The 60,948-nt window shown below is 28.1% G+C and overlaps 3 protein-coding genes and 1 pseudogene across 4 annotated transcripts; 2 read left to right on the forward strand and 2 right to left on the reverse strand.

Moving 5' to 3' along the window:
* Window positions 1-11,904: 11,904 nt before the first annotated feature.
* Window positions 11,905-16,985, forward strand: NAR1 (ferredoxin hydrogenase). Of its 2 annotated transcripts, none has more exons than XM_022860501.2 (11): window positions 11,905-12,312; window positions 12,579-12,652; window positions 12,906-13,059; window positions 13,415-13,601; window positions 13,799-13,925; window positions 15,031-15,208; window positions 15,327-15,376; window positions 15,459-15,630; window positions 15,864-15,990; window positions 16,116-16,207; window positions 16,500-16,985. In XM_022860501.2, exons 1-11 carry the CDS (start codon window positions 12,190-12,192, stop codon window positions 16,650-16,652), a joined length of 1,437 nt encoding a protein of 478 aa, XP_022716236.1. In that variant the 5' UTR covers window positions 11,905-12,189; the 3' UTR covers window positions 16,653-16,985. The 2 variants fall into 2 exon arrangements, with proteins under 2 accessions (XP_022716236.1, XP_022716237.1); XM_022860502.2 differs by having other exon boundaries at window positions 12,585-12,652.
* Window positions 16,986-51,874: 34,889 nt separating this feature from the next.
* LOC111274060 (uncharacterized) lies at window positions 51,875-53,044 on the forward strand. The gene is made up of 3 exons (XM_022858717.2): window positions 51,875-52,029; window positions 52,445-52,598; window positions 52,857-53,044. The coding sequence occupies exons 1-3, from the start codon at window positions 52,027-52,029 to the stop codon at window positions 52,901-52,903; spliced, it is 204 nt and encodes a 67-aa protein (XP_022714452.1). The 5' UTR covers window positions 51,875-52,026; the 3' UTR covers window positions 52,904-53,044.
* Window positions 53,045-53,182: 138 nt separating this feature from the next.
* LOC111274059 (uncharacterized) lies at window positions 53,183-56,029 on the reverse strand. Its single transcript, XM_022858716.2, has 5 exons — window positions 55,253-56,029; window positions 54,858-55,076; window positions 54,327-54,416; window positions 53,953-54,057; window positions 53,183-53,838 (listed from the first exon to the last, which is right to left on the reverse strand). The coding sequence occupies exons 1-5, from the start codon at window positions 55,760-55,762 to the stop codon at window positions 53,614-53,616; spliced, it is 1,149 nt and encodes a 382-aa protein (XP_022714451.2). The 5' UTR covers window positions 55,763-56,029; the 3' UTR covers window positions 53,183-53,613.
* A 144-nt stretch (window positions 56,030-56,173) lies between these two features.
* LOC111274061 (serine acetyltransferase 1, chloroplastic pseudogene) lies at window positions 56,174-57,509 on the reverse strand (annotated as a pseudogene).
* Window positions 57,510-60,948: the final 3,439 nt, after the last annotated feature.

Raw genomic sequence — 60,948 nt, forward strand, 5'->3', positions numbered from 1 at the left:
ATCACTAAAAGAAATATAGTTTGAAATTGTCAAATTCCCAACAAGCTATTTTACATATTCAACAGAAAACATTGTAAGATACATATACTTGATTTAACACCTTCAGCAGGGCATTACAGTGTGACTCTGAGCTGAGCAATAATGACAAAACCAAAATTTTAGCTGGCATCTTATTCAACTGTTCTACCACGTTATACTCGCTATATTTTATTAGCTTTAAAAATTTACATGCTTCTCTTTCAGAAATTGACTTTTGACATTCTTTTTTTAGGACTGTGACAAGATTACTCTGACTTTCATTTTTTTTTCTTACCTTAGCTTTCTCTTTTTTGGCTTTTTCTAGAGCCTTTGGGGTATAACATCTCCTACTTCAAGTCATGCCTCTTATGCCCGTTATGTTCACAGTATCTGGATTGATTACAACATCATATTCGTATTTTTATGGTACTGATTTATCATTCTGATATGAAAAAAAGCCAAAAACTTTAATTATCACCACTGATCGAAAGACGAACTTTTCTAACTTCAGTGTCAGTTTTTCATCATAATAAATACTGATCGATCTACACATAAACTTATTTTTTGAATCAATGGTAGACACTATAGCTTTCACTAACTCTTTTCTTTCTTCGTAAAACTTTATTCGACCCATAACCATCAATTTTTGCACCTCTTGACGAAATTAGTAACAATTCTTGATAGAATACCCCAAAGTACCTTTGTGATAATTACAGCTCTTAGTTGAGTTAATCACTTCAGAGCAATTCTGAGGTTTTATTTACTTCAACATGTCAGCTTTGACCAAGACTTCAAACACCTTAGCTATCAGAGTCTTAACTTCATCTATTTTTTCCTTCATGTGATTTTTTTGTCCATCAATTAAGGCATTTATTAATGGTCTGGTATGATTTGGTAGAGGGTTTTCATTAACATTTGGAGTCCTTTGTTGGTTGGTATCAAAGTTTAACACCCCTTCATTGATTAATCCCTGCACTTTGTGCTTCAAAGTAGTACAGTTCTTAGTGGAATAACCTGGATTCCTATAGTGATAATCACAATGTGCATTGAGGTCATACCATTTGAAAAATAGAGATTTCAAGGGTTCAATAATAACAGGAGCAAGTAAATATTTCTCAACAAGTCGAGGATACAAATCTGTATATGTCATGAGAATGAGGTCGAAAGTGAGTTTTTCTTGGGTATTTCTTAGGGCTCTTAGACCTTTATTAGGTCTCTATTCTGGTTTGATAGGTACAGCAGGACAGTTATAGAAATAGGTGAGTGTCTGAAAATATGGCTGAAATTAAAGTGGATAAGCTAATTGTGGTAATGGTTGGTATGGCTGATATGGATGAGAAGTGGATGTAATATTATTTATGGGAAGGTAATGGGTTTGGTAGATTGGTGCAGGGTAGGGAGTGAAACCTCTGAACTGTTGCCTCATATAGTTCACCGCTTGAGCTTCATTCTTTTTCATTTTGGGAACTCCAAATTTTTTTACTCCACTCATTTCTTTTGCATCAAGCTTGCCATTCTTTATAGAATTTTTAATAATCTCACCCGATATCACCATATTTTTAAAGTTCTTGATTGCATTGCCTATCAATCTCTCATAGTATGGTGCTTTTAGAGTGTTCACAAATAAGATAGTTATTTTTTTCTTAGTGAGAGAAGGTTGAACTTGTACAGCCACATCTCTCTATCTCTATGCATACTCTTTAAAATTTTTTGCTACCTTTTTTTTCATACTTTATAGAGATAGATGGTCTGGAACCAGATCTGTGACATGTCAATATTGTGTAAAAAATACCCTTATGAGCTCTTGTCAAGAATGAATACGAGTTCTATCTAGTTAGACATACCATCTAGCTACAGATCTCGTAAAGTTATCTTAAAATATGTGCATCAACAACTTCTCATCACGAGCATGTGCTGTCATCTTACGATAATACATAGTGATATGGGTCATTAGACATTTTGTGCCATCATATTTTTAAAATTTGAGACCTTGAATTTAGGTAAAATGACCACGTCTGGGACCAAACAAAGGTTAGTTACATCTGTGAAGCCATAAAAATTCATTTTTTCTATGGCCCTAAGTTTTTTTTCTAATAGTTCATATTCTGTTGGGCACTGGTATCTTCTATTTTCTCAAATGTCTTCATCTCTAGCTTTTCTCTCTTATTAGGATCATCCAAGTTAAGGATCAAGATTGGCTTAGGTAATTTTTTCATCATAACGAGATTAACAAAATTTTAAAATTATCCTAGAGTAAGTGTGGATGTCATTCCTAGATAAAGATTAGAATATGCACATGGAGTAAAATTTATACTCTAGTTCCTTGAGAAAGTTAGGTCGATCGTGGCTCAAAACCTGAGAGTAAACAAGATCTACCATATCTAGTGATTACTCTTAAAAATTAAAATTTTCTTCTATCATTTTTCTTTTATCAAGTTTTCTAAGCATATCCATTATTATACTGAGATCTTCTCTCAGTTCTTCTTGAGCTTTCTCGATTCCTTCAAATCAACTGGCCTGTTCTTGCTCAATGATTTTTGTTTGAGTCCTAGTGTTGTATGAATGGTGAATGGGTTGGGTTAAAATTTTTGAAAGGCAAACTATTTTTGAACCTTTTACCACAAAATTTTTTTAGAAAAATTAGAATGCCATGTGTCAAAAATTTTATTTTTTGTTATTTTTTTTAAAGAAAACAAGATGAAGCATGAATGCAAGTATGAAATATTTACTTTTGCATAAATTTCAACACTAAAAATTTTCATTGATTCCATACAACTTTGATTACATAGGATTTATCATCCTAGAATTATATCTATAGAAGCGTTTGACTTGTTCATAATGGTCTTTTACCTCATCTAAAAAGTTTAGTAGGTGCTGTTCCATGTTCTCCTATGAGATTGACTTTTTGTCTTAACATTTATACCTTTTTAACCATCTCCAATACCTTTTTTACTGCCTTACAAACTTGACTGGTTACGTGCTCTATGTACTGTTACCTTCTTAAACTTTCTGCTTTTCATATCATGCGAGCATCTCTTTCTAAATCACATGTGAAGATCCAATTTTTTTTCTTTCTTTACCACTTATCTATTATTGTTGAAATATGATTCTTGTGGTCTTGCAGTTGTAGCTCAAACCTTTAGATCATCTGGTGAAATGATCTTTCTCATTCAATACTTCTAGGTGTTTTTTTCTCTTCTTTGCGACTATAGCCTTTAACCTTTCCTTTTCTTTCTGATATTTCATCAATCTTGATGAAGTTGTAGCATACAACCCTTTCCAACTTTGGTATTTTTAGAAAATTTTGGTGGCCTCCTCTTACTTTTCTTGAGCTTTTTTCTTTCATTGGTTCATTTCTTCTCGGAGCTTATCCACTTTGCGTTACCGACTAAAGTAAAACTTAGTGACCTTTCCCGTCTTGAATTGGACTCGTAACCTCTTATTTTTTTGGTGTAGATCTTTCAAATCATTATTGGCCATATCTTATTCTTTTATGGCTTTTTCCAATCTACTTTCTTGGATTTCTGCTTCATATTTTAATTGTCCCACCTTCTCATGAAATCTCAAATTTTTTCTTCTTATTTATTCTTTTTCAACTTCTAATTCTTTATTCACAAGCTTAATTTTTGATAATTGCACTTTTATTGAAAGATTAATCGATTGGTGTGAACTATCATCAGGAGAGAGTACTATGTCTCTAAGCCACCTTGCTTTCCAAATCTGATAATTAGGAGTGACTTTATCGATGAGAGGCCCTAATCTCATTTTTCGTGTTTTCTTTCATACTTAAATCAACTACTTTGAGGTTATTGGTGGATTCGGTTCCCCATAAATGAATTTTACTTGGGCCAAGCCATGAGTGGCAGGAATAAATTACTTTATACCAAATTGCCTAAACACCATTGATGGAGCATAACTTATAATGCCCCATAGCCCTGATAGCGGCATCCACGCCTCATTTCCTCTATGATACAATAAAGGCACTCAAGATATCCAAGGCACCATCCATTCAATTTCATTATCGGTAAGCCTTCGCAAGAAAAGAACCCACTCTTCCTTGGTCTTCAATGTTGGACATTGGCTTTTGCAGAACTCTTTAATTGGTGCTTTGTTTTGAAGATACGATTTTGAGAATGCACTCTTTTTCACACTTGAAATGACTTCTAACCCACACATATAATAGCAGTGCACATCTTATGAACTATCCCTTTCTATTTCGTCGACAGAAATTCAATGATCGATGGTTTATGCTAGAACTGCTAGTGTAAGATTAATTGTTTGGGTTTCAATTTGCTCAAAAAAGTCTATCACAGTTATCTCAATGTAACCCAAAGTCTTCAGAAAGATTACCATTTCATATAATGATAGAGCAAATATAGCCATACATTGATCATATTTAAATGCTCTTAAATAAAATTTTGGAGAAAGTCGTAATGAATATTGAAATGTTCACCTTTAGGCTTCGTGAAAGAATCAATGGTTTTCACTTTAACCCTCATAAGCTTGGCCAACTTTTTATGATAGTCTAATTTTGGCTTTCGGGTAAACACTTTATCTAGACACTATAGTTTTATTCCAAGCAAAATTGAATACTCTTCAACAGTTGGCACCAAATATTCCTAATTAAAAGTGAAGTATCTATAGGATGAATCTCAAAATTGTATAAATGCCCTGACTAGCTGTTCATCGATCACTACTAAAATGAGGGATATAATCTGCCCATACTTCTTGCAAAAGCTTTTTTTTATTTCTTTATTTAACTAACCCAAGATGACGGCTAAGTCTTCTAAATCATTTTGTGTGAGATCCAAATGCACCTTCTCAGGTAACTCAGATACATAGCCAATAGGTAAGCAATCTCTATTCTTTTGTTGAGCTACTTTTGTTGAGCCTCTTTCGATCAAACATGTACTTCATTAGATGGCTCACATGGGACATTGACTGAGGAAAAGTAAATCTATAATTTTATAGGATCTATAAAAACTTCTTGAGAGAAATATATCTTAGAGCAAATATCTCGATGCAGAACTGTATGATATGATTAATGCAAAAAAGAAAAAGAAAACAAAATAAAATTAAGTTAGTGTGAGGATACGATTTGAGAAAAAATATTTTTTTGAGTTTTGAGATTTTTTTTTATTTTGTTTTGTTTTGTATTACACAACTTTTATTCTTAGGTATTTCCTACAATAAGGTGGATGGAGCTCTACCTAAAGCTGATTTCTTAAGCTTATTACATGCTGGGTTTGAATTGACACGTATCTAAAAGTTTCCAAATTGTTTCTCACTATTGTCAATGTTGGACTAGTGAGGCACCCCGATCCTTACCCATTATAGGCTACGAATGAAAAGGGTTCAATTTGAGTGAAAGTATTTTGCTTGCCATTGCGAAGTTATCACCTCAGGTACTCTATTTCCTCTTATAAGGGACGAAGCTCGAGTATAAAGCTTATACATGAGATGCATTATGTTATTGTGTGTGCAAATATATCATAATTTATTGAAAGTAATATATATAGAAAAATAAAGCATAAGAGGCATAGTAAAAGAAACGTGTATGAATTTTTTCTTTTTGTTTTTGATTTTTTTTTGTTTTGACTTTTTTGTTAAAAGTGAAAAATAAAAATCTAAGAAATCGATTAAGACTGTTTAAATCAAAATTTAAGGATAACACGTAGTTAACTTTGGCCTGACTCTCAAAAACAAAAAGGTTTTCCCAGTGGAGTCACCAAGCTGTCGTAACGGTTTAATGTTTGCCTGATGAATTTGGAAACGAAATAAAAAATAACGGAGTCACCACCAATCTTTTTTGGCTAGGTACGATTGGTCACCTATTAAAATATATCCTTTTAATGAAATCTTAAAATTAATTAAAATTTATTAAAAGAATAATTTTAGGATTTGCACAACAGTCTGGGTTCAAGAGTCGATTACGTGTAGGGAAAGATTAGCACCCACACAGCACCCGTTTAAAATGGTACCAATTAACTATGTGTTATCTTTTGATTTTGATAAAAAACAGTCCCATTTTCGATATTTGAAAAATAATTTTTTTAATTTTTTTATTTATTGGAAATTAGTTTTTTATTTATTATTTCATTTTTTGTCGAGAAAAATAAATTAGAATCTTTTTATTAAAATAATTCTTAAAATGAATCAGTATGTTGGTAACATTAGAAGAGCTTTTTTTTCACCTAGAGATTTATAAGGCATCGCTTCTCGGAATACCTTAGAATCTCATCTTTGGATGCTCAAATTTACTTTTCGTAAAAAATTATGTCGTGCATATAATGCAGAATGTTACCCTGTTGATGCACACATTTTATTCTCTTTTTTAGAAATTTTGTTAATTGTTTTATTTAAAATTTTGAAGGTAAAAAGGAATTTTTATTATATTGAAGTTTTTTTTATAAATATTTCAATATACTGATAATATTTTAAAAAAATCTTCTCACCTAAGGATTTCGTAAAGCATTACTACTTAGAATACTTTTAAAGTCCTATCATTGGATAAATTTTTCTTTTTTCTCATTTATGTTATTATTATTAATTTATATTTTTTATTAACAAAAAGATAAATTTTATTGTATTGAAAAATTTTTATAAATACTCAAATACACTAGTAGTATTTAAAAAAATTCTCTCACCTAAAAATTTTGTAGGCATCACTACTTGAAGTACCTTTAAATCTCATCGTCAGGTAAAAAATTTTTTTTTCTTATTTTTTACTAATTTTGTATTATTATTAAGTTTATTTTTATTTTTTTATTTTAAAAATTAACAAAATTATAAAAAAAATTTAACTACATATTTATCAGTTAATCTAACAAATATAAATATTTCAATATGCATAAATATTAATAAAATAATATATAAAAAATTCAAAAAAAAAATTTTTTTACCTGAATCGAACTGGTCAACAGTTCGATCAATGAACGGTTTGGTCCAGTGTTAGCGGTTCGGTCTGGTTAGGACGGTTTGATTCAGCATTTCAGGATGGTTCGGTTCGATATGGGTCGGTTCAACTGGACCCGTCAAAGGGTGAAGGAGATGCAGCTCATCGGGTCGATTACGCAGACTCCAAGTCGATTCTGCGGGTTGATGCGCGGATCCTAGGTGCTTAAACGACATCGTTTTGAGCCTTTATTGAAACGACGTCGTTATGATATTTGGTAATTTCTATACAAGCCAAAATTTTTCTCTTTCTGTCTATTTTTCATTTCTCTTTCTCTCTCTAACTCTCCTCCATTCCCAGAGCCTTTCTCTTAAGGCAGGTCGCTGGTTGTCGGTCGCCCTACCAGTCGCCGTCGATGGTCGCTGACCGATGGTCAAAAAATTTTAAAAAACACTAAAATGCTTCTCTCGACTCTTTGAACCCAAATCTGGCCTTCGTTTTACCAAAAAGAGACCTAAACAGCCTAAATCTGCTTTTGAGCTTTCAGCCAAAACCCACTCTCTTTTTTTTTTTTGTATTCTGACTTGTTGTTTGTTGCAACTGACTTTGATTGATTTTTTTTTTACAGGTGTTTTTGGCGCTGGGTTCCCTTTTCTAGGGGACTGTTTTTTGATTTTTTTATTTTTGTAGAATTTTTTTTTACAGAAAACCCTTTTTTTATAAAATTTTTTTGATAGTTTTTTTTTATCCTTCCCCTTTTATTGTAGGTAACAAGCTCTATTTATAGAGCTTTATGGGATTCAAATACCAGATTTTTTGAGATTCGAATCTTAGATTTTTAACGGGCCTAGACTTTTGGGTAACCGAAATCCATGCTACCAAATTGATAGGGTGTCAGGCGGCAGCCGGCAGCTAGTGATGACGATTTTGGGCTTTAGGGATTGTGCATTTAATGCACTAGATTTAAAATCGTATAAGGAAAGAAGAAAAAGGAAAAAGAAAAAAAGAAAGAAAGAAAAAGAAAAAAATAGTAGTAATAATAATAATAATAATAATGATAATAATAATAAAAAAATGGTGTTTACAATCAGTTTTCAAAAAAATAAAGAAATAAAAGATAATTTTATCCTTCAAACTATTTGAGGATTGTTTCAAAATAAGCCTACAAAACTATTAGGAGACTTTACTAATTTTTTTTGAAATAAAATAAATTAATAAATCCAACGGCGGAGCTTATTTAGAGTGTGACACTAGTCTTTATGAATACTCTTAAGGTGAGAGAATTATCTTAAATTGCTATCAAACTATTGGGATAATTTTAAGACTAATTTTCAATATTTAATATTTTGGTAAATTATAAACATTTTTTAAGGCTTGGATAATTTAGAATTAAACTAGTACCATTCTGTAGATGGGCATTATGAGGGTGCTAAAACTTTTCACACGCGTAACCGTACTCTCAAACCTAAACTCTGATTTTATAGATCAAATTTGATTAGGTGACCAATCACACATAAACAAAAATAGATTGGTGGTGGCTCCACTAATCCATTTCTAGCAGTAGGATAACAAATCTATACTCTGTGACACTAGGAATAAATTGTGCAAATCCTAGTTTATGAGATGTAAAAATAATTGCTAAAAATTATCTTGCTTTTAGTTTTTCCCAATTCTACATCTATATTTATGTTAGCTGCAAGACTAGTCCAAAAAAAATTAAGCAGTGTGTGCTTCATGTGACTATAGGAATAATGTTATAATTAGATTTATCTTTTATTTGGTTGGATTATATTTGTTTTCTTATCAGATAAAGATAAGGTTTTCTTGTTTTGTACTAGAAACCGGGATGCCTAAATTCTATAAATGGTTTAGATCTCTCCAGGTATATTTTTAGCTTATGTAATGGTTTGTGCCTCTTACATGACTATTAGATTATCTTTCTAGCTAATTCTATATAACCTCGCACCTTGTCAACTTTTTAATGGTGCTATTTTTTCCCTCACAGTTTTGTTTCAGTGTTACTTTTGTAACCTAGCTTCTACCTTAAAGTTAAATGTATCTAACATTTATTAAATAGTTTTTTGCTTATTCAAAAATGCTTTTCTTGGTATTAAATGTGAATGAAATTGTATAGAGTATCATTAGGGTAAGTAAGGCCTACATATTAACTCTTTATATGTGATCCATAAAATGTGTACATAAACAAAAAAGTGTTGATACAGGTTAAACATGAAAGTGTTGCTCAACTACAAGCATTACATACAAGAGGTAGAGGGAAAAGAAAGCAACAAAATAGGCTACCATACCTATTTGGCATTAGTTTATATACTAACTTGGATACTGAAAAGTTAATTCTAAATGTAAGCATATTAAACTTTTCAAATTGATAAATACATGTGTTTTTAAAAATAAACTAATCTCTCTAACTTTTTTTTACTCTATCTATCTTATATAACCTAGGATACCAAGTGAAACTTTGATTGATGAGGCCAACATAATTGGGAGACCATATTGTAACAACAAGAAAAACTTAATATAAATGTTTATGTTTAATATTAGTTAATACCATAACTTTATTTTTTATTTTTTTTAGTTTCATGTATTTTTTGTTGAATTTGTTATTTGGCAATCCAATCTGCTAATTGCCTTTTGACATATGTATTTGCAAATTCATGGTTTAATGTAGGTGTTGTATATTGTGTTGTTTTTCTTCTTTTATTTACAAGTCTAAATGGTGATATTTGTTATTTTTGCTTGTTTATTTTCTCTTTTCTTTTTGTTGTATGATACACAAGTAAGTTTAAACGGTGAAAGATATTGCATGTTCTTTCTCTATTTATTTATTCTTTTATTTTTGTTATATGATATACAAGTAGGTTTGAACGGTGAAAGATATTAAGTATTTTTTCCTATTTATTTCCTTTTTTATTTTTGTTGTATTGCAATTTTTTGCTCCTAATGCGTTTTTTATTTTTTATTTTTTTGTAAAATGTCATGTCAGCAATCCACGTGAACATCATTTACGATGTCATCATGCTAGTTGTTAAAGTTAGTCTAATGTAACGAAATTTTACTTTTTTACATTAATTTTAAAATTTTATAGGTTTATTTACATAAAAATAAAAGAATATGAACTTATTTGCATGCAATAAAATGCTAGAGGCTTAAATTCATTTTGTATAAAAAGTTGAAGGTATATTTAAGTATTAAGCCAATGATAAATGTAACTACAATTCAAAAAGAGAAAAAAAAAATAATAATTAATTTATGTTCTATCATGATTGGAATATAGCTATGTAATTATATAATAAAGAAACCAAACAAATTGGATTAGAGTGAAAATACACCATAAGTGGCTTATGAAACTAATTAATAAAGGATATGTTAAATTGTATATAGCTTATCTTCAGGAAAAATTTATTAATATGAGAGGATCGAAGCACAAAAAAATATTTAATCCATTCAAACAGTTAAAAAGTTAGAAATCCACAATAACAAGATAATAACTATTACAATAATTACTAACAACTAAATGAATTATCTGACTCATTTTACCTTTCATCTCAATAGTCTTGAAAATTCTTTTTAATAATAGATTATAGAACACAAATAGCACTTTATAAAATAATAATGTCAATAAGTATGATCTTAAAGAATAGCACTAATAATTGCAAGGCTATAAAAAATAATAATGCGCTAAAAATTTCAAGGCTATAAACTATAATAATGCTTGTGATGGTCCGCAACACTTAAGTCTTGATTTTCTCAAGTACACAAATAAAAAAACATTAAATCAAATACATGTACGAATTGGGATTTCAAGGAACAAACATCACAATTCAAATTCATAAAATAATATTATCAATCACTAAAAAATATAGTAAAAAAACATAAATAAAAGAATCAAGAATCCAAACTTACCACAAAAATAGAAATTTCTATTCAACCATCATGAAAGACTTTTTTAAGTTTGATTTTGAAAACTTTATTACGTTAAACTTTTGGGATGAAAATTTGATTACTCTATCTTTTATAAATATATATATATATATTACTTGTAAAAGGAAATCATAAATATTTATTTGATAATTATTTAATTTTAAAAAAATTTTAAATTTTGTAAAATATAGTTTATCCAAGTTTAATTTTAATTAAGATAAAAGACATTAGTATAATTTTAAATTTAAATATGTATATAATTTTAATTTGAGATAAAATATTTTTTTATTTTAAATCATTGCAAAATAAAAACAAAAAAATTAATAAATAACAGTAATTTAACCACAAACTTTATATATATAAATTTATATGAATATTGATTTCGACGATGTATGATTTTTTATAGTTCATAAGATTTAGAGATTTAATTTTTAAAAATTATTTGAATTTTGTACGTCAAATATATAGATAACAGTGAGGAATGAGAGATATTTATTTTAGATTTAAATTACAATAAAATTTATATATTTGAAAGATTTAGATAAATATAAATTTTAAAATTTTTAAAATTAAATAATTAATCAAATAAAATTATTTAAAAATATTTTACGTGTCAATAATATAAATTATTCACTTAAATATTTATATAAATAAATCTTATTAAATTTTTATATATATTATAATATAATATTATATATCATTTGTAAGCATAACAATGGCTATTCTATCTTCCTTCGCCCTTCTCTCCTCCTCTTCTCCTTTCCTCTCCCGTCCCCTAAGAAAACAAATCATACCAACATGAAGCTTAAAAGATTAAAAGAACAAGGTAAGCTTGTTAGTTGGTAGAAACAGAGAATTTGTGCTTGTACTTTGTGTGCAGCAGTGGACCGTGGTCGACACGTGCCATCAAAGGCTTAGGGCACACACTACATTCACGAATAACATGAAAGACTATAATTGGATTGGACAATCACTTTGTCTTTTTTTTTTTTTTTCTACAAAAACCATGAGTCTTATTGCCTACTTATAGATTAACGTTTTATCCCTTATTCACGATATTAAAAAAATTCCCAAACCAAATACACACGCCTTTGCTCCTTTCTCTCCGGTGGAAGTCACCGACTCTGACCTACCACACCCTTCCTCTCCTGTTTCTACTCCATCAACCTGCACACAAAGGAAAAAAACCTAACCCTTTTTTTTTTTTTAATTCCTAATAAATTCTAAATCTTAAAAAGGAAAAAAAAAGAAATTGACTTTCGAATTAATCGCAGCTTTAATTATTGATTTTGGAATTCAGTTTAGGCGTTGTATAATAGGAGTTGAGAAATTAAGCGATGTCGGAGAAGTTCTCGCCGACACTCAGAATCGGAGATCTCAGCGATTTCATTGCACCGTCTCAAGCCTGCGTCGTTTCTCTTAAAGGACTCAAAGCAAACCCTAACAAACCCGAACCTCGGGTACATATACCTTTACTTCATCTCTTTCCTCAATTATCAATCTTATTTTTTTTATTTTGACTAAATTTGATTTGGAATTAGATGCTAGAGTTAGTTTTGATATGTAATTTTCTATTTTGATTTTACTTTTAGCTGATTGGTTTGTTGGTGTTCTATATAAGTTCAGAAGCATTATTCTACTAGTTATGAAATTATTTAGCAGTAGAAGAGAATAAATATTTGTTTCTTTTCGTTACGTTTTTCTTATTTGAAATACTTTGGTGAAGGTAAAGGTTTTAACTGCGAAGAGTCAGCAGACTGAACCAGTGAAAATTTCACTCAAGGACTGCTTGGCATGCAGGTAATATTTTCCTCTATCTTCAACTGATGGTTCTTCTCTTTAAAATTGCTCATCTTGTTCATTGGAAGGAACACTTTTGTATATTAATGGTATATTGTAACGTTAATTCTAAAAGTTTGTGCCAATTACAATCAGAAATAAAACAAGAATTGAACGTTGAGTGCCTAACTTTTTACTGCCAATTGCTTTCTTGATTAATGCTTTAACTTTTATTCATTTTTTATTTACTTGTAATTTCTTTACGATGTTGCAGCGGGTGCATAACCTCAGCGGAGACTGTAATGCTTGAGAAGCAAAGCTTAGATGAATTCCTTTTCAATATTAATAAGGGGAAGGCTGTAATCGTATCCCTCTCTCCACAGTCAAGGGCCTCCCTTGCGGCCCACTTTGGCATCCCTCCACTACAGGTATGATAGAAAATCGGAAACCCTTAAACGTAAGACCAAGTATGTAAGGGCTTTGATAGTGGCAACTCTACCCCCTGACATACTCTTCTGTTTCATTCCCACTATAAGAAAAAAAAAAAAAAACCCGAGAGGGTTAAATCAATCAATTTTCTCTTACCACACAATTAAGTAATTGCACACCCTGCCAAACCTGTAATTCCTTTTGATTAAATCTGCCACAACCCAAAAGATTCCCAACATCTAAATTATTTATAGTTTTGTTTTCATTTCTATTGAAGTAAAAGAAATGTTACCTAGATGTTATTTAAGTTATTGGTGCATGCTTCTAATCATGGAAGTTCTTTTCTCATATCAGGTTTTCAAGAAACTCACAACTTTTTTAAAGTCCTTGGGAGTAAAGGCTGTTTTTGATACAAGTTGTAGCAGAGACTTAACACTTATTGAAACATGCAATGAGTTCATTGCTAGATATAAACAAAGCCAGGCAACTGATGACGAGAAAAGTAAATCTTTGCTTCCAATGCTCTCTTCATCATGTCCAGGTATACATCTGCCTATAAAAGTTTAGCAAGCATTTAGTAGCATTATTCTCTCCCCAAAACCCCAGAATGCTAATGCACATGATGACATGAACTTGTGTATTATATGTGGAGTAGAAGACTATGGCTGGAATGCCATAGTGATATGTAGAATTCTTGTGATGAAAAACGTTTTTCTGTGCATCTTTCTCTAATTGCAGGTTGGATATGCTATGCTGAAAAGCAACTTGGATCCTTTATTTTGCCGTACATATCCTCAGTTAAGAGTCCTCAGCAATCAATGGGAGCTGCAATTAAGCATCACATGTGTCTAACAATGGGCTTCAGGTAGTCTTGTCTGTTCAACGTTTTATACATCCTACTTGAGCACTTTCTTTTGATTATGATTGTGCCATGAACAACATTTCTCTAACAGTGGCAACCTAACACCTGTAGGATGTGTTTGGTGTATAAGATTATGATGGGATAGGATAAGATAATATTTTGAATAGAATTAGATTAAATAACGTCATCCTATCTTGTATTTGATGTGTGTAAGAATTAGGATAAGATAATTTATTTATTGGTTAAAATTATCCTTCCTCAAAATTTATACAATTTAAATTATTGATGTAATTTTTAAGGGTATAATAGGATATGTAAGTTCAATCCCATGGATCAAAAATAATCCTCTCCACTTTGGGAGGATTGAATCATTCTATACCAAGAGAATGATGAATCTTCCTTGTAATCCTATTCTTTTTTTTTTTAGATACAAACCAAACATAATATAAGATGATTATCATCCTATCCTATCCATCATCTTATGCACCAAACATGATCGTAATGTCTTTTGGTGATGATATTTGGCTTTAAATTTCAGATGAGTTGTGTGAGTTGCAATTCTCTGATAAAGGGAATTTCTGTGGTTACCACTGAATTACAACATCTTGTTTAAAACTACTAAGCCTCCCATCCTTCTAATGCCAGATGAAAAGCTATAAAGGGGACATAAGATTCAAGGTTGTAATCATAAAAAAACACATGTTCATTTGACGTACTAACAAAGGAGAACGAAAGTGGAATAATATACGGTGTATGTTTTATATGTATGTGTATCATGAAGTCATTTTCATATTCTTTTATTGTACCTCCAAAATAATGAGTATAAGAGAAGGATTATTATAATTGCTTTCTTTTTTTTTTACAATGTTGGCCATAGAACCTCTCTCCACCCCCTTTTCTCTTTTCTATCTACTATTTAAGTACAATAAAAAGTAAGCTTTTCATCTATGGGCTGACTAATCAGGAGGGCCAATCTTCAGTTGGCATCTTATGAAAACTTGTAGTTTTATATCTTTAAACTATCCAAATTTTAAAGGAAATGGAGCATGCCAAAACTTTTTATTATCCTTAATGCTTGAATGACTAGATTATTCATTTTACTTTATAGGCCGGACGACATTTACCATGTAACTGTGATGCCATGTTATGATAAAAAGCTTGAGGCTGCCAGGGAGGATTTTGTTTTCCAAGCTGAATCTAATGATGGTAGCCATGCAAATGAAGGTGTTTTTATCACAGAGGTTGACTCAGTCTTGACATCTGGAGAAATTTTAGACTTGATACAGGTGAAATCTGGGTTTCATTTATCTTAATTTCCATGTGCATTCTGATGTAACAGTTTTATACTGTTTATTTGATGGCTTTCTGTAATTATTTTTTTAATTTAGTTGGTTAATTTTGCAGTTGAAAGAAGTCGATTTAAAAGCCTTGGAAGAGTCACCTCTAGATAGCATGTAAGCACCACAATTATCCTCCTTAAAGTGGCCTTCTATTGCCACTTTGCAGCTACATACAATTGAATAATGTTGTCTGCAGGTTGACAAATGTTGATGAACAAGGACATCTTTATGGGGTGTCTGGAGGCTCTGGAGGTTATGCAGAAACTGTTTTCCGGTATGCTGCAAAAGTTCTCTTTGGCAGAGAAATTGATGGCCCACTGGACTTCAGAGTTATAAGAAATTCTGATTTCCGAGAATTGAGTTTAGAAGTAAGTTGTGCTTCTTAATTTGATGGTATTTGTTAGCATTAAAGAAGTCCTAACATAAATAAAACATGTACTCGAACCTGAAGAGTGACCTTTCTGTATTCATAATGGCTGTATTCTTGATGTATTAAATCGCGGCTTTATTATTTAACACATACCATTTAAAAAATCATGGTAGCAACTTCAACACTACATGTTATTTGTTTTCTTTAATATCCTGACAGTCCACAATGTAGGTGGAGGGAAGAACCATGCTGAAATTCGCCCTATGTTATGGCTTCCAAAACCTGCAAAACATCGTCAGGAAAGTTAAAACACAGAAATGTGATTATCAATATGTGGAGGTCATGGCATGCCCTTCAGGTTTTTGTTTTATATCGTTTTAATTTTGGATATCGAATTGGGTTTGATACATTCACTAGTGACTTATTATGAGAAACTGGAAATTCAGGTTAAGCATAACATTTTGGTTTTGTTAATATATGCAGGTTGCTTGAATGGTGGAGGTCAAATCAAGCCAAAGCCAGGACAATCTCCCAAGGAGTTAATCAAATCATTAGAAGCCATTTACATGGAAAATGTGAGTTTCTATCTTCAGTTGGGAATCTATGGAAACCTGAAGATAATTCATCAAGCTAAATATTTCATTACGACAACAATTGAAGCATTAACTATGCTTGCAATGCTTTACTGCTAAAAGTGAACTGATTTCAAATGCTATGTGAAGATTAATGTTTACATGCGTATACTCTCAAAGTCTCTTTTGAAATATCTATTTGAATTCCTTAAGAGTTCTATGTAGGAATAAACCTATGCATTTATTCCTTTTTTTTTCTTTTTTAGTTCAATTGATTCTTCTTTATGCCTTCTAGGTTTTGGAAGCTGATCCTTTTAAGAACCCTCTGGTGAAACGCTTGTATGATGAGTGGCTTGCGCATCCGGGTTCAGAAAAAGCTAAAAGATACATGCACACGGGATACCACCCTGTTGTAAAAAGTATCACTGCGCAGTTGCACAATTGGTAAAGACTTTCTAACACCTGGTCCTGTATAACATGGGAACTTCCCTTTATTGTCTCTCAATGAGTGGAGTGCTTGTTGTCAGCCATGGCACATCTCTACTCGCCTTTCACTCCTCTCGTAAGACGTAATTGCATTTGCAAGGTGATCAATTTTGATAGAGTAAAGAAAGTTTATTTTGAAGAAAATTGTTTATTATCACAATGTTCTTGTGTGTGTGTATATGCTCAGACAAAATAGAAAGAATTGATTTGTGTTACTACTTTCCTTCCCCCTCCCTTGATAGTTGCCACAGTTTATTCTTTTTGCTCCAAATAAAGTCATCTTTGGTATTGTACATGGGTTTTTTACATGTTATTCCTGTTCTTTGTATAATCGAACAGGTTTGGGGGGGGGGGGGGGGGGGGGGTGCTCTGTTGTTAAGAGGATATATGCAAGGATTCTTAATGAAGGAAACGGTTTGATTGGGTGTTATTGATACATGTGTATTAAAACCATGGGCATTAATACCATATCGGACAATCTTTTGATTTTTTTTTTTTAAATGTGATATGCTGGAATTAGTTGTTTGGTGTATCATTTCGAATTTTTTGGTTTAATATAAATATATTTATAAATGTATATAAACTTGTACATTATAATCCTATTAATAATTTATAAAATAAATATGCAATATTTTCAAAAATGAAATAAATAAGTTTAACAATATAAAAAATATATAATAAAATTTTTATGATATGTATAAATACTTAATTTGATCATATAATATTTAAATAAATATTTTTTATGTAAATATTAAGATGTAAATAAAAAGATGAAAAAATTAATTTTGGTTTCAAGACTGATAGACTTTAAAAAGAATATAATTGCTTTTTTGAAAGAGATTAAAATATTTATGAATTTTGGTTTAAAAGAATAAAGTATAAAAGAAAATAAGTTACAATAAAAAAAAAAAAAGAAAATCAACTTTTAAATGTTGTTTTTTCCATTAATTTTATTTGTATTAGATTAAAAATAATCAAACAATAAAAGATAAATAAAAAATTATAAGAATTTTTTTGCATTAACCTATCAGTCGAATAAATCAATAAATTGAAATTAATTGAAACTAATTAAAATCAACGAAAACAATTAGTATTATTTGATATTGAATCTAAAATAAAAAATTATCTATTAAGTTTATCGTATTTTGATATAACTAAAGCATATTGACAGATACAGTCGGTAGTGAAATGAAATTAATAATTATGATTGAAATGAAAGGTGCTTACTTGAATAAATTTGATAATTTGTATATTTATATAATATAAAATAATAAAAATTTACGTATTCTTATCGTGTTTTATACAAAATTATGTCACAATTTTTGTTGATATTCTTTTTTGTTAAAATTATGTGTCAGTGCAGATTTTTTTTCATTTTCTTTTCTTTCATCTTTTTAATAAACTAATTTTGTAAAAAAATATGGTTATGTTCACGTAATATTTTATTAGAGTCCTTTTACTTTCTTTTTTATTTGTATTAACTTTTTTTACCTTGTTGTACCCCATAATTCATGTACTCGTTAAGACATCCACTTCTCTATTAACATTTAAAAAAAAAATTTAATTTAAAGATTGAATTTGTTTTCAATTATTTGATTAAAAGTAAAAAATCAAAAATAAACAAAATAAGATATAACTAATGGATATATGTTGGTTTTTTTTAATATATCTAATTAAAAAGACAAGAATTAAAGTAGGAAAAAAACTTTTAAAAGTAAAATAAATTAAAAAAGAGAAAATTGAGTTGCAATGTGATATTCGTAATGATGAGTTTTTTGCACAAAATTTATATCATAGATTGAATTTTTTTAATTTACTTTTTTTCTCTTTTTTTATTTTGATATTTAATTTCTTTTTTGCAAAGTGAATTTGATGTTATTGGTTAAAAACATCTTTTTTCTTATACCATAAATTAAATAAAACCCAAAAACAAAGAAAAAAATGAAATCTCGATGTCACGTTGACATTGTAATTAATATTTTTTTAACAAAATCATCTAATTATAAAAAATACAAAAAGAAATTTTTAATCAATAATACAAAATTAGCTTTAAACATAACAAAAAATAAAATATTAAAAATATTTATTAAATATAAAAAAGAAAGAGAAAAACTAAAAAAAAAAAAAACAAAATGACGAAAAGTAAAAAAAAAAAAAGAGTTGGTATATAACATCATTAATGATTAGATGTTATTTGAAAAATGTATATTATAAATTAAAAAAAAAGACTAAAAAAGAATAAAAGAAAAAAGATTAATCCGGATGTGATGTTGATATCTCAATTAATTTTTATTTTAAAAAATTATCAAATTAAAAAAAGAAAATGCAACTAAAAATATGTTTAATAATTATATCAAATGGGCCTAACATAAAAAAAAAATTAAAATATTTAAGAATATTTAGTAAATAAAAAAGAACAAATAGTAAACAAGAAAAAGATTAAAAAACAAAAGTGAAAAAGAATGAAATTTACTTAGACACAGAATATACCTTTAATATCATGTGAGTTATTAAAAAAATAATATCTAAAAAATAATTTACTAAATATATAAATAAAGAAAAATTAAAAAACTAAAAAAACACATTATATACTTTTGATATCGAGTGAGCCTAACAAAAAAAATAAAATATAATAAATTAATGAAGGTTTTTTTTTAAAAAAAAGAGATAAAAATTGATATCAAGTCTAGAAAAAATAAAAAAACGTGAGATAGCAAATGAAAAAATTTTAAAAGAATAAAGATAAATATGAGTCCAAAAAGTAGAAATTTGAATCTCATATTTTTAAAAAACTTACGACTTCTAGAAAAAAAAAACAGTGGGTATATAAAAATGTAAGCTCCATTTAAATAAAAACATAAAATAAATAAAAAAAATAAAAATAAAAAAACTCAAGAAGAAATATAGAAAAATGATGGGTCTTACTAAAAAAATACAAAACAAAAAGGTAAATCTATAAAAAAAATCATAATCCCTATTAAAATAAGAAACATTAAAAATATAAAAAATATAAAATAAAACTAAAAAATGAATCCTAAAAAAATAACATGTCCAACAAAAAAATTAATAATAAATATACGAAAAGTTTTAAAAAATATAAAAAAAATAAAATGATAAAAAAGACTTATCCAAAGAAAAAAAAAAAGGTCCTACTATTCAAAAATTAATGAATCCCATTTTTAAAAATTTTATAATATAACATACTTAAAAATTTAAGAAAACAAAAAAATAATAAAAAAAGAAAAATAAACTAAACAAAAAAATTGGTTCCACAGAAAGAGTAATGGGTCCCATTTGAATGAAATAAAATTAATTTTATAATAAAATATATAAAATATGAAAAAAAAAAAAAACAATTAAAAAAACAAAAAACCAAAAAACAAACTGAGAAGCCGACACGTGGTGTGCGCAATGCCAACTATTTGCAGCATTTGTATTCGATATATATATATCTTCAGTTTAATGATTCTTATATATATTTATAACACGCACACCACGTGTCGGCTTCTCAGTTTGTTTTTTGGTTTCTGTTTTTTTAACTGTTTTTCCTTTTTTTTTATATTTTTATATATATATATATATATATATATCTTCAGCTTAATGATTCTTTTTTTTTTTCTCTCTATTTGTACCAATAAATTTTTTCTATTTCTATTTCACATTTAACCGATTTTAATGTCTAATCTTAAGTTTATCTCAAAATTTTGTTTATTTTTTTGTTGTAAATAAAATCTAAAATTTTTTTAAAGAAAAAAGTAATCATTCTTATATTTTATTTATAAATTTTGTTTTTAAATAGTGCTTTTAAACTACTTTTTTTTAATATATTACCAGGTGGACATCACATGTTATCACATGTCAAAATTTTTTGTTTTGACATCTCTAATTACTTGCTTTTTATAAAATTTATCTGCTTAAAAGATGATAGATTAAAAAACTAAATTTGGTTAGCACGTTGATACTTAAATTGATCTCTTATTCCTACAAAATATATCTAATAAAAATAAAAATATAAAATAAAAATTACAAAAAGTAAAAAATTAAAAAAAGTTAATTAAGGGTGTCATAAGAATATTTTCATTGAGTTTAAATTATTAATTTCTTAAACTAAAGTATCAAATAATAACTCTATTAAAATGATACATATATAAATATAAAATTAAATTAATAATAAAATATATACTTTTATTTATATTCTAAAATGAGTGGGAACAAAAAACACTTCCACCCCAATCTTGTATTTTATAAAACAAACTCGACTCATCCTAATTCGATCTCAATTTAAATAAAACTACTTTCTATTAGAGCGAGATGGATTAAAATTTATCAGATATAAATTATTTTAGTATTTTTATCAATCAGTGCTTTTATTATAAATTTTTTTTAATTAAAAAATAAAAATAAATGCAACAAAAAAAGGTACCTTATGGACATCTCTATTGGCCTCATTTTTATAACAAAATTAATTTAATAAAAAATATAAAAACAACAAAAAAGGTAAAAGATCAAAACAATTAAAAAAAAGAAAAATAAAAAAAGAGCTCATTGAGATACTATTTGGATATCCTAATTGAGCTTATAGTATTATTTTTAAATTAGTTATTGAATAATAATTTTATTAATTAAAATAAAAAATGAAAAAAAAAAAAGCAAAAATGGAGAAATACAGCAAAAGGAAAAGAAAGATCATTAAGGTGCCACGTTGACATTCAAATTGAATTTAAAATGTTAATATATTAAATTAAGGTATAAAATAATAACTCTATTAATATAATGCATATATATAAATATAAAATTAAATATATAATAAAATATATACCTTGATATATAACATGAGATAGTTTGGGTCAAAGCATCCTAAATCTGCTTTTGACCCGTTCTTACTTTCTATGAAAAAATCAACCCAACTTAACTTGATACCGATTTTTTACACAAAGGAGTATATCGAATTGAGATGAATAGAAACCTATCGAATATTGATTGCTTTATCATCCTTATCAACAAGCTCATTTTATTATAAAATTGATTTTATTAAAAAACACAAAAAATAATAAAGAAAATAAACAAATGGGGATACTAAGTGAACTTTAATTGACATTTTTTACAAAAATTATCTAATAAAAAACAAACGAAAAAAAAAAAAGAAAAAGTAACAAATAAAACAACAAAAAAATCAACCTTATGGAATCGAGTCAGATCGAAGCTCATTAGATATGAATTATTTTGCTATCTTTATTCATCAGCTTCTCTTATTGTAAAATTTATGTAATTAAAAAATTAAAGGAAAAAAACCAAAATTGAGATACCACGTGAACACCTTCATTGGGTTTTTTTAATATAATATAATAATAAATTATCTATATATATAGTATCTTTACTAAAGTAAGATATTAAATAATAAATTTATTAATATAATAATATATAAATATAAAATAAAATCAATAATTAAAAAATAATTATCTATAATATATACTCAAGTCAAGATAGAAGACTTTAAACCCTCCTCTAACTAGATCATGATTTTATAAAGAAAAAATCCTTGATCTAATCCTAATTTTAAAAAAAACCCCAATATATCAAATCGGAAAGAAAAAAAACTCATGAGATATGAATTGTTTCATCATCTCTACATCTATTGACTTTTTTTGTATAAAGAAACCAAAAAAAGTTTTAAAAAACAAACAAAATGGAAAAAAAAAATAAAGGAAACTAATTAAGAATGATAAATAAAGTTATTAAATTAAGATATTAAATAATATTTTTATTAATATAATAATATAAAATTAAATGAATAATAAATTTATATTTATATATAAATATAAAAATAAATTAATAATAAAACATATATTTGTATATATTTAAGTGGAATAAAACACTATAAATATATACCTGACTTGACTCATTTTTGAAAAAAAAAAATCAATTTGACCCTATAAACACCTTGTTTTTTCCAAAGTGTTTTTCACTATTTTTGAATTTTAAATTTGGAAGGTCCGTTAGTAAATTCAAGTTTTGATTGGGTTTTACACTAGCTCATTTAAACTTGCATATACTAATTAGGCTTTAGATTTGATTTGGGACTTGGTTTGGGTCTTAAACTCACATTGCATATATTATTTATTTATTCAATTTATAATTTATTTTTGGAAAATCTGAAAAAATAACAAAATTTTAAAAATAAAAGAAAATTGGGTAATGACGAAATGGATGAGGATTTGAGATAGAATAGTTTTAGGAATTGAACCCCATTCAAACTAAAATCCTAATGAGCTGATGTTGATTTAGAGTCTTGTGAATGATTGGACTAAGGGATTACAGTTAGACAACGACAATCAATTGGAATGGGGAGCTGATTGCAAACAAAAGAAAAAAAAATGAAACCTACCTCTAAAGCAACCCCAAAATTGCCTTCCCAAACAGCAGCAAGCTGAGACCAATATTTTGGCACCGTTGCTAGCACCAATTCCATCACCACTCTTGCAATAGAAACCCAAGCAAACACAATCACATAATAATCATGGAGGCAGAATAACCAGGAAGCAAAATAGTATAAAACCAAAGCCTTTGCACTATAAAAGCCTAACACCAAAATTGAAACAAATTGTAGCATTCGAAGATTCTTCAACCAACAATTGTAGCACCTAATCACCACCAATCATTATCACTGACCATCCCATTACTATCCCCAACATCCTCAAACAACCATAAACTCCATCTCTGAACCATAATCTCTGCCTCCCATATGCATCAACACCAATAGACCATAGCCAACATTAATTATCAATAGCTTTAAGCAATCCAAAAAAACACAAGCACAAAAAAAGCCACACATACAAGAAAATTAAGAAAAAACCACCTTGATTGCCTCATTTCACCATCGCACTACCATTACAAGATGGTCATTTTTGCAAATACTCACTTATTGCTACAACCCATTACCATTGAAACTCTTTAAGCCATCAACCATGCATAAAAAATAATCAACCCTCTATTATTGAGATTAAGTCCCACCACCATTATTAACTCTTCACCAAATAGCAAACCCATAATCAGTGAAGTAGAAAGGAAATATAAACCTTTGGTTGTGAAATTGTTGGTGATTTTTGGACACAAAATGAGAGAAGGCAAAGCTTAAAAGCAATGCAACTAAGTTAGTAGATCCACCATTGACGGCAACAGCAATAGCAAAATGACAATGATTAGCCTACGATGACTAGAGCCTTTGGAATTTGAATGGCAAAAAAAAAAAAAAAAGAAGAAAATGATTATCATAACATATAAAATCGAAAATCTATAGCTAGACTTAATCTAAGGAGTCATCACTAATTTTTTTTATCTAAGTGTGATTAGTCACTTAATAAATCTATCTCTTTATGGAGCTCTTAAGCTTGACTAAGGATTCCTAAAGAATAGATTACAGTCTACTAATCACAATAAAGTTCAGAAGTTAGGTTACATATGAGGAAGGTTATAGCACCTCTACATGCCCATCCAAAGGATGATACTATTTTATTTTAAATTATCTTAAGGTTTTGATTCTAATAGGCTTATATTAATATTTAAATATTTGAAATAACTTTTTAAGATTTTTCATCAATTTGGTGAAATTCTTAAAAATATTTTTTAACCTTAAGAATATTCAAGAATTTCATTTATTTTCTTAAAAAGGCTCCGTAATTGAAAAAACTTAGTCGTTTATTTTTTTATTAAAATTTTGTTTTACTAAAAATATATCTAATTTTTTTACCATTTGAGCCAAAATTAGAAATATTTTCTCAACTAGAAATATCTTAGATAATCATTCATTTGTGATTACTAAGAATTTCATCATTGAAATTTATTTTTTATTTTTATTTCTATTTCTAAATTTTTTACTATTTGAGTCTATTTAAAAAATTTTCTTACAAGTTTCATTTCTAAATTTTTCGTCATTTGGGTTAAATTTAGAATCTAAACTCTTGTTAGTTTTTTAATCCTTGAAAAAAAATAATATGATAATTATTGTTTTAAAATCTCGTTCAAATTCTTCTATCATTTAGGTTGAATTTTAAAAAAAAAGCCTTTTCACCTAAAAATCTTATGAAAATTCAACTATTTGTGATTTTTCTTAAGATTTTTTCTTTGGATAATTGTCAAATATTTTCACTCAACTTTTTAAGTTTTATTTTTATATTTTTATATTTTATTTGAAAAAGAATACAATTATTTTTATTGAAATATCAAATAAATTATTTCCCCATTTGGGTAAAATTTAGAGAAATTTCTCACCTAGAGATTTTTTAGGAAATTTACCATTTGAAATTTTCAAAAAATCTCATCATTGGATAATTAGTATTTCAATTCCAAAATTTATTAAATTTTATTTTTATTAAAAATTAAAAATAAATATTAATTATTATTATTAAAATTTTATCTAAATTCTCCTCAATTTAGGTCAAATTTAGAAAAATTTCTCACCTAGGAATTTTATAAAAATTAACTTTTTGTAATTTCTAAAAAAAAATTTCATCATTAGATAATTATTATTTATTCTCAAAGTTTTATTAAAATTTTATTTATATATATTTTTAATTTTCTTCTCTAATTTTTTTCTATAATTTAATCATGCAAAATACTTTTAGAAAAATAAATAAATAAATGAATAAAGAATAACATAAAAATAAAAACACAAAAAAAAATGCCTAAAACAAAAACCAGCTTGGCTCAGCTAATGTGGCGTGGCTCGATTGTAAGAAAGAAAAATGACTTGAACAGTTTTTGGAGGTGGCTCGACTTAACTCAAGGGACAGTGGCTAGAGATAGGTTACGAACTGGATTGTGCTGCAGGTTAGATTAGGCTGGTGGAAACACATGGATCTTGGCCTTTTGTTATGTTCAAAATAGTGTCATTTCAATTAGCTTTAAAAGCCCAATTTTTGTTTTTTTTTCCCTAAACTTCACTTCTGCTTTCTCTTTCTTCTTTCTTTTTCTCCATCTCTCTATCTAAAAATGCATGAAGACCATTCGAATCCCTCACTGGATTTTAGGAAACAATGTCGTTAACTGGGAATGATCGTCAAAAAATTCAAGCTTGGCCGAAATCTTCATTGAAAATTGGAAAAGTACATCGAAATCTAGAAAATCATGCTAGAATCTGGAAATTTTTAGATTTTTCTAAAAAAAAAAAAAAAAAAACTCCATTGAATCACCCAAATCAACTTATTTTGCCCTAGATTAAATCGAATCAACTCCAACCAATAAACACCAAAAAAATTAAAATCATTATATTTCTACAAAAAAAACTTTTCTCTTTTGTTTCGCTACTGATTTGCGTGTATTTTTTTTTTTTTTGCTTACTTCTGTCTCTTTATTCTGCTGATTAAATCTTATTTATAGCAAAAAATCCAGATCCACATGGTGATCCAACTCAAATTAAACTCCCCAAAAAGTTTATCTGATAGTTGAATTAGGATTAAATTCACTATTATCTCTTAAAAAGCCCGTTTATCAACCATTTGAATCCTCCTCTAATTAAGGTTCCACCATTCCTTTTTTTTTTTAAACAGATAATAATAAACTAACAACAAAATAATAAATAAATAGTAAGGTAATAATAAAACAATAACAAAATAAGATAATAAATAATAAAATAATAAAAAATAAGATAATACAGAGATAATTACTTAAAAATAAATAAATATCAATAATAATAGAATAATAATAGGAATAATAATAATAAAACTAATGATAATTGGGTCCAAACAATTTGGGTTCAATTATTTTAGGCCTGGATCAAATATGGTGTCAACAGTTATCCCTCTTTGTGTATTTTTTATACAACATGAATTGTTTAAAGACATAAATAACCTATTACATCCAGGTCATATTACTCACTTTTTTTTTTAATTTGTTTAAAATTCTTTTAAAAGGATACTCAGACTTCTTGAATAACATAAAAATTCTTTTAAAAAAAGGTTTAACACTTTGAAATGTAAATAAGGCTCCTCTAAATAGAGGCCTAATAACTTTTGATAAACAAGTAAGGCTCCTCTCAACATAGACTCAACGATTTTTTAAAAATAAATAAAACTCCTCTAAACAGAGGCTTAATAACTTTTGAAAAATAAGTAAAGTTCCTCTAAACAGAGGCCCAACGACTTTTAAAAAATAAATAAGGCTCATCTAAACAAAAGCTCAATGACTTTAGAAAATAAAAGGTAGCACCTAAAGGTTTTGACAATCATACCCAGAGGTTTTATAGATTGAGTTTGAAGAAATTAGGAGATTATGCCCAGACATCTTACAAATTGTTACAAAAAAGCTTTTTTATACAAAGGCTTACAACTTTAAAATCTTGATAATTCTTTCTTTTCCATGATTGATTTTCTTAAAATATCCTTTTTCAAGGATCAGGATCTTACTTTAACGATTTCTTCTCAAACGAGAATTCAAAATTCTTTCACTAGAAAGTCTTCATATTTATTTTCTCTACATGGGATCTTGTAATATTCTTGTTTCCTAAATTCATGCACTAGACATTCCTAGCTACAATGTATGCTATGCAAATGTCAATTAGTTAATTTCTTTTTAATTATGGTACACAGATTCTCAAGTCTCTTCCTTTTGGATTTTGAACTTCAATCTTTAAGCACTAAAATGAAATTGATTTGATTCTCTATCATCTGTCTCATTCAATTTTAACACCCATATTTTTCTTTTAAAGAAATATTTTTTCTCCATTTCCAATGTTCCTATAAAGACTGAACACTTCATATATGCCTTTATTACTTTCAACCTTTTCAAAGTAATGTAGAAATCTTTCATATTATTATTCATTTATCAATTATTATTTCAATTTCAAAATGTAAAAATGCAACCACATATTTCTTCCATTGCAAGGTATTAAAGGGAAAGGCCAAATGATGGTTTGGGAATAAATGGGAAATAGTCATCAAAAGAGAAACACAAGGAATAAAATGAAACATCTCTTAAAAAAATGGTAGAACAACTTTGGCCATTAATAAAGAAGAATGGTTCAAAAATGGGTATGAGGTAACAACGTCCAAAATAAATAATCAAATAATCACGATAACATATCTTGACATTTTTTTTTTTAAAATTCAACCATCTGATGCACCTAACAACTTAGAGCTCGTTAGAACATGTTATCCTCCAAGTTGGTGAATTCCCAAATTCGATGTTATATCCTCCTCATCTAAGTTGTCTTTTTAAGTTTTTAACTTAGATAAACCCCTTTTGACTTAAACCGCCCTTTTAGGATTTTCAATTTAAATCATCATTTTTCATTCATTCTTTTTTTTTTTAAGCATAATATTTCTTCACTGCATCAAAATTTATAGGATTGGGCAAATCATCTCCATCCATCTCCATTAATATTAATGCTTTGCCCGAGAAAGCTCTTTTCACAACATATGGCCCTTCTTAATTTAGAGTCCACTTTCTTCTATTGTCATGCTGGCTTAGAAGAATTATTTTCAAAACTAAATTTTTTTTTTGAAAATAATAAGGTTGACCTTTTTATCATAAGCTTCTATCATTCTTCTTTGATATAGCTGACCATGACACAGCGTTGTCAATCTTTTCTTTTCATTGAAACTCAACTGCTTGTATCGCTCTCAAATTTATTCAGCTTTTTTCAATTCAACTTCTCTTAAGACTTTCAAGAATGGGATTTTCACTTCCATTGATAATACAATTTCCATCCCATAAACCAAAGAAAATGGTGTTCCCTAATAAAAGTACACACTGATGTCCAATAAGCATGAAGTACAAATGATAACTTCTTATGCCATTCTTTATAGCACTTGGTCATCTTTTCAAGAATTTTTTTTTATATTTTTATTTGCCACCTCAACTGCCCCATCCATTTTTGGGTAGTATGGCATTTAATTATGATGTTTGATCTTTTACTGAGCGTATATTTCATGCATCATCTTACTATTTAGGTTTTTAGCATTATCTAAAATAATTTTTTTTGAAAGTCCGTATCTATAAATGATATATTTCTTCATGAACTTACATATTATAAATCATTTCACACTTTTAAATGAAATGGCTTTCACCTAATTCATGATATAATTTATCATCACGAAAATAAACCTATGCCCATTATAAGCCTTCAGAGTAATAAAACCAATGACATCCATGCTTCACATGGAGAATGGCAAGGTGGTGCCAAAATATGTAAAGCAATAGATGGAGCATGCATCTTATCAGCATAGATCTGGCATTTGTGATATTTTTTAGTATAGTCAATGCGGTCACTTTTCATTATCAACTAATAGTACTCAGTTCTCATGATCTATCTTGCCATCATATGTCTATCTGTATGTGCCTCACATATTTTATCATGCACCTTCTCATTGATCTTTTTCACCTCAACCACATTTACACATCTCAATAATACTTGATCATGGCTCTTTTTATACAAAACATCACCATCCAGGAAGAAAGTCATAGCTAATCTCTTAATAACTCTTTTATCATTCTCAATCGCATGGTTTGAGTATTGCTGATTCTTAATATACTACAAGATATCATAATACCATGGATTTCCATATTTTTCCTCCTCTAAATTGGAACAATGAGCTAGCATATCCTTAATATCTAGCTTGATGGGTTGAATATCGATGTTATCATTAATTAGGATCATTGTTACCAAAGTAACCAAGGTATCAGCAATCAGATTCTCTTCACGAGGTAAATCATTAAACTGAATATTTTTAAATTGCTTGATCAACTCTATGATATACTTATGATAAAAAATCTATTTTAAATCTCCCATCTCCCATTCTCCTTTCAACTAATACATAACTAGAGCTAAGTCTCCAAACATTTTTTATACTCTAATCTTTCTATTTATAGTAGCTTGTAAACCTATGACACAGGTCTCATATTTATCGATGCTATTTGTGCAATTGAAATTCAACCTCGTTGTTATAAGATAATAGCATTTTTTTAGAGAAATTGAAACTGTCCTAATTTCACGTCTCAAGGCATTGGCATCTCCATCAAAGTACATTCTCCAACACTTCTTATCATGCCATTCCTTCTTAAGTTAGGAAATAGTCATCAAATCTTTATCAAAAATTCCAACTTCATTGGCTCATAATCTTTGGTAGCACAATCTACAAGAAACTCAACGATAGCACTTCTTTTTATTACCTTCTGGCTTACATACACGATGTCATATTTCGATAACATCACTTGTCATCTCGCATTTCTTTCAAACAACGAAGTATCTTTGAAGATATATTTGATTGGATCCAATTTTGATATAAGTCAGGTAGTATGATAGAACATATACTATCTAAGTATTTTGACTGTCCAAGCTAATACACAACATATTTTTTCTAAAGAAGAATACTTAGACTCATATTTTGTGAACTTCTTACTTAGATAATAAATAGCTCTCTATTTTTTGCTAAACTAATCTTGCTATACCAGCACACTTCTCATTAGTTTCTTGCATACTGTCAGGTATAAGATCAAAGGTCTCCCTGAAACAAGCGATACTAATACTAGAGGGTTTGACAGGTATCGTTTAATTTTATCAATAACCTCTTTCATTTCTCATTCTCCAGGATTATTCTTATGAAGAAACTTAAAAATAGGATCACACTTATAGGTAAACTGAAAATTGAATCAAAAAAATATAATTAATCTACCAAAAAATTCTTGAACTTTTCTCGATGTGCTTGAAGGTGATAAATTTTGGATAACTCATATTTTGTCTGAATTGACTTCAATCTTTTTTTCACTGATAACAAAGCCTAGCAACTTCTTTGACTTAGCCCTAAATGTACATTTGGCTAGGTTAAACTTGAATTGGAATTTTTTCAACCTCTTAAACAATTTTCTAAGGTTGGTGACATGATCTTCTCTTTCATAATATTTCACAATCATATCATCTATGTATATCTCATTCTCTTTATATATCATATCATGAAAGAACATCACCATGGCTCATTAATAAGTTACTCCATTATTCTTTAAACCAAAAGACATAACTTTGTAACAAAATGTATCCTATATGATCACAAAAGTAGTCATGTCATCTTCAGTCATCTTTATCTGATTATACCCAGAGAACCCATCCATGAAGGAAAACATAAAATGTTTGGTCGTATTATCAACCAGTGTGTCAATATGAGGTAAAAAAAAGTTATATTTTAGGCTAGCCCTATTCAAATCATGATAATCCATACACATTCACTCTTTTTTTATCTTTTTTAAGGATTGGTACTATGTTGGCTACCCATTCTGGATATTAAGCCACTTGCAGGAAACCTGCATCAAGTTACTTTTTCACCTCTTTTTTTTATCTTTAAAAGCATCTCAGGTTTCATTCCTCTTAATTTCTATTGGACTGGTTTACATTTTGGCTTTAGGGATAATCTATGCTCTATTATTTCTGTGCTAAGCTTAAGCATATCTTGATAAGACCAAACAAACACATCTATAAATTTTTAGAATAGATCTTTTAAGCTTTGCCTATTTGTTGATGAAAATGACGTACCAACCTTAACTTCTTTTTTATTCTCTTAATTTTCTAAGTTTACTAATTTAGTTATCTCCTAATGAGGCTTAGTTGGTTTATTTTCTTGCTTAATTAATCTTATTAGGTTTGAAAGTAATACAGATTCCTCATAATGATCTTTGTTATCAAGTTCATCAACATTAATCAAATTTTTAAAATTAACCCCATGATCATTATCATGATTATCCTCATGTTTATTTAAAAACTTGAAATTGAATGAAATTGGATATGTTGGCAATATGTGTTGGAAAAATGAAAAATGAGAGCAATAGAATAAATAAATAAAAATGTATCTTTGTAAATTTTTATTGAAATAATAATAGATAAATGACCCTTACATAAAAGATCATTCTAATACTTTTGGGCATAAGCTAATGAGATATACAAATTACATTGAAATAGTTTCAAAGATAGCAAGCATTTTGATGGTGCTCCAATTGTTTAGCTCATAACCTGATAGACAAAGGTAGACCTATATTTCTTATTCATGCCCCTTTTCATCTCCAATTACATGGATGGATAACTCAGGAAATGCTTTCTTCTTGCTCAGTTTTAGTTTTTCTTTAAAATCTTAATTTGAATTTGGATACATGAACCCTCTAGGCCTAAAGGTATCATAAAGGTAAGAAATGACCATCAACAAAGTTTTCGGTTCATAACCTTTGAGCCTCGCCATTCTTCTTTCTCTCATATTTGCTTGTCTCCTTCTCATCTCCTAACCTTCTGTTTCATAGCCTAAGCTCAACTTCTCATTGTTGTTGATTATCATCAAAGGCTTTTTTATTCCTTGTAAATTTATGCCTAGCCCTACTCCAAGATATTAGCCCTTATTAGTAACCTAATTCACCATTATCGTTGAGAAACAAAGTAGGTTTAGGTCCTTCAACAATAGTATTGACAAGCTCAAAAGATCAATAAGAACATTTCAATGCCTCATCAACAACTTTTACGTATAGAGCATTCATGGGTTGAGTCTCTAGCATATCTTCTTCTCCAAACACTACCTCCAATTAACTTTTCACATTAAACTTAATCTTTTGATGTAAGTTAAAGGGAACAGTATTTGCTATGTGAATCCATGACCTTTTCAACAAATAGTAATAAGATGGGAAGATATCTTTCACCTGAAATTTTACATTAAACGTGCACGGTCCAATCTATAACGACATCTCAATATCTCTCAGAACTTCACACTTAGCCCATCAAAAGCTTGGATGACCATATGGCTGCTCTTTATAAATGAATAATCAACAGGTAGCCTTACTAGAGTTAACATAGGCATGACATTAATGGCAGAGCCATTATTAATGAGAACTTTGACTATAATATAGCTCTTACACTTGACAGTGATATACAGAGCTTTGGTGTTTTTTTTTTTCATTCTGGAGGAATCTCATCGTCGCTAAATGCTATATAATTTGGCATTACTAGGTTTCTAGCTAAGTGATTCATATATTCAATAGATACATTATGTGCCACATATGACTAGTTTAACACCTTCAAGAAGGCATTCCAGTGCGGTTTAGAATTCAACAATAGCAATAGCAATAAAATTCATATTGACATCTTATTTAATTGTTCAACAATAGAGTATTCACTATGCTTTACCAATTTCAAAAATTCATAAGCCTCTTTCTCTAATACTAGCTTCTAACATTTTTTTTCATGTACTACTTTCAGTTTTTCTATTCTTCTCCTACTTTGACCTTTTTTTACCCAGCTTTTTTTAGCATTTTTAGAGTATAGCATCTTTCACTTTAAGTTATGTCACCTACACTTATTTCTCTTGCCCTAGGACTACCATATCATAACTATATCTTCATGGCATAGCTTTATCATCCTTGTAGAAAAATGGGGTAAAAACTTTAAAAGTCATTGGCTTGGGGATGAGTTTATCCATAATTGACTTTGGTTTTTCTCTACAGTAAATTGTTACTTGTATTTGAACCAATTTTGATGGCTTGTCAGCGATGAACACTTCAGCACTTCTTGAAACCTTTCTTTTTTCATAAAGCTCAATTTGGTAAGAATCTAAGAGCTTCTGTACCTCTTGATGAAATTGCTCACAAGTTTCAATAGAGTGGCTAGCTACCCAATTATGATATTTGCACTTTTTGTTTGGTACATAACTTTCACAATAAATATGTGAATCCATTGGCTGTATCATGTCAGCTTCATATAAAGTATCAAATAACTGACTAAGAGAAGTTCTGATCTCTTCACCTTTTTTATACGATGCTCGTAGTCCTCATTCAGAGCATTTACATTATGGTTGGGCAATAGATTACCACTAATATTTAACGTCATTATCCCTTTTATATTAAAATTTATCATTCCATCCTTAATCAATCGTTGCATTTTATGTCTTAAGGCGATACAATTCTGAGTGGAATGATAAGTAATTTCATAATAGTAGTCACAATAAGCTGTAGGATCATATCATTTAGAATAAGAAGGCTTGAATGGCTTCAAACAACTAGGGGTAATTAAATGATTATTGTAGAGCAATTAATATAATTGTATATAAGTCATAGGGATAGGGTCAAATACAAGTTTTTCGTGATTGTTTCATAGCTCTCACGAACCACTTTTTAGGTTAGTAAGGTGAATTAGGGGTTTCATAAGAGGTTGGTTGCTAAGACTATATACAGGAGCTTATAGTCTAAAAGCGGGTTGATATGTTGATGCATAAAATAGTTGTGGGGCTGGCTAGTATGGGTATGGTGAAGTAAGGTTCATAGTATGATAGTATATGGAATAAGCTTATGGTGAATAGGGTTGGTAACCCTTGAATTGTTGTCTTTCAAAGCTAATAACTTGACCTTCAATCCTTTTTTTCCTTCGTGCTTTTTTGGTGGAAGCTTCTCCTCCATCCAACTTGTCATTCTTAATGACATTCTCAATGCTTTTACCTGAGATCACTATGTCAACAAAATTTTTTATTGCATTCTCTATCATCTTTTCATAATAAAGAGATTTTAAAGTGCTTACAAATAATACTGTGGTCTTTTTCTTAGTCAAAAATAACTAAACTTGAGTAGCTATGTCTTTTCATCTTAGTGCATACTCTTTAAATGATTTAATCATTTTTTTTCTATATTCTGTAAGGAAAAACAATCAAAAGTTAGATCTATTATATGCTAATACTAACTGATGAAATCATGGGCCATCTCACTCAAAGAATAGATGTGGATCCTATCCAATTGGACATACCATTTAGTAGTAGAGCTAGTAAGGTTTTCTTGAAATATATACATTAGCAGCTTTCCATTATTAGCATAGGCAGCCATTTAATGATAGTACATGGTAATGTGAATTTTTGGACACTTTGTACCATTATATTTTTTGAACTTCGAAACTTTAAACTTTGAAGGAATAACAACATCTGGGACTAAACAAAACCTAGCAACATCCATGAAACCATAAAAACCAATTTCTTTCACTATTCATAACTTTTCTTCAAGCATATTCATCTTCCTATTAGCTATTAAGTCCCCCAATAACTCAACCACTTTTGTTTTCTTTTTTTTTAGATCATCCAAATCAAGGACCTGGATTGGCTCTACTGTCTTTTTAGTAAAGACAAGATTTACGTAACTCTGGTAATGTCTTGAATTTAAAGCCGATGGCATTCTGAGGTATGTACACCCTATAGGATATATGAACTACTCAAATGGTGTATCCTGTGTGGACTAGGTTTGATACGGCCCATAATTAGGAAGGTATAGAGGGTCACCACCTCTTGTGATGGATAGTCCTATTGGCTAGTATTTTCTTCTATACTCTTTTTCTTATTTAATTTATTCAAGGCCTCTAAAATTTTACTCAACTCTCTTTCAAGCTTCTTTTAAGATTTCTCTATCTTTCCAAGACGATTGAAATTTTTTTGTTCCATTTATCTAGCTTAAGCTCTTGTATTATATTGGTGAGTTGATTGTATAGAATTCTTGTTTGGTGGAGCTATCTTTGAACATTGAGTACCATAATTGTATCATTATTAGAAATGTATGCTTTTTGTTTGGTATGTTAATGCATGAATGGAATGTACTAATATTTGCCACATAACTATCATTGATAAAAGAAATCTCAATTCAAAACTTTATTTAATAAAATTTCAAAACTACATCCTACCAAAGCCAAAACAATATTCTAAAATCCTAAACATCAATGTAATATTTCCTAAACATTATTCTAATACCTCGTTATGAACTTTCTAGCTTGCTAGTAATGATCTCGTGTCTCATCTGAAAAGTCAAGCAATTACTGCCCATAAACTCCTATTGGTTGCACTACAAATTCTTCCATTTTTTTTTATTTTTAATGTTTTGTCTACAACCATGCATAGCTGGTCGAAAAAGTGTCTTAAATATTTTTATTTTTTTTGTACACATATCTTTCCATTGCTCACTTTATTCAGCATATTTCTTGCATTCATTGATCAAAACTTCTAGCTATGCTGTGTGTTGATCCACTATCTTTTATAGCATCCAGTTATATTTGTGCACCTTAACAGTGGCATTTTGTCCTTCTTCCACCCTTTCTTTCAATAATTCATTCTCTTTTAAGAGTCAAGCAAGCTCAAGTCTAACTGATGAGTGCATCTTATCTAGATTATTGAATAAGGCTTTCCACTAGTCTTTTTGTTCACTAAGGCTTTGAATTTTTTGTTCTTGCAGCTTCAAACTTTTTTCTATTTCTTCCTTCAATCGCTTATTTTATTGTTCAAACTTATCTCTCTCAGTTTAGAGGTTTTTTTTAGCAGTTTCTACCTTAAGGAGTTAGCTTTAAGGGATGATTAACTTTTCATTCTTAAGGAAACACCATGTCCTTACTCCTTCTTGCATGCCACAAAAAATATTTTAGAGTAACATCATATGTGAGTTTCCCCTAGTTAACCCTAACAATTTGTTTCCATACCTTTTTTATTATTTCAATCTTTCCATAAGCCTTTTTTTTTTTGGTAAATAAGAATTTTCACTGATTAAATCATATATTTTTGAAATAAATTGCTCACATCCAAACTATCTTTTCACCAAAGTTAGAGCATAAGTAACAGCATCCTATAGGCCAAACAAAAAAAACCAAGGTTAATTCTCATAGCTATGTAACATTGTATCATGACACATCTAAGGTACTCTTCAAATTATCTTTTGGTTATCAAGCACATGGAAATATGAAACCCAATCTTCTTTTGACTTTGTTTTAGGCCATGTGCTATAATAAAACTCTTTAATTAAAATGCTAGAATGAAGATATGTTTTATGAAACTTACTTTTTTCACATTCAATATGACTCTTCATTCATACATAAAGCAATTGTAGGCACATGTTAAATCGACCTTTACCATTTTTGTGATAGTAGTTTAAGGATCAAATAGTTTCTACCAAAATGATTGGTACTGCATTGACTTTATGTTCTAATTGATCAATAAAATCTATCATTACAACATCAACATATCCAATGATATTTTGAATGATCACCAATCCATATAGAGCTATAGCCATTGCTACCATTCCCTGATCATCACCCAAATGCTCATGAATGAAGTCTCACAGAAAATCCCATTGAATACCTTTACTCTATTTTAAAATATGCATCAAGTTGAAGCAAGCTGAGTCCAAGCATTTGCATAAGCTTTTTTCAACAACTCACTTTGTTTGACAAATAAATTTTATTTGGGTTTGGTAAATCAAAGCAAAGCAAAACCATGTATTATTCAATTGTAGGCATCATATCTACTTCATTGAAGACAAAGCATCTGTAAGAAGAATCCCAAAACTAAAGGATAGCTTTGATCAAATTATTGTCCACATCTACTTAGAACAGTGAAGTTATATCTCCATATTTGTTCTCAAATACCTCTTGCCTTATTCTATTCATGCATTTCCAAACATTGCTTAAGTCGGCCAAGTCATTTTGTTAGAGATCAAGATGAACTATCTTAAGCAATGATGAGATAAAAACCTTCAAATAGACAATTACCCTTTTTTTAACCTTCTTTTGACTTGATTTTTAACTGGTGAGCAGATTCATAACAAATTGATGTAGACTTTGATTGCATTTGGCTTTCCATAAATATAAGTATGAGATTTGATTTATTAATAACTTATATGTAACAAATATTCCCTATATGAAAATGATGCAAATGCACAATGTTAAATATGACAATGAAAATGATGCATAAGATTAAATGATATGACAATGCAAACACTAATTGAAATGATACAAATGCACAAAGTCAAACAAATAAAATAGTTAGATAATCAATATATCACACAAATTGTTCTTTCTTGTTTCCTAACTTTGGGTTACATATATCAATAGGTAAAAAAGGTTCTATCTTAAGGCTGGCCTCTTAAGTGTAGATTATATGATAGGCTAAGTGATTTTGACTACTAAAGGTTCCCTAAATTGTTCCTTACATCATTATCCATCACAAACTAGTAAGGCATTCCAATCCTCACACATCACAGGCTATCAACGAAAATGATTCAATTTGAGTGGGAGTATTTTGCTAGCCATTGCAGAGATTATCATTTTATGGGAGCATAAGTACTTTATTCCCTCCTATAAAAAATGGAGCCCAAGTTTAAAGCTCATATAATACAAATACATGTGATTGTGTGTATAGGGGAACATATAATTGTCAACCCCTATAAATAATTAAAAAACAGAAAAGAAAAAATGTTAGTAAGCAAATAAAAAAATCTTACATTTAAAATCATTAGATCAAATGATAGGATAAATTTAAAATGTTATGGCCAGAATCTCTATGATCCTCAGTAGAGTCGTCAAACTATCATAACATATAGATTTATAAATCTATAGCTAGACTTAACCTAAAAAGTCGTCACTAATTTTTTTTATTTATATGTGATTGGCCACCCAATAAATCTATCTCTTTAAAGAGCTCCTAAGCTTAACTAAAAGTCCCTAATAAATATGTTCTGGTCTACTAATCAGAACATGATTTAGGAGTTTGGTTACATATTGAAAAAGTTATAGCACTTCTATATACTTGTCCAAATGATGGTACCATTTTATTTTAAATTATCTTAAGGTCTTAATTCTAATTGTCTTTTATTAATATTTAAATATTAGAAATAACTTTTAAGATTTTCCATCAATCTAGTGAAATTCTTAAAAATACTTTATCACCTTAAGAGTATTCAAGAATCTCAAATGTTTTCTTAAAGAGGTTTCGTCGTAAAAAAAAACTTAATCATTTATTTTTTATTAAATTTTATTTTATTGAAAATATATCTAATTTTTTTTACCATTTGGGCCAAAATTAGAAATATTTTCTTACTTAGAAATATCATAGATAATCATCCATTTGTGATTACTAAGAATTTCATAATTGGAATTTATTTTTTATTTTTATTTTTATTTTTAAATTTTTCACCAATTTTATCTATTTAGAAAATTTTTCTATAAGTTTCATTTCTAAAATTTTCACCATTTGGATTAAATTTATAATCTAAAGTCTTGTTAGTGTCTTAATCTTTGGAAAGAAAATAATATGACAATTATTTTTTAAAGTCTCATTTAAATTCTTTCACCATTTGGGTTGAATTTAGAAAAAAAAACCTTTCGCCTATAAATCTTATGAAAATTTAACCATTCGAGATTTTTCTAAAGATTTCATCCTTGGATAATTGTTAAATATTTCACCCAAAATTTTAAGTGTTTTTTATATTTTTATTTTTTTATTTGAAAAAGAATATAATTATTTTTATTGAAATTTCAACTAAATTCTTCTACCATTTTGGTAAAATTTAGAGAAATTCCTCACTTAGAAATTTTTTAAGAAATTTACCATTTTGAAATTTTCAAAAAATCTCATCCTTGGATAATTCATATTTAAATTCCAAATTTATTATATTTTATTTTATTTTTAAAAAAATTGAAAATAAATATTAATTATTGTTATTATTGAAATTTTATCTAAATTCAACTCCATTTTGGTCAAATTTAGAAAAGTTTCTCACCTAAAAATTTTAAAAATTTAACTTTTTGTAATTTTTTTAAAAAAATTTCATCATTAGATAATTATTATTTATTTCTAATGTTTTATTAAAATTTTATTTATCTATGTTTTAATTTTCTTCTCTAATTTTTCCTAGAATTTAATCTTGTAAAATAATTTTGGAAAAATAAATAAATAAATGAACAAAGAATGGCATAAAAATAAAAACACAAAAAAAAACCTAAAACAAGAACCGGCTTGACTCAGCTAATGTGATGCAGCTCGATTGTAGGAAGAAAAAGCAGCTTAAACGGCTCAAAGAGGTGGCTTGGCTCAACTCAAGGGACAACGGTTAGAGATAGGTTGCGAATTGGATCACGCTACAAGTCGAGTCAAGTTGGTGAAAACATGTGGATCTTGGCCTTTTATAGTGTTCAAAATGGCATCATTTCAATTAGCTATAAAAGCCAAATTTTATTTTTTTCCTAAGACTTCACTTCTGCTCTATTTTTTTTTTCCTTTTCTCTGTCTCTCTCTCTCTAAAAATGCATGAATGTCATTTGAATCCCTCACTAGATTCTAAAAAATAATGCAGGGAACTGGGTATGATCAAAAAATTCAAGTTTGGCCAAAATTTTCATCAGAAAACTGGAAAAGTATGCTAGAATATGGGAAATCATGCCAGAATTTAGAATTTTTCAAATTTTTCAAAAAAAAAAAAATCCACTTAATCAACAAAATCAACTTCTTTTGCCCCAAATTAAATCGAATCTAATCTAACCAATAAACTCCAAAAAAATTAAAATCACTATATTTCTGTCAAACAAAATTTTATCTTATATTTCGCTGCTGATTTGAGTATATTATTTTTGCTCACTTCTGTCCATTTATTCTGCTGATGGAAACTTATTTATAGCAAAAAATTCAGATCCAAATGGTGATCCAACACAGATTAAACTCCCCAAAGAATCTATTTAATAATTGGATTAGGATTAAATTTCATTATTATCTCTTACAAAGCCTTTTTTATCAACCGATTGAATCCTCCTCTAATTAAGGTTCCGCCATTACCTTTTTTTTTAATAGATAATAATAAAATAACAACAAGATAATAAATAAATAGTAAGATAATAATAATAATAATAAACAATAATAAAATAAGATAATAAAATAATAGTAAAATAATAAAAAAAATAAGATAACACTAAGATAATTACTTAAAAAATTAAATAAATATCAATAATAATAATAATAATAATAATAATAATAATAATAATAATTGGGTCCAAACAATTTGGGTTCAATTATTTTAGGCCCAGACCATAAGGTGTCTACAATGATGACAATAACATAGTGAAAACTTTGTTTGATTTGACGATGGGAAGGAGAGAAATGACGATGAAAATAGCATAACTTGGGATTAAATCTATGAAGATCTAGCAAGTTTCTAAACAAACCAACAGCACCATGTGAAAGAGGAGACCAAAACAAACTTTTGCAAAAATTTTAGAGGCAACTGACATCGGTGCATAGCGGTAAAAAACAAAGGGGACAATGGTGACTGTCAAAATGTATAAGTCTGTAAACCTATCATAAACACAACTTAGGAGTCGCTACCAATCTTCTTAACTTAGGTGCGTCTGGCCGCCTAACTAAATATGTTCCCTTTTAAAAAGATATCCCAAGTTTGACTTGGGTTCTTTACTAAAGTAGATTCTAATCTATGAAACTAAAATTAGGTTTAGGAGTACGATTACGTACAGGAAAGGTTATAAGACCCTTACAATATCTATCCAAAGGATGGTACCAGTTAATTTCATGTTATCCAAAGCTTTAAAATATTTTTAAAATTTACCAAATATTTTGTTTCAAAATCAACAAAATATTTCAATAGTCTGGTTAGATTTTATTTTGAGATTTAAATCTTCTAATAGTTTGGTAAAATTAAAAAAAAATCATAAATTTAACTTTCTTTAAAAAAAAATATTAAACTGTCTGATAGTTTGGTAATAATTAATTACAAGATTTAAATCATCCAATAGTTTGGTAGGATTGAAAAAATCATTAAACCTTTCAATAATTTAGTAAGATTTAATTTGAAATTAAAATTTTTCAATAGATTGGTAGGATTGGTTTCAAAAACCATTAAACATTTTAATAATCTGGTAAGATATAATTTGATATTTAAGTTCTCTAATAATTTAATAAGACTAATTCATTTATTTTTATAAATTTAAAACTTTAATTTAAATAAATAAATAAAATACCAAAAATACTATTTTGGCTTGGCTCAGCTCAAATTATGGCTCTACTCCTCTCAATTGAAGTGGTTTGGCAACTCTGGCTTAACTTAAAGGACCAGTGGCCAGATTAGGTCTTCATTGGGTCTACATGCGAGTTCAATTTCGAGTTGGCTTCAGACCCGATCGCTAAAACGGAGCCATTTATGTTGCTTTATAAAGCCCCACTTTCATTTTTTTTTTTTGCTTCATTTTTCATTTGGATCTTCTCTCTCTAACCTATTTTCTCTAACTTCTCTCTAAACATTTTACCAAGCCAAGAATACCTACCAGGAAATCCAAAAGTCGGCCATACTTTGCCATTTCCTCAACCATCACTGTATACCACCATCGACCACCGCTTACTGGTGTTGGTTGGCTTTTAATTTTTACCCAAAAGTTTTTTTTTATCTCTTCTTCAACTTGCGAACTTAGATTACTCTAAAACAACCTCAAATTGTCTAGATCTAAGGCTTAAATCGTTGTCTGTTCACCATCATTTCACCATTTTTTTCACTTTGTTCAGCTTAGATTTTCATTATGCTTTTCTCAATCTTCTACTATACCCTTCCACTGTTTCAGATTTTCCAAAGGCCATTCATCACCATGTACTATTGATATTATTCACGAAACCTTTTCTTCTTTCTTTTGCCATCTATTACTTTAAAGGTCTTTGGGAAACCCTAATATGAGAAATCCTATAAGAAAAAAAAAATTTGCTAAAATTTATTTTTGTTGATTGTGTGATTTCTGATAGTTAGAATATGAACTGAAATTAGTTTTTTCTAGTTTTCTGCTACTTGAATGTTGTATCTCTACTATATGTTTTCTCATTTTGAATTGTGTATTTGTGGACTTGAAAGATTGAGTTTGATTAGATCAAATTGTGTCAATTCTATTCAATTATTGTTGATCAAAACCTTTTGTGTTATTTTGGCAACTTGATTAAATTTGTTTCTTATTGCCTATCCTTCTAACTATGCTTGCTTCTTCCTTTCAATTTTGACTTATGACCAAACCCTTCAAAAGCCTATATAAATCTCCAAATACTAACTCAAGCCTAAACCAATCACTCAAAATTTTTAATGATTTTTTTTGTTACTCCCTTTAGTGTTACTGATAAAGTTCTTTTGATTTTGCTAAGCTGTTCCCCCTATATAAAAATAATCCCAGTTATGAAAATTTTCACTAATCTTTTATCAGGCTTCAAAGTGATCAATAATCATGAGTAATGATGCTAAAGGTGAGTAGGTTTTGATTAGGATTAGGTTATGGCCTTGTGGGAAATGAGTATTGAGAATGTTTGCAGAGTATGAAGTGTTTGTGGATGTTGATTGATTGGTAAGAGGGTAGTGATAACAAGCTTTTGACATTGGCAGTCATGGTATGTGAGAGATTTCATTACCAAATTGTTGTATTTTTTATGCCTATTCTTTAAGTTTTTCTTCCCTTTTTCCCCTTTGTTTGGAAAACCCATAATGAAACTAGAAAACTAAGCCTTAACCTCGATTGAAGCCTCAACCCTCACCAATCACTCTTATTTTTATTTTTTCCTATTCCCTAGTTGTTGATGGTGATTGTGTTTTTTATAGGCATACAATTTCTATTGGAATCGTTCTCTAAAACAAATAAGAATTTGCATTATGTTTAGAAATTTCACCTTTAAAAGATTCAATACAAAAACAACTTTATCACTAAAAAAATTCAATCCCAATCTTTTTGGGCTTTTCTCAAGACCTTTTTTTCATTTTCAAATTTCCCCTTTTTTATTTTTTTTTTTACTTTCTCTAAAAATTCTTTTGAAAGAAGTACAAAGAAAACTAAATAAAAAATAAAAAAAATAACTAACATTTACACTTCATTAGGCTCATGACTAAAAGAAAATCTTAATAAACACTTCAATTTGGGCTTCAAACCTAAATCAAAGGCGCAACTCAAATAATATATTAAGACCCAAAAAAAAAAAGGTTACATGAAAACTTAAATGAAAATATTTAGGAAAAAAATGAAGTGTCATGGTAATGTTGACTTTCATTAGGTTTTAGGTTTTTGGTTGCCAAAGTTCCTTAAATTGAGAGCTAGTGGAAACAAGTATTAGAAAGAGAACAATAGAAGAAAATGAAAAGGAAATAAAATTTGAGGTATTTAAGAAGACCTAAAACTATTGTGTTTTGGCACTAAATGAAACCGAGTTCTTTTAACCTATTTTTAAACTCGCACTAGGTGACCAAATTTGGGTACAACCTAATCACAACAATCTGACCCAATCACATTCGTAGCCCACCCTAGCAACAAATTGAAAGGATCTAGGTCCAACCGTAAGACCAATTCTTTTAGCTCATCATTTTCAAGCTATTATTTACTTCTATAACTGAGTTGCTATCAAGCCTAAGTTAAACCACTGATCCTTGTTTTAATAATTTTTTATTTTTTACTTTTTATTTATTTTAGAACTAATACCATACATGGTCCTCAAAATTTGGGCCAAATTCTATATTGTCCTTTAATTTTAAAAAGTTCTAATTAAGTCTTTACTTGTCTAAACATGTTTTAATATGGTCCTTTAATCTGTTGGATCATCTAAATTGATGGTAAATCTTATGTTGCATGACATATAATCTTTCAAACTTTTATTACGTGAAATTTTTTAAACCCTACATGGCATGACATACAATTTTCCTTAAAAATCAATTCTCTACCCTTAAATGCTTTCTGTTTTTACTTTTCACCATGGTTGCTTCTCACTCCATTTCTTCTACCACCATTTAACTCCAAAAAATGTCCTTAACCCTAATATTTTTTAATCTCCAATTCTTCAAAACCTTGATTTTTTATTCTATTCTTGGTGAATCAGTGAGTTGTGACTTAGCTACCTCGCTAGTTTCCATATTCAGATTCTACCCGACTGATGAGAAACTTGTTCGTTACTATCTAAACATAAAATCTTGAATAATCCATCCTTTGATGCGATCTTTATTATTGATATTTATATATCTTAACCTTGGGATTGCCCTGGTAATTTTTTTAGTTTGATTTATTTCTTGCTTAGCTTGGTCAATTGTTTGCTCGATTCTTGAATTTTAGGTTAATTTTTTAGTCTTGTCCTAAATTTTAGGTTTTGAAATTAGGTTTTCCTTTTTGGTTTTTTAAATGTTAATTTATGGGTTTTAAGGTAAAATTTAGTTTTATGCTTAAGGTTTGATTTTTAAAGATACTTAATTAGAGCTTAACTTTCTTTTAAGGCTTTTCATTTTAATTTTTTTAAATTAGGATGTTATTACTTGGTCAATTACATATTTAAATTCTTAATTTTTATTAAATTTTCAACTTTCTACTTTAAAGATTCCCACTTTAAGCCTTTTTTAGGTTTTTTTTTTTAATTCTTGAAATTAGGCTTTTTTACTTTCTGCTTCAATTTCATTTTTAAAGATACCTACTTTGAGTTTATAAGTTAGTTTTTTATATGTAATGTGCAGATTCTTTTCATTTCATAAGGTTCCCTGGTTCTTGCACATGTCTTTTTCTTTTACACAGTTTCATAGGCTTTTCTTTTTTTCACAGTAAAACTTACTTTTTTTTTGTCTTTTTTGTTTTTGTTTGGTCTAAGTTTTTTTTTTTTAGTCTTTTTCCTTTTCTATTTTATGATTTGTTTAAAAACCATAAAAAATTCCATGTAATCTATTCAAACAACAAAAAAATTTTACATAATATAAGTTTGAAAGATTATGTGTCATGCCACATAGGATTTACTATCAATTTATATGGTCTAGCAGATGAAAAGAACACATTGATACACGTTTAGGCAATTGATGACTCATTTAGAACTTTTCAAAGTTTAGGGACTAATATAGAATTTGACCCAAAGCTTAGGAACCAGGCGTGCTATTAACTTTTTATTTTACATAAATTATATTTATTCATTTTACATAAAATTAATTATTTTTTAAAATTTTTTTCAAAATAAATCCATAAATTTCTACTAAATTAGTGTATGATTTTTTTTATATGTTTAAAAATAATCTTTGAAATTAAATTTTTGAGATCTTACCTAATTATTGAAGGATTTAACTTTTAAAATTTAATCTTACCAAATTATTGAAATGTTTAATAATTTTTTATGAATTAAAAAATATTTTTTTATTTAATCCTACCAAATTATTGGATAATTTCAATCTCAAAATTAAATTTTATAAAATTATTGGAGGGTTTAATTATCTTTTTCTTAAAATAAAATTTTGAAATTAATCCTAACAAACTATTGAAAGATTAAAATCTCAAAATTAAATCTTACCAAACTATTAAAATATTTAATTAATCATCTTGAAATATTTTTAAAGAAAATTAAATTTATAAATTCTTCAATCTTACCAAATTATTGGAAGATTTAAATCTCAAAATTAAGTTTTATCAAATTATGGGAAGGTTTAATTATCTTTTTCAAAAAAATAAGTTTCTAAAATGAATTCTACTAAACTATTGGAAGATATATTCGTAATAAAATTTTACCAAACTATTAGAATGTTTTATTAATTTTAAAAATAATAAGTCTTTGAAAATTTTTTAATAAATCCGTTGACGGAGTCTGTTTAAAGAGTAACGATAGTCTCCTTGAATACTTTTAAGATGAAAATTTTTTCTTAAATTGCTACAAAACTATTAAAGTAATTTTAAGAATAATTTTCAATATTAATTTATTTGATATATTTTTTATTATTTTCTTAAGATTTTAGACAATACGAAATCAATTTGTACTATTTTTTACTATAATTTTTCTTTCACGTAACCATAATCTCAAGCCTAATTTTAGTTTTGTAGATTAGAATTTATCTTTTTAAAGAACTTGAATTATGTTTAACATCACTTTTTAAAAGATAACAGACTCAGTTAAGTAATCAATCACACCTAAAAAAAAAACTATTAGTGACAACTTCTAAAATTATATCTAGCAATAATAATCCTAAATTAAAAAACATCTTACTAGATCTGGACGAATTAAAATCCATCAAATATGAGTTAATTTGTCATGCATATCGCCATTGACATTTTTCTTTAAAAATGTATTTACTAGTCTCTTTTGGTGCAAAATTTTTCTAATAAAAAAATAATGTTTAAAGGCAAAAAAAAAAAAAATGAAATCAGGTGCCATATGAACATAACCGTTGGCTTTTTCAAAAAAAGATCTAATTTAAAAAAAAAGGCAAAAACTAATAAAAGGAAGGCAAGAAAAGAGAAAAACCAGATATGACGTCGACATTATATCATGGGGTTTAAAAAAACAAATACAAAAAAACAAAAAAAGAAAGGACTAAAAAAATAAAATCCAAATATGACGTTAACCTTTTAGCTAATATCTTTTTTTTTTAATTATTAAATTAAAAAAATTAAAAATATATATTTTTAATAATAATATCAAATGACCCCTTATTAAAAAAAGTTTAAAATATTTAGCAATATTTATTAACTATAAAAAGGAGAAAAAAAAAGAAAAAGTAAATAGAAAAATAAAAAACTAGAGAGAAAAAAAAGAATTAAATGACTTGACACATAGCATATATTTAAGTGGGTCTTACAAAAAAATTATAATTTTAAAAATTATTTATTAAAAATATAAAAAATAGAGCATAAAAAAAGTACAAAAAGAAAAAAAAAACGTCGAATACTTTTGGTAGCAAATGAATCTCACACAAGAAAAAATTAAAATAAAAATATTTATTAAATATTTAAAAAGAAAAAAGAAAAAAAGTAAAGAAAGGGAAAAAGGAAAAAGGAAAAATATTTTTAAAAAATTTAGTGTAAGTGGATATCACACACACAGAAAATTAATTCTATAAAAAATATTTTTTTGATAATTTAAAAATATGTATTAAATATAATAAAAAAAAAGCAAAGGTAAAAAAAGAAAAAATAAATAGCAAAACGACAGTAGCATCTCAATAGTAATCGTACCTATATAACTTATATATATTAAATATAATAATTAATAATTTTGTATATAATTTTTGTTGTATTGAGTAAAAATATTATATATAATAACTAATTTGTAACCATACATGTGTTATTTTATTATTTAAATGTGTTCACACCTAAAATTTGTAATTTCTTCATAATTATCTCTAAATCTTTAATTTTATGATATAATATATATATATTCAATTAACATGTATTAAACTTTGTTATTATAATTTAAACAAAATACTAAAAACAAATGTAAAAAAAAAAAAAGGATATATTATATATGGATAAAAAGCAAAAAAGAAATTGAATATACATATAATAGTCTTTTAGAGGAACGTCCAAATATATTATTTAATGAAGAAGTGCCTACTTTTACTTGCCATGAAAGTAATCCAGTATTCAATACACATATTTAATTAATTGATAAAATTTTCACTAAGCAAAATCATATAAATAAAAAAGATATTACCAATTAACATATTAAAAAAAATTATACAGTAATGCCCCCTTGTAAAAACATGATCTACTATGAAGAGATGGATACGTCTTGTAAAAAATTATACAGTAAGTACATACGTCATGCTATTAACTTTACTTATAAAATTAAAAAATTATACTAATAATATATTTAAATTTTTATTTAATTGATAAATAACATAAAAATAAGATTTGTCCTACATTTCAAATTTCTTATGGTCAAATAAATAAAAGCATCTAATTAAGCATCCACATAAATAAATCTTATCAAATAACATAATATACTCCTTCTATCTTAAAATATTTATCATATATTGATTTTTATGAAATTTAAGAAAAAGTTTTAACTTAAATGTATTTAATATTAAAATTAAATTTTTTTATAAAATTAAAATTTCATTATTTTTAATGTTAAAAAGTAAAAAGGGTTAATAGCAGCTATAACCCCTAAACTTTAACCTAAATTTTAATTTTGGTCTCTAAACTTTAAAAAGTTCTAAATGATTCCTTAATTGTCTAAAACTACCTTATTTTAGTTTTTCATCTGCAGAATCATCTAAATTAATGATAAATGCCAGCTAGCACCGTATGATGACATCAACTAATATCTTATGTGGCAAATGAGGGACCAATATAGAATTCATTTAAAATTTAGATGCGAAAGACAAAACCATATCAAAATTTTATATATTTCATATATGTCTCATAGAAATATTAATTTTAAATTATATTTGCTTATTTTTATAATATAACCTATTAGACATATTTTTGTTTTAAATAGAAAATAAATATTCAAAACTTAAAATTAAGTTAAAAATTTTTAATTCCTTTTCTAAAACTTTAATGCAGTTTAAAAAGTATATATTTTATTAAAAATATTATTTTACTCATAAGTATTAATAAAATATATTATTTTCAATCCAAAAAATTTATTTTTTAAAATATTAAATATCTTTTATTTTTCCTTTTTAAATATATTTTATAAAAAAGAGAAAATAAAAAATGTTTTAAATTATATTTTTTATTTTATATGAATATAAAGTTTTTATATTTTTCAATAGATTAATAAATCTATTTTTGAAAATGATCTAAAAAATTTTACATGATATTTTGACATGATATAGAGTTTTTATTTAATTTCTTAAACCTATATAAAAGTTTTTTACTTAATTTTTTAAAATGATATGTAATTTTAATAAACTTATTTTCAAATTTTCAACTTAATTTAAATTTTTTAAAAAAAATCTATTTTCTATTAAAAATACTATTTTATTGATAAATCGTATCATAATAAAAATTAAAAAATATTTTAAATTATAATATTTTATAAAATAAATTTGAAATATATAAAATTCAAAATTTTCTTGAATTATTTTTATCTTGTCCTTTATTTATTTTTTATAAAATAAATTTAAAAAAGGAAAAAAAAAGATATTTAATATTTTAAAATTTATTTTTATGGATAGAAAATAATATTTTTGTTATGATTTATGAATAAAATAATATTTTTAATAGAAAATAACTTTTTTATTTTAAAAATGATATTGAATCTTCTTTTAAAAAATTGGAATTTTAACTTAATTTTAATTTTTAAAAAACTATTTTCTATTAAAAATAAAAATATAATTTTAAATTTAATATGTTATGAAATATATATAAAATTTTGAGGGAATTTTGGCTTTTATCCCTAAACTTTAAAAGAATTCTATTTTGATCATTCATCTACCACATGGGATACTAGTTGATGTTATCATGTGGTGCTAGCTAACATCTGTAGTTAATTTAGATGGTTTAATAAATGGAATGACCAAAATAAGACAATTTTAGGTAATTAGAGATCCAAATAAAATTTTTAAAGTTTAAAGACCAAAATAGAATTTGAGACAAAATTTAGGAACTAGGAATGCTATTAACTTAAGTAAAAAAATATAAAAAATAATTTTAAAATATAAAAAAAAATAAGACTTTTAGATGTTAAAAAAAATATAACATAATTTTGAGATATCCCAAAAAAGAAAGATGGAGAAAGAAAATGAGACAAAAAGAGTATATGATTTTAAATATATATTTATAACATTTGGTAATAAAATTATTTATTTCTAAATGAAAAAAAAAATCCTTTTAAAGCTTTCTATGGAAAGATTAGAGTGGGGATAGGTTAGAATAACAAAAAAACTAAAAAAGAGTTGCAAGAAAAACAAAAATGGAAAGCAAATAATTAGGATTTAAGCAAGAATCCAACTACTGTTTTTACTATAATTATTTTCTCCCATAAATGGAAGGAAATAGGAAAAAAATTCAAGTAGTTTCTTTTATGGTTAATAGCATTTATAATCCCTAAATTTTGACTTAAATTTTACTATATTCCTAAACTTTAAAAAGCTTTAATTGGATTTTTAATGGCTCAAAATTGTCTTATTTTGACCCTTCCGTTTATAGAATCATTTATATTGATTGGTAAATATCAGTTGACATCACGTGACGACATCAGCTAACATTTTACATGATAAATAACAGACCGAAATAAAATTCTATCAAAGTTTAGGGACCAAAGATGAAACTATCTTAAAATTTTATATATTTCATATATGTCTTATAAAAATACTAATTTTAAATTATATTTGCATGTTTTTTATAATATAACTTATTAAATAGATTTTTGTTATAAATAGAAAATAGGTGTTCAAAACTTAAAATTAAGTTAAAATTTTTAAATTCCTTTTTAAAATATTTAATACATTTTAAAAAAATTTTATTAAAAATATTATTTTACTTATAAGTTATAATAAAATATATTATTATCTATCCAAAAAATTTATTTTTTAAATATTAAATATCCTTTATTTTTCCTTTTTAAATATATTTTATAAAATACATTTTAGAAAAAAATAAAAAAATAAAAAAATATTTTAAATTATATTTTTTATTTTATATGAATATAAAGTTTTTATATTTTTAATAGATTAATAAATCTGTTTATGAAAATGATTTAAAAATTTTTACATAAAATTTTAACATGATATAGAGTTTTTATTTAATTTTTTAAATTGATATAAAAATTTTTACTTAATTTTTTAAAATGGTATGTAATTTTAACAAATTTGTTTTCAATGTTCAGCTTAATTTTAATTTTATTGAAATCTATTTTCTATTAAAAATATTATTTTATTGATAAATCATATCATAATAAAAATTAAAAAATATTTAGATTATAATATTTTATAAAATTTATTTGAAATATATAAAAATCAAAATTTTCTTGAATTATTTTTATCTATTCCTTTATTTATTTTTTATAAAATAAATTTAAAAAGGAAAATAAAATATATTTAATATTTTAAAAAACATATTTTATGGATAAAAATAATATTTTTATTATGATTTATGAGTACAATAATATTTTTATAAGAAAATTACTTATTTTGTTTTTAAAATGATATTGAATTAAAAAAAAGGAATTTAAATTTTTAACTTAATTTTAATTTTTAAAAAATTATTTTCTATTAAAAACAAAAATATAACTATTAAATTACATTAAAAATGTAAAAATATATTTTTAAATTTAATATTTTATAAAAATATATGAAACATATAAAATTTTGAAATAATTTCATCTTTAATTTATAAATTTTGAGAAAATTTTATTTTAATCCCTAATCTGTTATGTGAAATGTTAATTGACATCATTTTATAATGTTAATTAATAGTTGTCGTTAATTTATATGATTTCATATACGAAATAATCAAAATAAGATAGTTTTTAGGCAATCAAAATTTAAAAATTACAAATGTTATTAAACTTTTTTTTTATTGGCGGTTTTACTGAATCGTACTTAATTAATAACAGTATCGAATAAAAAACAATCATAAAAGGAAAATATAACAAAATGAAAACAGAACTGAAGTACTTATTTCCCAAGACAAGTAAAAAAATAGCGAAGTAACGGTCCCAGGCCTCGTTGTAACCACGTACAAAGAGAAAACCAGGGACAACCAGCCCCATGTTTTCCTTAGAAAACGACTGCTGTCACCTGTCAGCCCCCTCTCCTTCCTCTTTCTTCTCCCTCGCACAAACCTCGCTGCTGCTTCAGCGAACGCAAACACCATTTTGAAAAAAATGGTAAGCTTCACCTTTTTTTTTTCTTAAAATTTATCTTCACTTGTGTTCTTTTCTTGTCTTGACGTCGTACGTAAGTGTAGTGGTCAATTAATATTCTCTGTTCTTGTTTGAACTTGCCTTCGTTTCTTTTTTTTTGTGAATTATTCATTTTTCCTTTTGATGATTTTATCAACTCGAATCAACGAGAAAGTATTTATGATTGCATGTTGATTTTGCTGCGTCTAGATGTTTCCGTTTTCTTTTACTAATGTTCTGTTGCATAATGCAAATATACCAAGAGATTTTATCAAGGAAAACTTTGATATGATGACCTTTGAATTTTGAAAGTGGATAATTGTCCTAGTTTTTGCCCACTAGTTCTCTCAAGCCTAAAGAAATTTATCTAGCTATAATTGGCATTATTGACATTTGACAGACTACCTCAAAACGCATTGCGGAAAGGAAGGTTGCAAAGTTTCAGAGAAACATCACAAAGAAGGGATCCGTGGAAAGCTCAACAAAGAAAGGATACGGGTACCCTGTTGGCCCAATTCTTCTGGGCTTCTTTGTCTTTGTGGTTGTTGGATCATGTATGCTCTCTTTCTATCTTCATTACTAATAATATTTTGCTGGATTGCTCTCCAAAAGGTTAATGTGTAGTGGGCAGCAGAAGATTTTCACACTTTCACTTGCGAAAATAAACTCTTAAATTCCACCCTAAATAGATTGATCTGTTTGGGATATCTCTCTAAGTTGTAAAGCTTTTTAATTTGTAACAATGATTTTTAGTTGCATATTTTGGTTGACCAAATGATCCCTTTCAATTTTTTTTTTTATTTCCTTGGCAGCTCTTTTTCAGATAATTAGGACAGCGACTAGCAAAGGCATGGCTTGAGGAGCTGGGAAAGAATAAGACGGAGGTCCGTAAATCATGTAATGACTTGTCTTAATTGGCAAAATACCATTGTTGTACAACTGATGTTATACATCTTGTTTGATTTAATAAATTCTGGCCTCCACTCTTGCATTTCTGAAAGCTTGTTCCACGCACCAATACCCTAGCCCATAACCAAAAAAAAAAAAACACCTGACCCCAACTAAAGCATACAAGGTTTTCTAGTTGTATTTTTACAGTTTAGGTCTTATGTATATGTGCGTAGGGGCTCCCATAGTTAGAGAACGCTTTGACACTCTTTGATACACTATCGAGGAAGTGGAGAATGAAAATGCATCTCCAGTTCTCCACTCATCCAGGCAAGGCAGCGTATTGTCGAGCTGATTAACGGCCTTAGGGCTAGGAAATTGTACTACCTCTTACACTTGGTAAATAATACAGAATAATTTGGCTACTACTTTTTACTCAAAATAGTTTATTCTATAAACATTGAAACGAAATTACTATTACATTTCATTGACATCACATTGTATGTAGCCCACAACCATAATTGATCCGCAACGAGAACTTAATAAAATTTCTACCCCTTATCGCTTAAATCATTCCGTGTACACCTTGAGCTAACAAGTTTGACTCAAACCAAAACTACGATCCATAATCTTCCAAAAAGGACAAACAAAAGAAATGCTCAACTGAGTGCCACCAAGCAATTAGAAAGGTTTATGATGCATTTGCTTTTGGTCTAAGCCTGTGCTTTCATCTGATCTGCGACTGCTCCGGGCCATGGAGCTTCCTCTATTGGAATCCCGGTAGCAATCTGAACTTCTGGACAACTTCTTGCTACAAAAACTGAATCCAAGCTCATTGAACGTTTGTTTATTGTTCTCAGATAAGGTTTCATCATGTGGCAAGTCATAGCCAATCTCATTAAATTCCTGCAAGATTTTTCATTCAAGCAACTATTTCTCATTTCATTGGCTGGAGGTAAGAAGACAGGGTATCTCCTAATGGAGATGAATATCATTAAAAATTTTAAGATTGTCGTTTACCTTGGATTTTGTCTTGGCAAAATAAGGTGTTAAACAGGGATTTAAATCTTCGAGGAATAAGTCACCTGGACTACCAGGGGTTGTTGGATCGCCAGAACTGAATTCCTGAAATATTGTTCATTATATTATTACCAGTAGAAGCACTGAAGTCAAGAGTAATGAACCCCTTCGGTCACATGCAGTCCAATTTTCACAAGCTATCGAGACTAGGATTGGAAAAGACAATAATCTCAGTTTCAGTCGATAGCAACTTAATATTTCTATTAAGGAAAATGGTCCCTGCACTAGTGATAGGATAGGAACTAACAAAATCAGTGACTATATTTATGTTTAAATAATAGTATTAGTTATTAGTATAGAATCTAAAGTCTTACCAAAAAATCAGAAGGATCATATCTGGATGTCCTGGGGGAGCTGCCATGCCGCTGGTGACATCCCCTGGTAGAATGCTTATCTGCCTTCACCTGTTCAAGCACATGTTAACGAAAGGATTCCCTGTAATGGTTTTTACTTATTTGAAATGATATTGTTTCTTTGCTTATGATAGGTAGTTACCGGAAAATTTTCATGGCACACTTCAAGCAAGTTAAGCAAGCAGATAATACCAAATTCATTGCATTCTCTTGCATATAGGGCTAAGACTTTTTTATTTTTTGAGGAAAGCAGCAGAAATCCATCATTAATTTGATATAGATAATATGCTATGAGAATGCATCATTCTCTATTGAAGCTATGATAATAGCCACAGCTATGTAGTGTTCTTTTAATAACTCTTGGTCAGAATGAATCCTTCGAGCATAATAACAAGAACAAATTTCGTTTCTAGTATCGTTAATTTTAAAGATTAATTAGTCTATAATTTGATGTTCAATGCTTTGAAAGAAGCGTTAGTTCGGGTGGATTACCTGAGCAAGGTCCAGGGCAAGGCATTGGAGTTGTCCTGTAAGAGAAGTCACCTGTCTTTGGAGAGTTGGGATTAGTTGTTTGGCTAGTGTCAGCTCTGAACCCTGTTTTTCTACAAGCTCTTTAAGCTGAGAATTCATGACATCCGGAAACAAAATTGCACTTTTCAATGATTTAATCTCTTCTCTCTGTTTCAAGCACAAATCTTTCAGCTTCTCAACCTGCAAATGCCATATATTTTAACATCTCTAGGATTCAAAAACAATTGTCCATTTTCTAGAATTTAATCTGATATATTTGTGCGTTTCTTTGTGGTAATTAAATAAGCACAAAGTAATAAATATTAACAATGTAATGACGATATGGGCAGGGGCATAAGGAGGTGCTCACGAATCACCTCTCTGTTCTTGTCTTGAAGCAGAAGCTTGAGCTCAGCAATCTCCATCTCCTGCTCTTTATTGGAACTCAAGAGCTGCCTTTCACTTCTCAAAACCATGGCCAACGTCCTGGTATTCCCTTTAACCTCTGTCAAGGCTTTCACCTCCTCCTTGTCCCTGTCCTTATCGGCTGAGCCTTTCCCGAACAGCTTCCTCTGCAACGCCGTGAAAGCAGCACCCTTCCTTGCAGTCTTCTTGAGATCCTCAGCTAGGACATCGGATGGAATGACCAGCTGCCCTATTGTCTTCTTTGTGGATTTCTTGTCCATAAATCTCTTCACCATGTTCGTCAAGTTGTGGTCAGCGGCCTTGGTCTCGCCGCGGCTGCCTTGACCTACATCCAATGGTTTTGATTTCACAATGGCTCGAGAGGAAGAAGAGGAATTGTTCAGCTCTATAGATGCCGAGGGATCAGAGAAATAAGAGGAGGTGGAGGGGCGTGAATCGTACGACTTATAGCGCGTTGCCATTTACACGAGCAACAGCAGTTGAAAGCTATGTCTGTTTAAGGTTTTATAAGTGCCTTTGCTCTGTTGAGGTTGCTAAAGTGAAACAGGTTTTTTTTTTTTTAAAGGTAAGAGATGAAAGTTGTGCTTTGGGGAAGAGGATTATTGTCAGAGAATTTTGAATTTGGATTCAGGCACGTGCTGAGGTTGGCTGTGTGGCGCTGTCTGGATTCAAAATTGGATTTGGCGTGAACGGCGCGGGATGGCTTCTATTGAACTCACCACCCACCCCGTTCCAAAATTTTACCTTTATTTTATTTTTTCTATATATTTTTATTCCATCATTTTTCGTTCAAAAATCAAAATCTAGTATTCTGGCCTAAACAATTTTTTTTTTAAATCCCATTTTTGTAGGAGTTGATGATTAATTTTGGCAAGTCAAATTTCTCAATTCCCAATTTAATCATTTGATTTAATGTAAATCGACTTTGGATGTCCTCGATTAATAAATTTCAAATATCTGACTGCAACACAGAGGTTATAGAATATCAAATGAGTAATAACCAAACCAAACATTTTACTGGTAACTATTCTCTATTTGCCTGAATGGTCGGGGTAACTAATCTAGCCGGATTCCCAACTGCAGTACCTTTTGGTGGCACCTCCTTTAGAACCACCGAACCTGCACCAACTTTAGCCCCTTCTCCTACTCTGATATTGCCCAAAACTTTAGTTCCTGCACCTACTAAGGCTCCATTGCCAATTTTAGGGTGCCTGTCTCCCCAAACTTTTCCTGTACCACCTAATGTCACATCGTGCAGAATAGTAACATTGTTCCCAATCACTGCCGTTTCTCCGATCACAATTCCTGTGGCATGATCAAGTACTATTCCCCTTCCAATCTTCGCCGCTGGGTGGATGTCTACTGCAAATACCTCAGAAACCCGACTCTGTATTAGTAGCGCCAAGTTGACCCTACCCTACGACCACAATTTATGTGCCGCTGTATGAGCTTGGCAAGCTTGAAACCCCTTAAAAGTGTAGGAAGCAGTGGACATGACTGATGCAAGCAGGGTCGCGTTCTTTTGTAGCCCTGATATCATCTCTGATGGCTCTCTTCATCTCGTGGTCTCGATCAAAAACTTCCAAGAAAACTTTGAAAACTGCATCCCTGTAAATATTCGAATTGCCCAGTTTCATTGCCAGGAGATTTGCCAACGCACTTTCCAGTGAACTGTGTGACAATACCAAAGAAGAATAATAACTCAATAAGATTGGTTCCTGTTTTATATCAGACTGAGCTTCCTCCCCAATTTTCACCCATAGCTCATCCTTACCCTCATCATAGGGACAGACCGTTGCGATATCAGGAATTTTCACGCTAACCCAGTTGATTGCTCTGCATGAAACAAGACTTGAGAAACTTGGTCCGCATAGTTTGGCAAACCTGCAGCAAACAGAACAACGGGCTAGGCGTTGGTTGGATCCTAAACAACACAAGTACCCATTGGCAGATTCACATTTTGGATTGTCGATGCAAGCTGCCATTGACTTAGAGTACCCTTGACCTTGAGAGACTGTACTGGGTTGAGATTGATGATCTATCGGAGCTTATGCTATTGAGAGAGGAAATAGACCTAACGAATGTATAAAGCTGATAACTGTGATAAGGCGAGTGGGAGACCGGAGGACTATTTAGTTATTGGAGGCATATGCAATGTGGATTAGTGAAATGACAAGAAATTGCTCGGAAATGACAAAAAATAATGCAGGACAGTAGATAGGAATTAGGAAATAGAGAAAACAATGACGTTTGGAATGACGATTGACGATTCAAAGATGGCCGTAATTGTATAAAGAATCAAAAGTGACGAATGAATGGAAGCTGCTTGGGGCACAAGCCTACACAAACAATTAATCATTATGGCAAAGGAAATTGCAAGCAATGCTTTGAAGTTGAATCCAATGGTTTCTACTTTTCAATGGCCGACTGTTTCATCTACTTTGCTAGCAAGAGTAAGATTACTTTTGATGAAATTAAAAATAATAGTAAAATCAATTTAGATTAATGATAAAAGTAGTTTTGATGAGATTAAAAGTAATAATAATAATAATATTAGTTACTATAATAATAAGATTATTTATTATAATAATAAAGTTAAAATTAATGATAAGATATATGTTTAGATAATAAAATAATGGTAACAGTATCTCCAATGAAGTAAAAATAAAAAATATATAATTATTTATGATTTTACTCTAAAAATATATTGATAAATTATTTTAATAATGTTATACTATTTATTTATTTATTATATTAAATTAAAAAATTATTTAAAAAATTTTAAGTGAAAAATCTAAATGAAAAAAAAAAGATCAAATGATATGAAAATCTCTATAACTTTAAGAGTAAAAAAAAAAAGAAATAAAAAAATTTAAGGCAAAATTGGGATAAAATTACTATAAAAATATAATAATTTAACATCGATTTTGATATTATTTAAAGTATAAACTTGTATGAATAGAAATAATTATTTTATGATAAAATAAAATATCATAATTATTTAAAATAAATAATTGTTCAAATAGTCATAATTATTTTACTAAAAAATATGATTACACATGTCATTTTTTAAAATAGAAATTTGTAACTATTTGTTTATTATAAATAGATATTTCTATATGACCAATTTCACTAATTTTGATTTGGAGAGTTTAAAATTTTGTTGTATCCTATAGTCATAATTACCTTTAAAATAGTATTATTCACACCTAAAAGTCATATTTCTTCATTCTTATTCTTTTTATTTTCTTAAATTTTCTAACATAAACTTCTATAGATACTAATAAAAGATCTTCTCATAAACTTCTATGAATACTAATGAGAGATCTTCTACAATATCCTCCAAGAGTGATAATACCAAGTGTATGGACTAGATGTCATGAGCCAACCTTGTATAAGGTCATGACCAGGCATAAGATGTCATAAGTCACCCATGTATAGGGCATGACCAAGTAAAGGTGCCAAGTGAGAGGGTAAATCTAATGTGTTAGGAAAAAGTATAAACATTATAATGATTCTTGGTAGCATAACTATAAAATCTCTTAAACTCTTTAAAGGAGGTGAGCAATCAACGTGTTGTGGAGCTGTCTCACTGGCTAAAATACGTGCTAGACTACTCATCTAGAACTGCCCTTCTAGCTCCAATGATGGTGGAAAGACTCAATACTTTTTTTGTACTTATTGTACTATTCTTGATATTAATAAAACACATTTTTTCTTACGAGAATATCGAGTTTGTCATGGTGTGCTCCTATTACGTCTTGGTATATCGTTGTGCATTCTTGAGATTAACTTGTGATTTATTAGTTGCATATTCAGATATTGAGCTATCTTTAACTATTTTTGATTGACTTATATGGAAGCATCCATCTAAGTATTGCACAATCTATTGCTTCATCTAAAAAAAGCTTAGCTTGTGACACTAGACTCGTCAATTCTAATCTAAACTTGAAAAATTCATCCAACTTACCCAAATCAAAACTTGATTAAATTCGTTTGACCATAAAATGTCAATAATCCACACCGGTCTAATTTGAACCCAAAAACAACTCGAACTCAAATTGTATTAAATCCAAAAATAACCTAAATTAGAAATAACTTGAACTTAAATTAAGTATAATTTATTTTAAAAAAAATTAACTTAATAATAATAATATATATAACACAAAATTTTAATTTATTTTAATTATTTAACATTAAATTATCTTTTGAAAATTTTTCTTGGCTATTACAAATTATTTCTATTATTATATTATAATTGAATTGAATTTTTATATTTATTAGTGTATATTAAAAATAATGTTGTTTGTTTTCCTTTGATAAAATAATTAATAAATCAGCTATCCATTAATCATTTTTAAAGTAAAAAATAATTAACAAATTTCAATAAAACTAATATATAACATTTATTTCATTGAATTTAAATAAGATTTTATTAAAATATTATTAAAAAAATCAAAAATAAAAAATATTTTAAAAAAGTTTAATGTCATAATTAATCTCTAAACTATAATAAAATATTTAACATAGTATCAAAAATTTAAAATATTTTATGTAATATTTGAATTATAAATCTATTAATTAATAAGATACTTGTTTTAATATGATTCATTTTAAATAATAATATATGGTGGATAAATAATTTTTTAAATACTGTATTAATTAACATATTTATAATTTAAAATAAAAATATATATTAATAATTTATAATAAAAATATAAAAAGAATAATATTTTAACTTCGATTTTGATGTCCAAATACTTTCCAGTTTTAATTAATATTCCAATGCTATTTGTTTTACGTTTAAATAATTTTAGTTTATTTCCTGTTAAAAAATCTCTTATCTAGCTATCCAAAAAAATGTTCAACAAAAATTTTTACATATAAACTAAACTTAGATTTTTAAAACTTTAGATTTTAAACTATTGTAATAAAATTAAACATGAAAGTAATTAAGTTTAAAATAGTAATACTAAAAAAAATGTTATAGTCCATAAAACTAATTTTTTTGTTCCGGTAGCATGTAGAAAATTAACTAATTAACCTCTCTGATAAATAAAAAATTATTTACCGGAAGTTCAAGCAACGGGTTTGCATACAATGACGTGCGCCTTTTAATTGCTCGAGTAATGTAAAGAGACTGTGGGAATGGGTGCCGCTAGCATTCCCCAAAAATAAAATTAAAGACTGAAAGTATGTTTACTCCTTTACTAAAATGAATATAAACACGCATTTTACTATAAAATTTGTTGGTTTTATATAAAATAGCTAGCAAAAATAAAAAAATTTTGTTTTTGCTTTTAATTTTACTTTGTTATCCAAATGCACTTTTATATTTTTCATTTGAAATAAAAAATAAACAAAACCTAATAAATCATAGCTATTGGTATTTGAACTACTAGCAGGAAGAGGCAATCAAAACTATTCCTAACAAAGTAACAATACATGTGAAGTATTACCTAGAGAAAGGAAATACGAGATTCGCTCCTCCCCAAATACTTTCACAATGAAATTCAAGTTGAAAGCATGATCAAAGAAAAAAAAATGGAAATAATTTCAAATTAAATGAAATGAAAAAGGTACAGATTATGCATTTAGAGTAATAAATCTATGTTCTTTTCATTTTTCGTTTCTGGGAAGATAATAA

The sequence above is a fragment of the Durio zibethinus genome, chromosome 26, assembly GCF_047325235.1.
Source record: "Durio zibethinus cultivar Kanyao isolate XHJ-2024 chromosome 26, ASM4732523v1, whole genome shotgun sequence".
NCBI classification, from domain to species: Eukaryota; Viridiplantae; Streptophyta; class Magnoliopsida; order Malvales; family Malvaceae; genus Durio; species Durio zibethinus.

Bases quoted from the DNA above. Each gene is read 5' to 3' on its own strand.
- LOC111274059 (XM_022858716.2), bottom strand. From the start codon at position 55,762: ATGGCAACGCGCTATAAGTCGTACGATTCACGCCCCTCCACCTCCTCT. The intron at 55,077-55,252 runs GTGATTCGTGAG...TGGCATTTGCAG, and splicing joins TTCAAGACAAGAACAGAGAG to GTTGAGAAGCTGAAAGATTT. The intron at 54,058-54,326 runs GTAAGACTTTAG...ACAATATTTCAG, and splicing joins ATGATCCTTCTGATTTTTTG to GAATTCAGTTCTGGCGATCC.
- LOC111274060 (XM_022858717.2), top strand. The intron at 52,599-52,856 runs GTATGCTCTCTT...TTTCCTTGGCAG, and splicing joins CTTTGTGGTTGTTGGATCAT to CTCTTTTTCAGATAATTAGG.
- NAR1 (XM_022860501.2), top strand. From the start codon at position 12,190: ATGTCGGAGAAGTTCTCGCCGACACTCAGAATCGGAGATCTCAGCGAT. The intron at 13,926-15,030 runs GTAGTCTTGTCT...TTTACTTTATAG, and splicing joins TGTCTAACAATGGGCTTCAG to GCCGGACGACATTTACCATG. The intron at 16,208-16,499 runs GTGAGTTTCTAT...TATGCCTTCTAG, and splicing joins AAGCCATTTACATGGAAAAT to GTTTTGGAAGCTGATCCTTT.